The 60,948-nt window shown below is 39.2% G+C and overlaps 1 protein-coding gene across 1 annotated transcript; it reads right to left on the bottom strand.

The window, feature by feature from the left end:
* Positions 1-1,269: 1,269 nt before the first annotated feature.
* Positions 1,270-28,126, bottom strand: WDR75 (WD repeat domain 75). Its single transcript, XM_032354140.1, has 21 exons — positions 27,984-28,126; positions 25,654-25,783; positions 23,142-23,207; positions 22,174-22,264; positions 18,484-18,608; positions 16,948-17,018; positions 15,860-15,979; positions 15,447-15,535; positions 13,469-13,627; positions 12,356-12,415; positions 12,149-12,264; positions 11,035-11,210; positions 9,738-9,895; positions 9,065-9,245; positions 7,902-7,996; positions 6,997-7,092; positions 6,194-6,363; positions 5,594-5,653; positions 3,020-3,166; positions 2,503-2,594; positions 1,270-1,619 (listed from the first exon to the last, which is right to left on the bottom strand). The coding sequence occupies exons 1-21, from the start codon at positions 28,067-28,069 to the stop codon at positions 1,412-1,414; spliced, it is 2,496 nt and encodes an 831-aa protein (XP_032210031.1). The 5' UTR covers positions 28,070-28,126; the 3' UTR covers positions 1,270-1,411.
* Between the last annotated feature and the right edge of the window lie 32,822 nt (positions 28,127-60,948).

The raw sequence follows: 60,948 nt of genomic DNA, 5'->3' as shown, positions 1-60,948 counted from the left end.
AGTCTTGTGGAGTTTCCCTTGTAGATGATTATTTGCTTCTCTTGCTACTTTTAAAATTCTCCTTTCTTTAATCTTTGACATTCTCATTATGTGTCTTGGTTATGGACCTTCTTGGGTTTATTTTGTTTGGAACTCTGTGCTTCCTGAAACTGGGTGTCTTCCTTCTTTAGGTTAGGGAAGTTTTCAGCTGTTCTCTCTTCAAATAAGTTTTCTGCCTTCATTTGGGGCCCCCTATATATGCATGTTTGTTGGCTTGACGTTGTCCAACATATTCCTTACCTTATCCTCATTTTGTAATTTTATTTTTTTTTTGCTACTCAGCTTGGGTGTTTTCCATTAGCCTGTTTTCCAGATCGCTGATCTATTCTCCATTCTCTAATCTGTTGATTTCCTCTAGTTTATTTTTCCTTTGTTACTGGATTCAACTGCATTCAGTCAGCCTTCAGTTCTAGAGGACGTGCTCCAGAAACAGATGTGATGTGTCTGTGGAGGAGGGGAGTTCAGGGCCTTCCTATGGAACTATCCTGGACCATAAAGTTGTGTGTACTTTACTGTTTTGTGTTAACTTTTAATGTCAATTTAATAAGAGTTGAATAGGAAATCTCCAAATGCTAAATGGTTAAAAAGTAGTCACCTCAGTACTTAAATGTAATACAGAGAATTGGATTCTCTTCTGCTAGCAATGAGACTGGTTAAAATAGTGGTTCTTTGACTCAGTATACACAGCCATAACATTGACAAAATAATATCAGCTCCTCTTCTATATTCCAAGGCTTTCCTAAAAATTTATATTTACAAGTAGACCACGCTACTTGTGGTAAGGCCTTTCAGATAAGTCCTTATCTGAAAGGCTTGGGGACAAATGATTTGAATTTAGAATTTTTCTGATTTTAGGCAGCCCATATTATTAAATGCCCTCAGTGGGATCTGTGGAACACTGTATAATCAAATTATTTCTCTAAATTTCTCTTTGAGAAATAAACACACTAAAGAGGTATAAAGCAGGACTATAGAAAATATCACATCTGTTCAGGTCCTATTGGTCACCAAATAAATTTTGCTTGCTAAACTTAACAATATCATCAACAAAAAGTTCTGATTTTCAAAACTTTTTTTTATCTCCAAATTGTAGCAAAGGGGATGTAATGCTGTAATCACTTGTAAAGAAAATATCTAGTTATTTCTAAGGCTGACATAACTCAAAATAAAAATGAGATAGTGTGTGTATGAATGCACCCAGCAACTCTATAAGCATGATGCAAACACAGCTTTGTATTACCAATTACTTAAGAAGGAAAGCCTGTTCACATTTATTATTTTAAGGAGAGAAATAACATCAAAGTAGATGTTTTTGGAGTATCAATATATAATAAAAGAAATACAAAGTGCAAGAACCTTCCATCTCCCAGGCTCAAAGAACAGTTATCCAGCTGTAGTCTACTTTCCTGAATTTTCTTAGTTCTTTTTCTTCAGATTTTGACAACTGATGTATAATGTCTTCTCCCAGTTCTCTGTCATTTGTATCCTGGGTATTTTCAGTAAAATCATGTTCTTCATCTGAATCATCATCACTTTCTTTTTCTTCTTCCATATCTACATCTTCAAGGATTTCTTCACCACTTTCATAACAAAATAAAATAAACAATTACTATTAAAAAATTTTCTAGATAACTCTCTAATTCAAGACACCTATATAGAATTGTAACCATACAGAAAAAGTAAATTAAAAATCTTGTTATTGAGTACACATCAAAAATGGGTTATTATAGAAGAATAGGTGAATTTACAAAGTATAATTTTTAGTTGTATAACAAATCCTTAAACTATACACACAAGAAATCTTATAATTTTCAATGTATTTTATTCACTTGGCTTAATAGTCCTATATCCTTTAACTGCATATTAAAGCTAAAATAAAGAGAAATACAGTTGACCTTTTAACAACATGGATTTGGACTGTACTGATTCACTTATACATGGATTTCTTTTGGAATACAATATCATAAATATATTTTCTCTTCTGTATGACTAATTTCTCTAGTTTTAAGAATACAGTATATAGGGACAACTGGGTGGCTCAGTTGGTTAAGTGGCTGCCTTCGGCTCAGGTCATGATCCCAGCATCCTGGGATCGAGTCCCACATCAGGCTCCTTGCTCGGCGCGGAGCCTGCTTCTCCCTCTGCCTCTGCCTGCCATTCTGTCTGCCTGTGCTCGCTAGCTCTGTCTTTCTGACAAATAAATAAATAAAATCGTAAAAAAAAAAAAAAAAGAATACAGTATATAATACACAAACCATACAAAATGTGTGTGAATTGAGTGTTTATGTTATTAAGACTTTCAAGCACTATCAGGCATTAGCAGTTAAGTTTTATGGAAGTCAAAAGTTAGGTGTGGATTTGACTATGCAGGGGGTCAGTGCCTCTACCCCACACATTGTTGAAGAGTCACAGTGAAAGAATATTCTAGGAAAAGGTAACAAAACATTTTAAAAACTGCTTTACCTCTTTGTCTCCTTAGACAGCAGCAATGAATTTACAAACTTGGAGCACAGGAAAGAAGCAGATGGTAGTACATGGGCTGGAGTATGAAGAAGCTAGAGTAAAAAAACAAAAACAACAACATTAAAACAGGGCTTCATTTAAAAAAGACTTAATGCCACCAGCGGAATCCAATAGGGTTTGTTTCCAATAATCTGGAATCATAAATTTATGTTATTTGTATACTGTGCAGTTCTAATACCCAAACCAAGTAATTATTCAAAAGTTATCTGTTACAGGCATGCTTGGGTGGCTCAGTCTTAAGCATCTGACTTGATTTTGGCTCAGGTCCTGATCTTAGGCAAGTGAGATGGAGCCCCGTGTCTGGCTGCTAAAGATTTTCTCTATCCTCCTCTGCCCCTCCCCACATACACACACTCTATCTCTCAAATAAATCTTAAAAAAGAAAAAAAAGTTATGTTACAAATTGTATAAACTCTAACTTAAGGCGCTTTAAATCTGTTTGTTATGAATTACTTACCTCACTAATTGCAGGTATGTTTTCTGTTAAGGGTAGTTGTACTAATTCACTCTCCAAAGCCTCATTTATTTTTTTATCCTGCTGTTGCCTGTGTTTTCCCAATATGAAATAAAATGGTGTTGTTGGAAGACTTTCTTCTGCTAGTAGCTGTAAGGATTTAAGACAAAGGGAAATTTCTACAATAAAAAGGAGGAACTGACTTTGATTCAATAAAAAGTATTGGTAGTCATAAAATATCAGGGGTGAAAGGAGCTTTAAAAATTATCTAATATGATTCTCTTTACAAGTAAAACAACTGAGGCCTAGCAGCCCACTTATTGGGGAAAAGCTAACAGTGGACATTTAGGTAACAGAACAAAATACACACTACTGTTTCTCCCCCAATGACAAATGACAGCAAATGGGTTTTCAAAAGGAAATAAACCCACAGTGAGAAAGAAAATGGGTAAGTAAGATGTTGGAAGGTTTTGGAAAGCAAGTTCAAGGTAGTAGGTAACTTAGTAGACCTGAGAAAGAATTCTAAGCTGGCTGGGGGGAAAGTCAAGAAACACCCAAATTTATATTGCTGAATCCTACAAATGCTCAGGAATTGGTACAATTGCAACAGTACCTCAGAAAAAGGCTAACAATAACTGGGTGTCCTGGTTTAAAGTCCATTTAGAGAGCATGCAGATTCCTAGATTTCCTTCTGAGCCCCAAGAGAGGGCTGGAAGTACATTCCTTGGAGGGATGGAACAGAAGTATGTCTTTAAACTGAACTGCCTGGTGGGGCTGGTGGCAGTGTCTTCACAGCTGAAGGCAGCTGTACCTCAGAGGGTGCTTTTAGGTTGCTATCCTCCAGTAAAGAATTTAGAAGAATTTTATCGGGGAAATCTAACCAGTCTAAGACAAAAGACCTACAAACAATGACTTTGGAGACTTTCTCAAAAATAGCTAGGTGGCAGAGGCCCGCAGACAAACTCCATCTCGGCGGAACCTTCCAAATGGCTTTCTTGATCACTTTTAAAAGACAGCCAAGAATGATCAGGCTGTGATGAAAACCTATGAAAGAGACCAAAATAGATGGAAAACAAATGATGGAAATGGGACCATGCAAACCAGAAAAAAGCAGATTAGATGATGAGGATGAAACAATCTCCCAGGAAACAGAAGATGGTCCAGCACTAAATAACAAGAGTCCCAGAAAAAGAACAGAGAAAATGAAGGCAAAGAAGTAATTTCCTCAGTCATTTCTAGGATAAAAGTGTACTTTGCCCGGCCTACATAAAACGGCAAGCTGCACCCCACACCGCTTTTCCTCTATTCCTGCACCCCTAATTCTTACTACTTCTAAAGTACTACATATTTCACTTATCTAACGCTTGCTGTATCTTTCTGCTAGACTATAAACGTTGTAAGTTTAGAGAACTGACTGTTTTGTATTCCAAGCGTCTAGAACTGACCCTAGTCTATTGATGTTCAACAAAAAAATTGTTGAACAAATTCAACTGAGTTTTCAGAGGAAAATAAAGCTAGTTTACAGATAAAAGAACAGGAATAAGAATGGTATTAGACTTCTAGTAACACCCAAAGCTATAAAATAGGACAATACCTTCAAAGTTCTAAGAGAGAATGATTTTCAACCTATACCTTTGCAACGCGAACAGCCAGACAAGTGGGCGAGAACAGAAAGATTTCCAAACACGCGAGGTCTTACGTTTGCATCCCACGCACTAACAGAAATGTGCTTCACCGAAGCAAGGGGAAAGCTAGAGGAGGAATGAATGCCCAGACGATGGCAAACGGAGATCCCACGACTCCTGTGCAGCAGGTATTCACAGAGTAGCCGGTCCAGACTGAAGCAGGACAGAGGCTCTTGGAAATACTCCTTCAAGACTTGAAAGAGTACCTCATGTATCTGAAATACTGAGAGAAGACGCATACCACTTGAGTTTGGGGGTGAATTAGATGAGAAGTAAATGGAGAACTATGCAAAGAAGAAGATGGCAATCCTTAACTCTGGAGAAAACAGCTGCAAATAAAAGGAAAACAATCTGTCTGGTTACGACATGACTCAGCTATGAACTGTGTTTACAGTGTTCTAACGAGTACTGACCTGATTTATCTACACTGAGAAAACCGGGGAACAGGAAAGGGGTTTGTGTTATGTGCATGCGGGAAGTGGTGGTGTGAAAAAGAGTAACAACTTGAATAGATCAGTAAACAGACAATAACTGAAAAATGTAGAATTAGCAATAGAAACACATTTCTTAGAGATAGGAAGGCAAATAAAAACTAGCTAAAAGAGTTGAAAGTGATTATCTTTGTGGGTAACGGCACAGTGGTGTTGGGAAGTTTTCCTGAAAGTCTTGTAAGATTACTTGACTCTTTAAATCACAAGCATATATTTTTGATATTACAAATTAAAGCTACACTTTAGAAGAGTAAATATAACCTCAAAGAGGCAAGTAGCTTTTAAGTTTATGCTTAATACCATGTTTGGGCAGGTGGAACATTTTCCTCATAGCTGAACTCAGATAAGGTTATCTCTGGAGGGAGGCAATGCAGTCTGCACCACGAGCGGCTGAAACATACCTGTTTGCTGGTTGGTGTGAGTTTCTCTTCTGGAGACTTCGTACTGAATGTCAGTAAACTCTGAAAAGAGAGATTAATGATGCAAAATCTAAATAAAAATGAGGTCAATTCTTCATCTTTATATATATATGCCCAAAGGAAAGTAATAGAAGATTTATAACATATTTAATAACTGCTGTGACAATTAGAAGATTGTCCTGAGAAAAGTTATTGAAGAATTGGCAATGAAACAGATTCAACTCTTGGATCAAACTAAAGCCAGTTTTTATTATGGCAAAGCAAATACTAAAACTAAAATCTATCCACCACACTAGTAAGTACCATTTAAAGTATTTTAGTTTAGTTTTTTTTGTTTTGTTTTTGTGTGTGTCATGGAGATAATGCAAACAATACCCAAAGAGACTCAAAGGTGTGGGGTAAAGTTGTGCTAATACACTTAATACTAGTAATACTGTTCTACTGAGCATATTAGATTTACTTCTTTTGGGAAGTAATCCTTTAATACCCCTGGTCCAGCTGTTATGGGCTAGTACTTTCAAATACTAAGCAACTGAAAATTACATATACAAAGTGGTTGCCTTTTTGAGGTGGGATGGTCACCTGTGACTTTGTTAGGAAGTAAAACTGGGATCTGTTCAGCCACTGGTAAGCTTCAGAGGTGAATGATTCAGGCACATCTCGTGGAACAAACACTCCCCACTGGACTTCCTCTCGGGAGATATTCTTTTGAATATACAATGGTCTTGGTTCACTAGGTTTAAATACAAACACTAGAGGGGAAAAAACAAACAGACCATAATATTTTGCCTGCGAAGGTTAGTTCCAGCCTCAGGATGACAGACCACACTAATCTGGGACTTACCCCACTGAGTAAAATGTTCAAGTCATGATTATTTTAGGCTTTGATTCAACAAATATCTACTGGATGCCTGCTATGTGCCCAGCAGGTTAGGAATGAGGGCTATGAAGATGAAAAGGAGGAAGAAGAATCCAAGCTCCAGAGACCAGGTTGGCCTCCTGCAGCACGCACCAAAATGTGATTGCGGGATTTTGTCTTAACATACTGGAACAGGGATCTGTAGACAGTGTACGGAGGAAGAATGATTAAAGCTTCTTAAAATGCTTCAGAGGGGAAAAGTCTCTCTTGGGATGTTCTGAATGTCGAGTGGGACTGGCCTGGTAAAAAATGAGGGATGTACTGGAAATCTCCTAGAAGTCAGTTATGAATGCGTACGGAACGAGATGTTGGAGTAGGAACTCGAGAGAGGACAGTACTTCAGGTAGAGTGGCCTAAAATAAATACTTGATTTAAAGGCAGCTTGACTCACGCTCTATTAAAGTTGTCAAAAAGAAAATTCAGCTAATAGATCTCCTCTTATTATCAAAATATGGTCTGTACTTACAGTCTGAACCCGCTGAAGACCGAGAGACTGCAGCAATATTCTCCGAACAAGGATCGGGTTCCATAACTCTAATGGTTAACTTTGCGCTCCATTCCACTGGGGAGAAAAGAGCAATGCACTTCTAGAGAAAGAGTCACCGAAAGCTTTTTTACTAAGCCTGTTATTTAAAGTGGGTACTCAATTTTTACTGGGACAATCAATTCTATTAATTCTCAGGAAGAGGGATATTACACTTCCAAATAACACATGGAGACAAACTGAAAACGTCTGTGGAAGCTGCGCTAAAGTGAGGGGCAAGAAGCAGAAAACCCAAGTACTATGAAATGGTTATTATTTCAGTGCAACTACTTTCCAGTACTTTTCCGCAGCTGCTGAACATGGGCAAAATGTTAACCAGAACCACTGTAGAGAAGACATACAGAGTTTCACACATGGTCATTACTAAGCAACCACCATGCCTTCCAAACATACTCAAATGCATAAAATACCAATAAGTAAAATGAGTAAAAACGAAGTCCACATTTGTTATTGAGGCTTGTGAAAGGAGACATTCAAAGTTCAAGCGGCCATGGATTCTGCATGTTAGCGCAGGTTACAGATTCGTAGAAACACTCCTCGGGCTGTTCATGAGATTATGGAACACAGAAGGCAACAGAAAGTTATACACAGTAGGGAAAGGCAAGGCTAATGGAAGTCAATTTATGGTCAAGTACACAGATTACAAATAATGTGCATTTCTTACAGGCTCAGCACTCCAAAGTTTGCTGGTATAATGTGACATGTGAAAAATTATATGTACTCTACGGATAGAAACATGAAGATATGATCCAGAAGTCCTAAAATGCCAAAGCTTACTGGCCACTTATCAGATGCTTCGCCACTTTATAGTAAAGTAAGTATCTTACGTGCACAACTGAGCAGATTCCAACAGCAGAGAATGCCATTTTCAGTAGCGCCAAGAAGATACTTTGAACAAGTCAATCTCCCAAAGCAAAGGTGCCTATATTAAAAAACCATAAGAAGTCAACCATCAGTTCCAGCACGCTGAGTTCCAGCATGCAGATTTCTAGGATAGTTTTACGCAATGCAGATTTTTAGAAAGACACATTTCTGCTCTCAATTATCCTGCAGAAAAATGGGACTAAGGAGAGCAAAAGATTTATGAAGCTATTTTCTTTACAAAAATAGGTCTGATGACCAACTCTTTTCTTTAATATGCTATACAGTATAGTTTATTGAAACATACTATAAACATGTATGTGAAATATACAGTCATTTAACAAAACCCTTTTTTATGTTCATTTAACTTAGAAGAGAATTTGCAATATAAATTCTGAAGAATTTTTACAAAGCAATTTCAGAATCAGGTATATTGGGAATTAAAAACTATTGTTAGCTTTTTTTTTTTTTTTTTTAAATTTTATAAAAATAAATAAATTAAAATTAAATTAATTTATTAAAAATAAATTTTATTTATTTATTTGATGGACAGAGATTACAAAGACAGAGAGGCAGGCAGAGAGCGAGAGGGGGAAGCAAGCTCCCTACTGAGCAGAAAGCCAGATGCGGGGCTCTTTCCCAGGACCTGAGCTGAGGTCCTAAGCCAGCCAGATGCCCTCTTGTTAGCCTTCTGCCATTCTTTCCTCAAATGGCAGTTGCCTAAAGTGCCAGATGTTGCTGTTTTTTCTTTCGCCTTTTTGAACACAACAAGGTTTGAGCATGACATTGTTTTTTTATAGGAAAACAAAAGAAAAGCATTGTCTGGATCCACTGACCCTTATTAGCGTTTATTTTTAGTAGCACAACCATGAAAAATATTGATTTTGAAGAAAAAAGAAATCTGTAGGTCAAGAGTTAAATGTGAGCTCTCATTTCAGAAATGGGTAAAGCCACAGCAAATGGTTCACATACCCCAAATTTTTATCTTCCTACCATTTTGGTTTGGTCCTGACCCCCTCTGACCCACAGATTACCATTAGCAGAAGCATAAATTACTACTAAAGTTTATGTGGAAAGACTCATTTAAATAAAAAACAAACCAGTATGACATACTTTCCAAATTATTTACCTTATATTCCCAGCTCGCTGACAAAATGTACATTTAAGCTCCCATGTCTCTGAATCCCATATTGTAACTATTTCCTCGAAACTAACTGCTAGCAGAGAGCCATCTTCAGAGAAACAACAGTTAGTCGCCTGGTATTTGTGGTAACTACCCACAAAGTCACAGGTCCAGCCCACAGCTTTTTCTGTGGAAACATAGAGCATATAGTTCAGAAATGGTATAAATGCTAGATAATACTTTAACGGTAGTTATAAGCAGTATGGATTACAGAAGAAGCGACAATAAACCCTGCTCCTTGAAACCGGAGTTAGAAACGCTCCAAAGCACTGACTGGCTTAAAATATATGCCGCGTCCTGGAAATCCTGGAAGTCCCTCTAGTGGACAGTGAAGGAACCGTGAAAGAACCCCCTCACCACCCCCCCGCCCCCCCGCCCCGGCCTTAAACACAGACCCTCACTGAAATAATCAGCACATGACTCATCAAAAAAGTCATGAAAATGTACAGATTTGGGGGAAAAGGATGTAAAATGTAATCTCTTAAATCTTTTAAAATTAGGCAATAACCCAAAGAAGTTAAATAAGCAGAAAATGTCCTCCCGGAACGGAGACCATTATTAAAAAGGTTAATTCTTAAAATTATGCACTCTTTAGACATATCATATTTAATTAACTTACTGTATATATCAGAATCATCTGTTAATATCCACACTTTGAAGTGACCATCTTTACTAGCTGTAACCAAGGTGGGGTTTTCAAATTTTTCTGCATTACAGAAACAGAGAGCTGTGATGTGGTCTTCATGTGGCATGTTAATCTTTGTATTGAGAACAAACCTGAGAAAGAGGCAATCATCAATTTATTCTTACCTCAGAACAATATGATATATTGTCATGTAAGAATTTTTTACTGTACATTTTACAATAGCATCTTTAAGAATGGGCAAGATACATTGTCATCTAGAATGACCAACAACTGGGTGCTCTATCCCTAATGGCCACAGAATACAAAGAGGTCTAACACATGACCTCTTTGTGTTAATTTATGCAATAGAGAGGTTATGTATACTGTCAACCTACATAAAAGAGCAGTCATCACAGAACGATACAGGGAAGCCTATCATACTAAACTCTGCAAGAAAACTATACAGAACTCAGATGGCTATCTACTTTCAAAAATAAGCCCCAAAGCCACTACCTGTGGCAAGAAAACACAGCAAACTACCTCTTCAAACCATCCTGGTTAGCATCTAATATTGAGCCATCCAAACTACCTCTCAAAGCTTGTTTCTAGCTTGACAAGGTGCTGCCATGAACGCATGATAACCTAGCATGGTGCTCTTAAAAGAACAGTGGGGCAAGACTCTGCTGTGATTTTTTTTTTAGAAGTCCATACTACAAGAAAAGTGACTAGCAATCATCTATTAATCCCTCTGGGTCTGTTTCCTCAACCTTAAAATGTGGAAAACAAGTTTATCTTACAGTGTTTCTGTGAAGACTGGTTCTAGACAAGCCACGGGGACTTGACAAATGGCTACTATAATCAAGGTCTGAGAAACTAGTAAACTCCCTATCTAATCCAACATACATGTTACACTACAACATACCTCTGCTGCCTATCAGTGCATTTTCCCGGAAGTAATATAATTGTGAATAGAGCAAAGGAACTAAGAAATTTGGATTCTAACTCCGGCTTTGCTTGCTATTATGTCTGATGTTCTTGGGGATGAAGGTGGGGTCACTTTCCATGTTTCCTCATTCACACATAGAGATGATATTACAATTTGGGGGTACACCAAAGCTTACCCAGAGCAGAAAGCTGAAAGGCTATTTATTAGTACAGTAACACCTCCCTCATTCCTCTAATTCTAAAATTTATCAATATAAAACATTTTAAAGACTGACAAATAAAACCATAAAATACAAAGTCCCATATTTTCTACTCTGAAATTAATTAGTCGTATAGGAAGTATTACCCTTGGGTTTTCTTATTATACATCCACAGTGTCATTTGCAATTCAAGCTCTGTTTCCTTTTCTCCACGTTGTTCCACTGTCGCAAGCCAGTTACCATAGCAGCCGAATGCTGCCTTTGTTAGCTCGATTTGGATCAGACCATAATCATTGATATATTCTTGCTGTATTATATCTAACTGATGGGTTAAAAATATCCAAAAAGTTAATTAATGTTAATACATAAATGTTACAGTTTTCAAAGAAATGGTAACTACAAAGATAATTTCTAGAATCTACAGTAATAAGTTCTCAGATAAAGGAAAAAACTGAACTATTAGTTATGGATATCAAAACTGCCATTAAAAAAGCACATTATAAGCACCAGTTCAGTGGCATTATTCTTTAATGACCTTTTAGTGATGACTGACCTGTGTACATGATACAATAGAACCTTTAATTGACAGTAATGCTTTTCTCCCTTGTTTCTATGAACAAAGAGCTTGATATTAAATCTCATGGTTAAATTCCACATGACTAAAAACTAGAGCAAAAATAAAATCTACAATTTTGACATGGTAAAGATAGCAATGTTCTAAGTAGACTATTTTGTTTCTTTTATCCCATTCCCTTGTCTATTTACTAAATATATATTGAGTAAGTATTATTTCCAGGCTCTGTACTGGAAATGTATAAAGAACTAAGTTTCCTTTCTTCGGGGGTTTAAAAGCAAGGGAAAGAAAGAGATCAAGTGGAGAGCTGCTATGACAGAAATTAATAAAGGGTACTATGGGGCATAAAGAAATAGCAAGTCTGGATTAATAAGCAGCATCCCTCTTTATACTGAAAATTTTATCATTGGTATGTACATATGACAACACTTTACCACAAAGCAGAAACATATTTGTATTTACAATCCTTATTTTCTTATTTCCCTACTCTTGTAATTCAAAGGCATAGATATTTGAGAGCTAAAACATAATTACAGGGAGAGCCAGCACAGGAGTGCCAACTGCTACTAAGTGGGGCACCTGGGTGGCTTAGTCCGTTAGAAGCTACTAACTAAGTTACTTAACTCTAGTGGTGTTGTTGGAAACCTCCATTAGTTTTAAGGCTAGTTAATGGAGGGCAATCTTACATTGTATAACTGCTTATCATGCTGTAGAGAATAAAACTGCAAATGGCCAGGTTTTCCATTCAAAACCAAAGCTTTAGTTCTGGGATCAATCATCAAACCAGTAAAGATATTGCTGTCTGCAAAAGAAGTGACAAACAATAGTTAAGATCATACAAATATTCACTTTTAAATTGTGCATGATTATAAATCCACTGGGTTTTGTAATACCTTTTACTAGGCCTTGAATTACTGCGGATGCCTCAAGGTTTCGGTGAATTATTATTATCTCTGTGGGTTAAAAAACAAAAAACAAAAAAACCTATAAATCAGTCAGAGCTTCAAGGTTAAAAAAAAAAAATCAGTTCAATTTATATCATTCTAAAATACAACAGAATACAAAACAACTTAGTAAGTTCAGTTTACTCAGTATTATTAGAAAATCAGGAATTAAAAAAAGACATCAGGAGTATATTTTGGGATTTAGCTAAAAAACTGAGGCTGGGAAGGAGGGACTTTTTGGTTTTTGTTATTGGAAATTTTAAGTTTTATCACTTGTACCTATGAATATATTTTAAGTGTTAATTCAGAAACTTACACACCCAAAGAGAGATTGTTTACTTTGAAATGAGTAATTGCACTAACAGATTGCTCACGGTTATTTTTTTTAAAAGGTATTTATTTATTTGACAGAGAGGACACAGCAAGAGAGGGAACACAAGCAGGGGGAGTGGGAGAGGGAGGAGCAGGCTTCCCGCTGAGCAGGGAGCCTGACATGGGGCTCGATCCCAGCACCCTGAGATCATGACCTGAGCTGAAGGCAGAAACTTAATGACTGAGCCACCCAGGTGCCCCCAGTTTTGTTTTTTTTTAAGGGAAAGGACGCAGTGGGCTCTGAGATCTACATTTAGGCTGAAAAGCAAAAGAATGAGCAAAAAGATCTGGAGGTATACAAGACTGCCTCTCATCTTGTCGGCACCCACAGGACCCCCCTGCTGAGAGTACGGAACATACCTCGTTCTTTTGAAAATATCATTGCTTTCTGTGAAGGCACAAAAGCCCACTTCAAAAACCTTCCATTATCTCCACATCCCACATGTAAAGGTTTTGAAATGGAGACGGCACAACGAGAACCAAATACACTTAGCCCTACATTTTTATAACAACTATCCTGAAAATGTGGGTTCTGGTGGCCTCTAGAGTCAAAAAAAGGAAATGGAGAAAAGAGGAAGAATGGAAGGAAACAGTATTAATCGTATCTTAACGCTCCTCTTAGTTTTAGGTCTCTCGTTTCCCGTTCCCCAGCTGCACAGTTCTGTCTCTTCACAACGAAGTCAGACGTACTGTTATCAGAATGAGAAGTACAGAACAAATCCCCTGCTGGCGAGACTGAGATGTGTTCAATAGTAGCTCCCAAACGGGGGAGGAACTCCTTATTCTTCTCTGCTGCATCGCGCCACTCGACGAGGACAGATTCACGACCACCACTCAGCAGACTGGTGCCTTCTCATCCATCCACGGAAACGAAAAGCACAGTATTTGGGGGAAAAGTAGAAAAATATAATTAACACTTGAATTTTTCCTACCATGCTAGAGAGATAAACTATTTTGTAAAATATGCAAACAAGTATCTTCCTATCTTTTAATAAACTTGACAAAAAAAATTTTTTTTAACAAATGACGTATTTTTTGTTACATACAAATAATACAGGCCTGTATACAGGAATACGGGTCTGTAATTCATCAGTCTTACACAATTCATAGCACTTACCACAATACATGCCCTCCCCAGTGTCCATCACCCAGCCACCTCAACCCCCCACTCCCCTACCCTCCAGCAACCCACAGTTTGTTTTCTGAGATTAAGAGTCAACAGACTTAACAATCACTGATTCTGAGATTTTCCTTTCCAACAATATCTAACTAGTTTGTTCTGACCAACTCTTCTGCCAATAACAGAAAAACTAAATGAAACAAACATCCTGTAGGACCAGATGGCTTCAACGACAAATTTTTCCAAACACTTAAGAAATGAACCTATTTCATACTCTTCCAAGCAACAAAAAAACCACAAACAAACCAAAAAACAAAGAACACTTCCCAACCTGTTTAAAAGAACAGCATAATCCTTTACCAACCCAATAAATTATAAGAAAGTTCTAAGCCAATTTCATGATCGATGAAAATTCCCAAAGTATTAGCAAGCTGAATCCAAGGATATATTAAGAGGATAACATATTGCATAGCTGAGTTTATTGTAAAACTGTGAAGTTATCCTAACACTTGAAAAATAAGTGTAATTAACTCCATTTACATAACAAAGAGAATGATCATGAGTATTTTAAAAAATGTAGAAAGAGCAAAAGAATTCTACACCCATGATAAAAATTCTCAGTAACTCAGCATTAACTGGAGGTCCTAATACACTGACATGAGACAAGAAGGGATTAAGGAGTGGAAAGAACTAATTAATTCAGTGTTCACACGGTGTGACTGGGCGCAAAGCATAGCCAAAACAGTTTATACTGTTCATATTTGCTTGAACTTCTAACTAGTTCTCAAAGCAACTATAATTTGTAGCTCAATTACAAAGACAACTAATTTTCCTCCTCCATTCGCTTACACTGATACAGGATTAATGCTGACATTTTACTGACAACCTTGTACTAGATATACCACAAACAGTACATATATGTGTACCTATTTTTTAAAATGTTGTTATTTATTTGAGAGCACATACAAACAAGAGTGGGTGGAGGATTAGAGGGAGACAGAATCTCAAGCACACTCTCCTGCAGCTTAAACAAAACACAAGTTCTGAATTTAAAATTATAAATGCAAATGAGGTAATCTAACAGTTAAAAACACATTTCTGAATTAGACTTAGGTCCAAATCCTACTTAACAACTGTGCGGCCTTAGGCAAGTCAGTTCTCAACTACAAATCTCATGTCATCGGCAAAATGACATCTATTTCATAGCTTCAAGAACTAAATGAGGTAGTAGACATAAAGCACAGCATAATCATTTGTACCAGATAAACTACAGTTACTCTTACGGACAACAAGCACTTAGCCATGTGCTAATTATAATTACATTTTTAAAAACTAACGTAATTTAAATAGGTTCTTTATTGTTAACAAGGATTTTATCACTGACCTATAATGTATAGTACTGTGCTGAAGCAAGCTCAAACCACAGGAGTTATATACAAGTGTCTACAATTCCTTTGGTCCATGCAATTCTAAATCTTTCAAAATATAAATGCAGTGAATACTAATCCAGGTTTCAAAAGTTCATTTAAATTATTAAACTTCACTTACCTGTCACTGAAAAAGCCAAATCCATAACCATGTCATGGTGCCAATGTAAACATGTGTACGTGTATTTCTTATCATCATCAAAATTCCTCCTATTGGAGAAGACCAAAATTGTTAATTCAACCAAAGCCATTAAGTTAGGAAAGTAAGGGCAAAAAGTAATGAAAAGTTCTCCTCGATAAAACAATTTTAGGCAACATGGAAATTTTAACTCCTCTCTCAACCCCCAGGTTAGAAATTCAGAAATAATTAGTCTATGAAATGAAGAACACAGGAAGACAAGAAACAAAGGATGCCAGCAAAGCCTCATCTCTATTGCCAGTACATTCTTCACCCTGAACCACAGACAGCTCTGTTCTGCACGACTAATGCAAATGATACGTAAGGGGTCACCGTGCTCTCCACAGTGAACTGACCAAAGACGAATTTTGCCATCCTTGTGTCCCGTGGCTATGCAGTCTTCCTTCGGGTGACATGCTACACACGTAAAATTGTTCTTAGCATGTTTCTTATTTTTTGATGATGATAAAGTAAACCTAGAAGAAAAAACTGTCAATTATTAAAGTCACTTGGTAAGTGGTGATAAAAAGTAGAAGGGAGTTCATGCCCTTATCAACCAAATTGGAGAGCACTGAAAATTCACTGAACATAAATGCATGACTTTAAAAAGAAAAATCGTGACTAAGAATCAAGAATATTTTTTTTGCAAACACTTACTAATATACAATATAAACTCCATGTGACCAACATTCTACCCTGATAACTTGTCTACAGAGGCCACTGACAACAAAGTAAAGCCCAGACAGTACTTCTAGTGGCTTTTGCTCGAGCCAAGCTTGTCCAAATTTCTTGTCAACTGAAGCAAATTTTAACATTAGGTACGAACAAACCTAATAAATTATATCTAAGACAACTAACTGATGTGTCCAAAGACATCAGGATCCTTATTTCACTGCAAAGAAAAACACGTTCATCTTGATAGGGTAAAAGGGAAGAGGGGACCGTGTCACTTGAAGAGTCACTACTCGTGCCTGGCACAAGTCTCCTTAAAATATGTTATTTCATTCATCCTTACAATTCTATTAGGTAGATATTATCCCCACTTTAAATATATATTAATTTGAGTTACACCAAGCTTCAAGAAAGAGACTAAATTTGACTCATTTTAAACCCAGGTATTCTGAAGCCTACACTCACTCCTATAGCCAAAAAAAAAAAGGCAGTAAGGACCACCTGGGCTAGCCTTTTCAAACTAGATCCAATTTTGACATATATGCACACAAGAATCTAAGTGGACAAGGGGTTTTGCTTGGACAAAGCTCTCTAGGTTTTTGTGACTAATGATTCCTTTAACCCTATCCATTATGGGTTAAAAACTACCTCTATATGTAGCAATTTAATAATCACTTGCAACACGAAACTAGAACCAGCTCTGAATCATAGGTATGAAGTTGAAATAAAATTACAACAAACTTAAGTAAGGTGATCAAAAAGAAATTCTTACCTCGATGTTGTTTTCTTTTTGAAAAAATAGACAGACAAGTAAAAGTCCCGAACTGCAGCAACATACTCTCCCTAGTATTTTAAAGACATGACATTCACTAAGATAGGCAACACTTTTTGAGAAATGGTTCTATCACAAAAGTTAACATAGTAACAATCCCCCCCCCACACACACTAAGCACAATAGAAAATGCTATAGTTAGCTGTGGATAGAATAATCCTTTTAAAATTAAAAGAACTTAGGTCCTTTATTTCAATTTTTTCCATTAAGGCATAATTTACATACAAAATAATGCAATGTCTGACATTTATATTCATGTAACCACCACCACAGGATTTAGAACATTTTCTTCACCTTTAAGTGTTTCCTTGTCCCCTTTTCTAGTCATTCCCAATGTCCCTACCCCTGCCAGCAGCCACTGATTTCTATTACTTCTCTGGTCTAGAACATCACACAGAAATCTTGCGCAATGTACAGTTTTGCGTCTGAACTCCAGCTCATCCTCATCTTTCCGAGATTCGCTCATGCTCTTATCTGTATCATTAGTTTCTAGTATTATGAAGCAGCATTCCAGTACGTGAATACATACCACAAATTACTTATTCTCTTGTTAATGTACATTTAGGTTATTTCCACTTTGGAGCTCCTATGAATACTAAACATTTTGGTACATGTCATTTTATGGTCATGTCCTCATTTCTCTACCTAGGAGGAAAACTTCTGGCTCATGGAAAGGACAGATGTTTACCTTTGCTCTGTATCTTGCTAATGTTCAATACTGTCAGTCTTTACTACTAAAGTGTTTTCTCTACTATAAGAAATCAACCTTTTTTAGAACAAAGCCAAAAGAATGCTACCAACTTAGACTATAGAAACACGCCACCACAGTGTGTCATCTAGGGACTTTTGGTGGTGCTTGACTTGAAAATAACAAAGTGATTATTAATAAGGAAAGGCTAAATCAAGGTAGAAACATCACAGAGTTATTATTTCTGATGAATATTTAAATATACACTCATGTTGCAATATTAAATGAAGACAAAGGTAAAAAGCCTTCAGATCCTAATTCAATTTGGGAAAAATTATTTTACATATGCTTAGGAAAAAGTCCAGAAAGAGATTCTTCAAATATCAGCAGTAAGGTTTAATTTCTTCACTTTAAACTTCTCAATTTTCTAAAATGGGCACACTGATCATGGACAGGAAGGTCATATTTTCTAAAGACACATAGTCTAAAACGGAAGGATCTGAGTGGCTTTTACATGGAGCAGGCTAAGAAAGAGTTCCAGTGCTGAAGTATTGGTATTTTTTTGAAAAATTAGAAGGTTTACAAGAACAACAGACATACACAAAATTAAGAATCCTAAAAAACCCACACCACAAATACAAGCTGAAGTAATGGAGCAAACTTCTTAGCTCTTAACAAAAATACTATAACTCAGGGCAATACTCATGGACTATAACATAAAATGCTCAGAGGAAACACTGCTGCCAAGAGGTATTATATACAAAATAGAAAACCAAAACAAATTTTACCTCATTTCCAAAGGCAATGCACTTGGGTGACTGGTTTATATAATCCAAAACAAAGGAGAGCTCCTTAGCTTCTATTTCCTGGCTCGATGATTTTGGCAGTTTCACTGAAACCAGCTGAAATACATCTAGCCAAAGGAAGCTATATTAATATAAAGCTTCTCTAAAAAAATGAACATGTACACGTATTTATATGAAACTGTTAATTAGTATTCTAGAATTCATTGATGGCAATAAGTCTAGGCCACCTTGAACAAAATGAGTCTTCAAGTTGGAGTACTCATTTGAATTTTCAAGTTTGAAACGGAAGTCTAATTTTACAACTCCTAAACATACATGCTCTATATGTGCTAAAACAGAAAACAGTTTATCTTACTAGTATAATCTGTATTCCACGGTATTAAGCTGACCTTTACAATGGAGATGGAATACGGTGTATTGATGAACTTAGCAGCCAAAGGCAACAGCCCATCCGAGAGCTTTCAGAAATGCTATGTGCTTGCCACATACTCACAAGATAGATCTCCTCTTATATAATACTGACATGCGGTTCTCTTTATGTCCCATTAAAAAAAATCTCCTGAGAAAATAGCTGTATTTTATTATGCTATTTCCTTATTCTCTCAGATATTATAATGACTACGAACTTCTGTAACACATCAATTTACCATTTTCCCGTTTCCAGTCCACTTATTATTTGCTCTGAACTCCTGGTTCTTCTAGCCTTCTGAGTCATCTCAAACTTCACAAGCCCAAATGCTGAACTCTTGATTTTCCTTTTTAAATTTAGTCTTCCCCAATTCTGCCCACTGCAAGGAATGGTACCACCATTCACCAGTTGCTTAGACGGAATCCTCGTGTTGTCCTGGACTTCTCGCTCACATCTCACATCAAACTATCAGTAAACCCTGTTGGCTCTACCTTCCAAGAACACTCAGAACGCAAGCAATTTCTCATCGCCTAAGCAATGACCTTTTTTTTTTTAAAAAAGGTTTTTATTTATTTATTTGACAGAGAGAGACACAGTGGGAGAGGAAACAAGCAGGAGTGGGAGAGGGAGAAGCAGGCTTCCCGTCGAGCAGGGAGCCCTATGCGGGGCTCGATCCCAGGATCCCCGGAACATGAGCTAAGCCAAAGGCAGACGTTTAACGACTGAGCCACCCAGGTGCCCCAAGCAATGACCTCTTAACTGTACTCTGTAATTCTATCCTTGTCCGCATTTACTCTATTCTCATCAAGCCAGATAATCTAGTACAATTAAGTCAGATCATTTTACTCTTCTGCTCAAAACTCTTCAATGGCTTTTTTAACAACTCAGAGTAAAAACTGAAGTCCATTCAATGGCCTTTATGGCTATATATGATCTATTCTCCCCTGGATCAATTCAACCTCCCTGCTATTCCTCAAACATGCTAGATATCCTATAGCACATGCTTCTCCAATACTGTTCTTCCCAGAACATTCCCTGACCACTTATTTAAATACATATTTCTCCAATGCTGCCTATTCCCCTCCTGCTGTATTTTTCTCTAAAGCATCTTTCAGCTTATTATATCTGATGACTGATATAGTGCTTATTGTTGGGATCATCTGTTTTGTTCTCTGCAGCCAGAATAGTATCCAGCACATAGTACGTTTTTAGATATTAAATGAATAAATTACATAGTTAAAAAAAAAAAGATACTATAAAAGATGAAAAGTAAATAAAAAATGTTTTTAAAACGGCAAAGCACACTTCAACATGATTTATACAATTTTTCATCAGAGGCTGGTTTTGGATTGTGGAACAAAGAGGAAACAAACGAAGGATCTACACTTAGATCTATTCTATGAAATGCTATTTTAAGCTTAATTCACATTTTCATGTTTACATTTATTCTCATATGCTGAGGGTTCATGTGTTAAGTACTGGAGAGTAACACTAATCCCGCCATGAACAGAATTCAGACTACATTACAGCATTTGGTTAACTCCAAGAGGTGAAGGCCGAGGTCTTTACTTTAGAGATCAATAGTTTTCTATCCTGGCTTGCATGTTGGACTCAACTAGGGTATATTTAAGTAAACAGGCCCCCACACAGGGCATCTGAACATTTTGTGTTAGTTGAGTGATTCTTATGTGCAGCCAGTGTTAAGAATCACCAATCTCACTAACATGGATAAAAAGTTTTGCTACAACTATTAGCAACTACCACTGCCACTGAGAAATCGTGGTGTTAGTACACAGACTGGTTACCAACTGTGAAGAATGAGCTTAATCGTCTGGGGAAGTAAAAAAAATTCAGATTCCTACACTAAATTTCAAAACTAATGAATCAATTGTCAGGGAGATTAGGAATCTAAATTATTAGTATGTGGACAGACATTAACAATCTATACATAAAAAGAACTTAAATACTGAAAAGTGTTACTTACCTAAAACAGTCAACTAGGAAGGAGACTTAATTAAGAAATGTTGCCATTTTCAGAACATTTTTTGGAAAGTCATTGAGAGGTGGTTTATGGGCTACATAAGAAAACTGAACTTACTACTGCTTTTATGATTTCGTATCACATTTTTGATTAATAAAATACTCATTAATAAACTTCATCAAGTGATTTTTAGCTAGAAAATGTACTTTTTCCAGTTTTAACTATTCTCAGGTAATTTAAAAGTCCGTGATATAAAACAATCTGCAAATTTGTTCCAGCCAAAAACACACAAACACAAACACACATACACACACACAAAAATACCTCTCCTCCCTCCAACTGAATCCAGACAATAAACAAAAAAACACCAGGGAAAGGATTCATTTAGCTAGTGAGCCATGAGCCAGTCTAGCAGACTTCTCAGTAACCATCTTAAAGCTGCTTTCATCTTTGACTTTTTTTTCAAGTTTTTTTAATTTATTTGACAGAGAGACAGAGAGAGATCACAAGCAGGCAGAGATAGAGGGGGAAACAGGCTCCCTGCTGAGCAGAAAACCGAATGCGGGGCTCGATCCCAGGATGACCTGAGCCGAAGGCAAGGCTTTAACCCGCTGAGCCACCCGGGCGCCCCTCATCTTTGACTTCTAAAGACAGCTATATTTTATACAGAACACCATAGGATGCAGTGGCCTTACTGAATTCCAGTTTTAGAAAAATTCTTTGGATATATCCCTCATGTCAGTGTTCTGATGTATCAAATTCTCTGCTAAAGGGCAATTTTTGTTACCACTGAAGATATTCTAGGAATTCATAAAATGCTCTAAAACATGGCAATTTCAATGAAATCATGTTCCAATGATAATGAACATGTAATCAGTAACTCAGAACCACTACTAGCTCTTAGTATCAAACTGTTTTCTACACTATTTCTGACAGATCAACAAAATGGGTGTTCAATAATGGATAAAAGGACAGTGAGGCTTAAGAATGACCAATTAAGGTTAGGAGAAAGACAAACTCTAGCCCACCTCTGCAAAACAGCTTTGAAATTTGAGCTCTGCCATCTATTTTTACAACTATATAGTAAGTAATCATTCCCACACTGTGTATTTCAGAACTAGAGGGAAGCATCCTCAAAATGAATGCTGGAACAGAAGGAATTTAAACGCTTTAACATTTAAATTTAAATGTTAACTTCAAACTAAAACCAAACTCTCAAATTTTGAGAAATTATGGAAAGAGTAACCCAATGCTATATAAAACAAACTTAATTATACTATACCTGGTTTGTCTTTATTTATTATAACAAAGACAGAATCCTCAGCACAGGCTAGAGTAAACAGGGCATGAAGTTTATGTCCCACTGTGAAAGTCTGAAAGATAAAAAAAAAGTACCATATTGTTTATCGTCTGTCTACCCCCAACCCTCAAACATAAGATCCATAAAGGGTAAGGACTTTTCTTTAATCCATTTTGTTCACTGCTGTACCCCCAAATCAGAATACCTGGTATACAGAAGACACTAAATATATATTTGTTGAATAAACTTTCAAATTAATACATATAGATCCACCTGCTTCTTTTTAATGGTTACATGGTATTCTACTGAATGAATATGAAACTTTAACGGACATCAAGGTTATATTAATTTTTTTTCCTACCATAAACAACGCTGTTTGTAATGGCTACACACACATCATTATTTCAACAAGAGATTCCTAAAAGTGAGATTGCTAGAGCAAAAGTTATTTTTTCATTTTCATTTGTACTCTAGTTGATTATGTACAAAAATCAAAGTATCTGTTTCTCTATACTTTACCTATCACTAAATTGTTTTTGCAGTTTGTAATTTGGCTAAACTGACAGGGGAAAATGCTGTGCCATTTTTTTATTACTGAGATTAAACACCTTTTTATGTTTACTGGCTATTATTTTTTTCCGTGAATTACATATACTCACCCTGTGCCAATTTTTTCCTACTAGGTTATTAGTTTTCCCTTACTGGTTTTCTGTATATTTTCTATGTATTAGGGATAGTAACTTTTATAAATATTTTCTTTTGATTTTATTGCTCATCTTTTTGTTACAAGTTTAACATTTTCAAATAGTCAACTTTCTTTTATGATGTATGAGTTTCATAATTTGTTTAGAAAGGCTATCTAAAGATTAAACTTTATAACATCGTATCTGTCATTAAATTATGTTGCCATCCCTTTTCAAATAAGAAAACTAGAAAATCAAAACACATACCTTTATTAAAATGCCGTCTATATAGTCCCACAGTTTAATCGTGCCATCAAAGGAACAAGAATACAACTAAAAGAGTAAAAATAGTACAAAATTTATTACAAAATAGAACTTCATTAAGATATCAAACAAATAATTAAGTGATACAGATGACATGTTTTTGTTTATTCAATTAGTAGCCCTAAACAGGTAGAGTCATATTGTTTAGGAACTGCAAGTTTTAATTAAAATGAGGGGGCACAAAAGTCAGCCCTCTATCTTCAAGAGGGAGATGGTAAGTCACTAAGCTATGGAAGCACTTCAGAGCCTGCTGATATTTCTCGCAGTGCCCAGTGCTTTTTTATTAGCAGAACTGTTATCATCTTACATGGTATTAAAAGAGTGCTTCTCAAATGATAAGACTGTCCTGTTTAAAAAAAAAAAAAAATTGTCCAACACATCTAAGGGACAATACTTTTATAAAGTACAACAGTAGTTATTGTGCACTTGGATGCTGTGGCAATGGCGGGTGCTCTAAAGTTTTGGCCACTCAATTTCTACACTATCCTCACTGCAGTTGTAACCAAACATTTGTTGGGTTGTGCCCAACACTTTGGTAGCACCAGAAGGCCTTAATAACATATATTTTTTGTCCCAATGGACTTGATTTTACTTAGGTCACAGTGGATTCCTTGGTGCTGTTACTGTGAAAAATACTTCGCTTATAACGTTTATAAAGAATTTAGTTTTCCGAAAGTGGCAGTTTTAAGATTTCTGCCAAAGTGGACATGGAATTAGAGAAGAGAAAATTATGACTACTATCTATTCAAGTAAAAGAATTACAGTGAAAAGAAACATGCATTGCAAGTACTACACATTAAGGAAAAATCATGAACATGGATCAGTAAAATCAAGTAAGGCAACCACAAAATCACTGTCGAAACAATGCTTAGCACACAAATCCCAAGACTCTGAAGTCCAGAGAATCTGCATTCCCTATCACCTCCACCAACCCTGTCAGTAAAATTCTCCTCCTCTAAGTTTGTTAACTTTCAGTCATCTGAAATAGATCTTTTATGCATTGTATATGTTGTTTTTGTTTTGGTATAAAATTTAGTAATACAGACTTCACAAATACCAATTTTAACAAACGGTTATTTCTGCTATGAAAAACATTCAAATGCAACAAGTAACAACACTTTTGTCAAATCCTCATAGGACAGTAAAGAAACAAATACGCGTTTGCACGGTGAAGAAAAGCTACTTAACTTTGATTTTCACAGTAGCTCATTTAATTCTGGAAAGAAAAGATCACTGTCTCTTTATGCCCTACTTCCTCTGTGATAATAAAGTGAATGGCAATGCAAATTTATTCTCGTATCAAGCAATAACTTCCAAATTGGCTAATCCAGAAAAATGGAACTTGATAAAAAAATGAGAGCAAGAGTAAAATGTTTGAGATCACTTTAGTAGTTGCTAGAATGTAAGAATAGAATGAAAATGACATTTCATTATTTTTGAATTCTGAGAAGAGCTGCTTTTGTGGGGTGAGTAGGAGGGTTGCATTAAACTGGACTCCCAAGTTCATCCTGAAATTATCTGGTCCATCCACTGACTAAAGAATCCCTTCTTGTCCAGCACTGGCTTTAAGATTAGGTGAGATTTGCACCAGCACTGGAGTCTCATCTGTAACAGAGCATGTCTCTAACAGCAATCCCTTTTAGCCAGCATTTTCAAAAATGTGTTCCAGAAACCAAAGCGCTCAAGGGCATATAAACTGGAGAAACGAAATGGTACACACCCCTTCCTGATATTCACAACGCTTATAAAAGGACTTGAGAGGCTCTATAACCAAAAAATTCACCTAACTGTGCGTAGCCCTGAATTTCAGAAACTCATATAGCCAAGAATGTCTTCTTTTAAACAACACCTATCAGCATCCCTTGGAACAAATGGTTTACAGAATACAGTATGGGGGGCAATGTAGTTCTAGGCTGTGAACCTATTTTAATAACTAAAAATATGTGGAAAAATACCCTGAATCAGAAAATCTGATCTGTAAGTATCCTTTGGAAACCTTTTGCAGTGGAGATGGTATAAAACAAAAGTAACTGCCATTAATTCATATGGAAAAATTTTCCAAGACCCCAAAAATAACCTCTCTTACGCTTTTCTGACACCTTAGGACTCATCTTGCTGATGGATGTATGACATACATGGAGATAAAGCACAGGTGCTCCCAGACAGTTGAAAGGTAGAGAGGTAGCCCCTGGGAAAGGAGACTGGTGGTGCCACTCTCGCTGGAAGGGTGCATGCTGCCTCTGTAACACCTTGTTGCAAAATAAATACTGAGCACAATTTTTGCTTTTCTTTTTTCTTTGTAAAAATGAAGTGGCATAATACAAACTTCTGAAAAGCAAGGGATATCTGTATTTTTCTAATTATAACCTGGAAAGTCTCCCAGCCAAAATCAATTCATAATCTCCTCGGAACAACAAAGCCAATACTAAAATATCAATTATGAATCATTTGACACCTGTAGATGATTGTTGGGGTTGAGTTGGATTCCGGTCACCAGATTTCTGTGTCCTTGCAATATGTGTACACATTCTTCTGTAGCTGTGCTATGAACTTTAACAAAGTCTCCAGAGACACAGAAGATATACCTGCAAATAAGAAAAAATTAAGCTTCATATATTCTGCAGAAAGCATCATCTTTTTTTATAGCCCATGAGAAAAATTTTAACTTGCAACAGAGGTTTCTTTTAGAACAAGTTTCAAGAACTCTATATTAAAAACTGTGTGGCATGTATTAAGTCTACGCCACCACTCTGACAGCATCGTCCCATGTCCCTCACTCTCCCTGATCACTGGCGACACCACCTCATAAACGCTAAGTCGGAGCTCTGTCCAGGTGGCAAGGCCTCTTTTGCAGCAGAGTACAAAGACGATGCGACAGTTCTCGTTGCTAAACTGTTGGTTTTGCTTTTTGGATCTGCGGCAGAAGTTACTAAATTACTAAAAGTAGTTAAGTGGGGGGCAATGTTTACTCGACAGTTTTCATTATGGATACAGTCTCAGAACAAAGCTCAGAGGTACAAATCTTCTAGTTTCTACAAAGAAAAAAGATGTTTGTTGTGTGCCCATTTCGACTAAACCCTGTACCTGCGTGACGGGCACCGTGGAAGGTACAAACCGCAGAATTCCTGGGCTACATCTCTGCTCTGTGCTCCCCAGTGCCCTGTACGGGACTTGGCCCTAGTACTGCCCGCGTCGGGCCGAAATTCCTTCTCTTACAGACACAGACATCTGGACGCATCTGCCGAAAGTTCGGACAGGGCAAAGGCCTTCCCGGGTCTCGGATTCCCAATGTCCAATCTAGTTTGAACAGAATCACCGATCCTCAAAGACGCAGTAAACGCGGTGGATGAACCAGTAAGAAAGCGTCACAGGAGGAGGAACGGGTGCGTCTGGCATTGCTGTGCGGGTCCCCATCGTCCGGTTTGATCGGCTCTCAGACACCTGCTCTCAGACGCGTTCACCTCGGAAGCAGGACGGGCCGGCGGCCGCAGGCGGGAGACGCAACAGATTAAGGACGTCCGAGGTATGCGGTTCCCCTTGGGCTGCAGCCGCCTCTTCGCTCCCCGGAGGACCTTAATCCCGCTCGGCATCCGCAGCCCGGAGTCGTCTCCCGGCGCGGCCCCTGCCTTCGTCTTGCCCCGTCGTGCCAGGTTGGTCCCGCCGGCCGGGCCGCACCACCTCCTCAGAGGCGACGCTGTGACAGCTGGTGCGTGTCCCCCGCCCTGAGGACACGGTCTAAACTTGAGACTTGGCGGCGCTCTGGGCCGGTCTGCCCGGAGGCGCCGCTGCCGTCCCGCGAGCCCCTCCGGGAAACGCACGCGGTTCGGGAGCCGCCGCCGCGCAGCCTCCCGCCGCGGATCAGCACCGCGTCCGGGGACGCTCAGGGCGGCGCGGGGCCGGGCGAGGACACGTGCGGAGGCGTCTCCCGGCGCGCGACGCGGGGCGAGGACCCGGGGGCGCCGCGCGGGCACAGGGGAGGCCGCCGGGCCCGGTCCGTTCGGCTCCAGCGCGGCGAGGCCAGCCCCGGAGGCACCGCTCGGCGACTCTCGCCCAGCCCTGAGCACCGCGCCGTGCGGGGCACGAGCCCCCCGGCGGCCGCCCGCACTCCTCCGGGGTGGAAGGCGCCTCCACCGGCGGAAGCGCGCGGGATCCCCTCCGCCCCCGCGCCCGCCAGACGCCGCCGGCAGGGACCGCGGGGACCCGGAGGCTGTGCGGCCGCGCCGCCGACCGCGCCCCGCCCCCAGCGGCCCCGCGAGACGACAGAACGCGGCTCCCGCACACAGCCCGGGCCACCGAGGAGCGAGAAGCCGCGCGGGGAACGCAGCGAGCGCCCGGCACGGGCGGGTCCCCGCGGCCGCGAGACCGGAGCTCCGGGCCGGCGCGGGGCCGCGTCAGACACGCCGGGCGCGGGCGAGACGCGAATCTGAGCCCCGCAACTCGAGGCCCCGCTCTTCCCGACGGGGGACGCTCCTCGGGGCGCGCAGGGGCAGCGGCGGGCGGAGCCTGCGCCCGGGCTTCCGCGCCGCGCGGGGACACGCGGGCCCGCCCGGCCCTCGCTCCGCCGCCGAAGCCGCGGCCCCGGGGGCAGCGCCCCGCCGGCCGCCGCCGCGCCAGGAGCGACCCTCGGCGCCGCCCCCTCCGCGCGCCCCGGGGCTCCCGCACGCGCGATTCCCGGAGCCCACGGCGCGTCTGCGAGCCCGGACCGGCCGGACCGCCCCCCAGCCCCCGCCCCGCCCCGGCGACTCACGCCCCCCAGCCCGGTCCCGACGCGCCGCGGCCGCGTACTTAGAATCCGCAGAAAACACCGCCCGCCTGAAGTTCAACTCGCTGCCGCCACAGCGCACCACGCGCACACTCTCCGCCGCCACCATCTTCGCGCAGGCGCAGGGCCTCCGGCTCGCGGGCCCGCCCCGGACGGCCTCCGGCGCGCGAGTCTCCGCCCACAGAGCCCGAGCGGGGGCTCCTCTAGGCTTCCGTCTCGGTGGTAAGACCCAGCCGCCATCTTTGGTGTGGGCGACGTTAACGTCGGACACGTGTGGAAAAGGTGGAAGCGAAACGGAGACACAGAGGCGCTCCGTTTAGGTTAGACGCCGCTGAGCGCGTACTTAGTGCAAGGAAGCGTCTCCCGGCTCTGTCCATTTGCTTCTGTAACTTCTTCCGCCAGGAGGGAAGGGCGGCCGCGGGCTACCACGTGACCGCCCGCCGGCCCTCCCCGCCCAGCCAGGGGCCGCTCCCGCGCTGTGATTCGGCGCCGCGGGCTGACGCGGGCGCTCGGCCTTCTCGGGGCCGCCGCCGCGCTCCTGGGGAAGGGCCGCTGCCCGCTGCCCGCTGCCCGCGCGCCTGCTCGTCCCGCCGCCTCCTCGCGCGCCGCCGAGCGTGGCGCCGGTGCCCGTAGCCTCCACAGCTCCGAGGGTGGGCGCCGGCCGCCTGCCCCGCGACTCGGGTCGTTGAGGGATTCCGCGGAGCCGCTCGGACCGACCCGCCGCTCCCTCCGACCTTTTCGTCCTCGACCCTTTCGTCGGGCTCCTCGGCGCCGGCTGCGTGGGCTTCGGCTTCCCCGTGGGTCGGCGGCGGGGCCCTCGCGGGTCCGTCCCCGCTCCTTCCCGTGCGGCCGCGGCCGGGCTTCGGGTCCCCGCCCGTCCGGCCACCGCGCGCCGGGCCCGACGGGCCTCTGCGTCCCGCGACGGCTGCGGCTCGGCGGTGGGGGGAGCGGGTGCGCCCTGCGCGCGGCACTTCCCGCTGTGTGACGCGTGCGCGGCCCCCGGTGTCCCCGCGGTGACCGGGCGGGAGCCAGCGGGGGAGCGCGGATGTCTGAGGGGCTGAGGTGTGACCCGGCGAGTTCGTGCGCGTCAGCGCCGCGCGGTGACGTGAGGTAAAGTCGCGCGTCAGCAGCTTTTCAGGAGCCGTTGCGGCGCGGCCGTCGGGTCGGAGCGGCCGCGGCCCGGAGACTTCGCCGTCGACGCCGAGCGCGTTTTCCGGCTGCGCCCGTCACTGCGCCTTGTTCCCGGTCCGGCCGCGCGTCCCTCCCTGTGCCGCGGCCGCCGCGCTTCGGCGGCGCCCGGCGCCGTGTCCGTCGGGGCGACGCCGCGGAGCTGGCCGAGTCCTCGTCTCCAAGGAGGACGCCGGCTCGTTGGCGCTGCCGAGGCGGCCGGCGGGGCACGGCTCGCTGCGGTCGCTGCAGAGGCCGCGGGACTCCAGCGCCGTCCGGACGGATCGCCCCGTTGTGTCTGCGGGGACGTCCGTGGAGTCGAGACGAGTTCCGGGGACACCGGGCGGACGACTCTCGGCAGCCGGGACCGGAAGGCCCGTCGCCGCGTGTTGAGGCTCGGGTGTGGGGACGACCCACGAAGACGAGGCCTGCCGACGGGCGGCCTCTCGAGGACCCGTCGCAGCGGGAAGGACCGCTGACGCGGCGTCCGGCCCGCGTGGCCTTGAGCCGGCGGCGAGCAGCGGCCGGAGGGCGGCGGGAGCGGCGCGGCCCCGTCGGGATGCGGCCTGGAACGCGCCGCCTCGGGGAGGAGGACGACGACCTTCAGTCCCGAGGCCGAGGGCTTCGCTGCTCCCGGCCTTGGTGCGGGGACGCGCGGCGCGCCGCAGGGGCCGCAGGCTCGGGTGCGCGCGCGGCCGTCGGGAGCGTTTGCGGCACCAGGAGGGCGAGGCGGAGGGGAAGGCGGCGGGTGCTGCCTGCGGGGGCGGGCGCGGGGTCGGACGCGTCCCGGGCCTTCCGCCGACGGAGCCGGGCCAGGCGGCTCCTCTGTGAGGGCGAAGCCCCCGCGATCTCCCCGCCCTCCTCCGGCGTCGTGCGGGAAGGTCCTTCCAGGGCGATCGTGACCTCGGGTAGCACCGGAAACCCTTCTGGCCACGTTCACCCTTCCAGGGTCTCGTCTCCGGGCTGAAATCCGTTTTGTCCGGAGTCCCCGGAGGAACAGACCAGTAGGACCTAGTATGTAGGACCGATGGCGGCCGACGTCTGCTTTAAAGGGACGGGGATGGGCGCGCGCAGTTCCGGCGGCGGGAAGGGCCCACCGTCTGCAGGGGACACCCGGAGGCCGGTGCTCCGCGGCGGCTTGCGCGGGAAGGGGATGCGGTCAGGCTGGTCCGTGCAGGGGAAGACCAGTGCGGAGGCCCGCAGGCCGGTCCAGAGCAGCGCATCCTTCATTCCGACTCTCCTCGCAGGTCCGTAACGGGCCCCGAATGCTGCCCGCACCGGGCAGTCCGCGACTCCGTCCACTCCAATGCCGGGGCCGTCTCGAAATCCTGCCTCAGACTACCCGAGAAGGAAGGTTCAGCCGAATATCGGGGAATCAACCCGATGACGCAGTTGAGTTGACGCATGAAATTAGCCATAAACCGGCAATTACTGATTGGTTCTTTGTCCCTACAGTTTTGCCTTTTCCAGACACTCAAACAGCGTCATCTAGTACCCGGCTTTCGAGTCTGGCTTCTTTCATTCCTTTTCATTTCTGGTGATGCACAGACCTGTACCCCTGGGCCTAGTAATGCATTATATGTTTATAAAAAAATTTTTAAAAAATTATTAAAAGAAAAGACAACTGCTACTCATACACACAACCGTCTGGATATTCTTCAAAGCATTATGCTAAAATGTGATACACAGTGTTATTCCACTTATATGACGTTCTCAAAAAGACTGATGTGTAATAAAAGACGAGACTGGGAAAAAATAATAATTACAAAAATACATGAGTAGCTAAGCAATAAATACAGGTCCCAAACTTCAAAAAAAAAAAAAAGTTATGCTGACTCTTGGTTTAGGAGGTAGGAAGGAAGTATGGAGGGTGTCCATGAAAGGAAATACACATAATATTATTTTAATTTTTACAGATTGAAGACATACTGGGGAGTACCACTATAAAAGAGAACTTTTGTTGTTATACGTTGTTTTTCTCATTATAAAAGTGGCATCTCAAAATTTAAAAATTCTAGTTGAACTCTCAGATCTCAGTTTGAGAGACTAGGCAATAGAGCATAACTCCTTAAAGCTAAAAAGACTGAAGATTTTGTACAGCTATGCAAAAAAGTCCTTAGGTAGATCCTGAAGGATCCCCCCAAAATGTAATTATGCAAAAGACTATACTTTTAAGTACCTGGTGTTAATAAATACTTTATGCTAATTATATCCCCAAAGAATATTCTAGTTACTGATACCAATCTCTTGCTAAATTCTCATTACTATTTATAAACAAGTAGTTAACCTTAGCTATACATAGGAAGTACCTGGAGTGTTTTAGAAAATAACGAAACTTGGTCCAACCCCTGGAGATTCTGTTGTAGTTGCTCTGCAGTGTCACATGGGTATCAGAGTTGTTGGGTTTTTTAAAAAATTGTGGTAACATACACATAACAAAAGTTTTTATTAGTGACATTTAATATATTCACAATGTTATGCAACCATCACTGTATCTATCAAAAACATTTTTGTCGCTCCAAAAGAAAATCCTTTACCATTAAGCACTCACTACGTATCCTCCTTCAAGTGCTAGTGTATAAAAATAAAACTGAGGGATGCCTGGGTGGCTCAGTTGGTTGGACGACTGCCTTCGGCTCAGGTCATGATCCCGGAATCCTGGGATCGAGTCCCGCATCAGGCTCCCAGCTCCATGGGGAGTCTGCTTCTCCCTCTGACCTTCTCCTCGCTCATGCTCTCTCTCACTGTCTCTCTCTCAAATACATAAATAAAAAACTTTAAAAAAAATAAAACTGATTTTTGTGTGTTGATATTATATCCTGCAACTTTGATGAATTCATTTATAGCTCTAATAGTTTTTTGTTCTGTATCCTTTAGGATTTTTTTTTTAATTTATCAGATTATGTCATCTATGAATATTTACTTCTTTTCCAGTTTGGATATTTTTTGTTTCTTTCTCTAATTAATCTGACTAGAATTTCTAGTTCTAATATACCTAGATCGAATAGTTCTAGATCTAATAGATTTGACTAGAACTAGAGGTTCCAGTGGACATCCTTGTTTTGTTCCTGATCTAAGGGGGAAGGTTTTCAGTCTTTCACTATTGAGTATGATGGTAGCTGTGGTATTTTCATGAATTCCTTTTATCTTATTGAGAAAATTCCCTTCTATTACTAGTTTGCTGAGTGTTTTAATCATGAAAAGATTTTGTCAAATGAGTTTGCTGTGTCAGTTGAGATGATTATGTGGGGTTTTTGCTTGATTCTATTAATGTGGTATGTTACCAAATTGATTTTCATATTTTGAAACACTCCTGCATTTCTGGGATAAACCACTTGGTTATGGTGTATAATCCTTTTAATATGTTATAGGATTTGGTTTTCTTGTATTTATTGAGGGTTTTTATTCCTACATTAATAAAGAATATTGGCCTATAGTTTCCTTTTCTGTGGTGTCTTTGGCTCTGGTATTAGACTGATGCTTGCCTGATAAAACAAGTTAGGAATTGTTTCCTCATCTCCATTTTTTTCTGGGTGACTGAAGGGTTAGTGTTAATTTTTTTTTTAATTTATTTTCAGCATAACAGTATTCATTGTTTTTGCACCACACCCAGTGCTCCATGCAATCCGTGCCCTCTCCAATACCCACCACCTGGTACCCCAACCTCCCACCCCCCGCCCCTTCAAACCCCTCAGATTGTTTTTCAGAGTCCATAGTCTCTCATGGTTCAAATATTTGGTAAAATTCATCAGTAAAGTCATTTGATCCTGAACTTTTCTTTGTTGGGTTCGTGATTGCTGATTCAGTCTCTACTTGTTATATGTTGAAATAATTCTGTTTCTTCTTCTGTTAGTTTTGGTAATTCATAAGTTTCCAGAAATTTTCTTATTTCATCTAGGTTACCTAGTTTATTTGCTTATAATTGTTCATACTATTCTAATCTTTTTTTTTTCTATAAGATTGGTAGTGATGTCCCCACTTTTCCTTCTGATCTTATTTTCATCATCTTTTTTTTCTTAGTCTACCTAAATGTTCAATGAAACATCTTGTTGATCTTTTTAATTTTCTCTATTGTTTATTATTTTCTATTTTATCTACACTCTAACCTTCACTATTTTTTTCAACTGGCTGTGAATTAGTTTGCTTTCCTCTTTTTTTTTCCCCTAGTTCTTTAAGGTGTAAAATTAAGTTACTGATTTAAGATCTTTCTTTTTGGGCATCAAGTTTTTAAATGCTTTCCAGTTGATTCTAATGCTGAAAGACAAGGTTAAAAATACTGCTGTGTTTGAGGACAGGCTAGGCCTAACTTACTGGTTCTTTTCCTTGGTTGCCCATTAGAAACATCTGAAGATAGTTCTAAATTTGAATTGTAATCATCATTATGGACTTGTGATGTATTCTGTTTCTTTACAATGTATTTTGTCATGAAATTGGTAGCAGTGGGGACTCTTACCACCCAGATACGGCTTCTAAATTCTGTTTTCCGCTAAAAGGAAACAAAGCTGCTTGAAGAAATGGCTGATTTTAGGTCTGAGACACAGATGAACAAAGCAACTTATCATTACCAGAGAGCAAGAGATCCATCAAAGACTACTGTGGTTGAGTTGAATGGACTCAAGAGCAGCTTGAAGATGGTCCCACTGAGGTGGAACATTTTGAATATAAAAAAGAAGAATAACTGCAATGGATTGAGATATATGTTATGATTAAAGTCATGAGTTCATCATAACACAAAAACAAAAACAAAGTCATTGGTCATCTTTGAAGGATACCAGGAATAAAGTTACTACTTCAAAGAACTTACTGAAACCCACCCGAAGAATCAAGCATTTATAATCAGGGGTAAAATGATAGAGGTAGGGTTTCTCTAGTAGAGGAGATTTTATCTAGTAATAATAGTTTTATAAAACTAATGGTACATAATGCATAAATAACTAATATCAACAGATATTTCATAGTGGAAAATAAACTTCAGAGTGTTTTTAAATTAGGTTAAACTCTTACTTTATATGTATTTACCAAGCAGATTGTTTTAAGTCAAGTGGTAGGAGAGTATTGCATATATTTTGCAGCCCTAAGCAAGGTTCTATAAGAAAAATACTAGCTCAGACAAAATTTAGCTCAACTGAAAACTGAGAAGGAAAGACATGGAAAAAGCTGGGTTCATTACTCCAGCTTGTTAGTGAGAAAACCCATGCAGAAAGGCAGAAAATTAATATTTGGCAGCATTAGATGGGGTCAAACAATAAGGGTAATACTACAGGTCTGTCTTCAGCCCCTCCCTTTGAGAATATTAGAGGTAAACTAGTGGTTTGTATTAGATTATGAGTGGTAACTCCTTATCTAAAACCATTGCAATATTTCATCAAATCTACAAAACATTTTTGGATCTCTGAGAGAGGTCTTACAGTCAATGGCATCTTATAGTTGATAGCATCTTAATTCACTGTCTTTCAAAGAAGTCATAATGTTATTGTCTGTATATATAGACTGGGTATTTGTTATTCTGGTGACATAATATCTACAAACTCTTCACATTTCAGTCAACAGGCCATTTAGGGACATTTCTTATGCAGTGACAAGGGAGTTTTTATGATCCATCAAGTCTCTCAAAAGAATATAGCTGTAACAATTTTTGTGTGTTTTGTTCAATTTTGTTTTTTAAGAACTCTTAAGTAAACTTGAGGCTTATCTGACATACACATCTTAAGTACTTGCATTTCTCAACAAGCCCCCATACTTGTAAACTTCCCTCTGAGTCCTATATGCTTGATTTATACTTGATTTGAGTTCCTCGACCTGAGTGAGGTTTGAAATAGTTCTTGTAGTCCTTAGTTCTGCATTCTGGGAATATCTGCCTTGTTCATTGTTCTCCATGACTACATATGAGATGGTGATTGGCAGACTGCCCTTTGGGGGAGCCATATATTTTCTGTGGTGCATGTCATGTTGTTATACATTCTTTCAGAGACTCAGGGATTAACTAGGGATTAAGCTGTTGCAAAGCAGTTTTGGGCCAGGCTTTGAGTTTCTTCAAACAAACTGTAAAAATTGAAGTCATTTAGTCAATTTGGTCTTGGTCAATTTCATGGTAAAAGAGTATGATATACTGAATAAAATCACATGTATAGTAATATTTCAAAAATCTATCTCTTGTTACTGCTAATAACACATTATCCCCAAAATGTATTGGCATAAAACAAACAATTTTTTTTTTCTTTTTTGTTCACAGTTTTGTTGGGTTGGGAATTCAGGAAAGGCCTAGCTAGGCACTTTCACTTGGTGTCTTGTGCAGCTGTAATCTTCTATTGGTTGAAGGTTTGATTGGACTGGACATCCAGAATGGATCACTCTTTGTTGGCAGTTGATGCTAGCTGTCAACTGTAAGCTTAGCGGGGTTATCAACCTGGGTACCTAAAGCTGGCCTCTGCAGCATGGCAGTCTCAGGGTAGCTGGAATTTTGACATAGTAGCTGACATTTTGCAGAAAGAGTGACTCAAGAGAATCAAACAGTAGCTTCATTACCTTTTACGACCTGTCAAAAGTCATAAGGGCCCACTGCTGTATCAGAGTTGTCATAGTTCAGCGTGTAAGGAGCGTGGAAATCATTACTCGTCATCCTCCCGGCGAGAAAAAGCTGAACCAGCGGAAAACCCAACTATTCTTAGGTCTTTCAAAGAATTGAGGTTATAGGAAAAAGTACTGTCTCTGCTCCCCAAGCTGGAGACAGACAGATATAGAAAATCATGGCTTATTAGAATAGATCCCAAGAGCAGTAACCACCACTGCTGGAACCAGTACTTGGGAAAGGAAATTTAAGCTGTAATTGACAGATTACTGAAGGCTTAGTGTGGAGAAGATTAAAGGTTAAAAAAGTACTCATGAGGGTCTGGTCTCAGAAGACCCTAACACTTCCATGTGTTTTGCCTCAAGAACCCTACCGGACACTCACAGTGAAGATGGGAGGAATAAATTCCCTCATGTGTCCATGACAGGGAGGGGAAAATAGCCATTTTAGAATAGGCCCAGAGCATCTGCTCTTCTTGACAAATCCTGCCCTCGACAGCTATCTTACCAGAGCCCAACTGACTGAGTTTTTACTGGAGTCCAAGTGACCAGGGGGAGGGGAAATACTCAACTCTGCTCTCTTTAGCCTTCTTGTCTCACCCAAGGGGGGGAAATCTGAGAAGCACTTGTGAAGGTTTTAACCTATGGGAATAGGTTCACTAAAAGACTAAGATCTAATTATAACACTGTAGAACACTTGCACTTCCTCACACTTTACCACCATATCAGTAGAGCTCCTGTAGAATGAAAGGAGAATATCACTGACATAACTGTGTGGATCACACCCTATTTAAGGATAAGTCTCTAGGGAAACCCAAAGACAATATGGAAACCTAAAGACAAGAAGGGAGACAAAAATAAGAATACCATAAGATATTTTAATTTCTGACACCTAAAGCTAAATGAAGGCTAAAGCTACTAAAACAGTAAGGACAGCTTAACTAAAGCTGCTATAAACAATAAATATAGCCAAACCCTAGCCAGATCAACAGAAAACCTTACTAAGCCTATTGACCTCAATTTCTTTTACCCAATGTATCATGTCTGTCTTTCAACAAAGTTGAGAAGTTTCAACAAAGTTGAGTTTAGTATAAGTCATACTAAAAGACAAAAACTAGTTTGAAGAAACAGAGGAAGCATGAAAAACAGACACAGGTATGGCAGAAATGTTGGAATTATTAGACTGGAAATTAAAACAACTATGATCAATATGCTAAGGACTCTAATGGAAAAATGGATAAAATGCAAAAACATACAGGTAATGTCAGAGAGATGGAAACTCTAAGATAAAGAGCCAAAAGGAAATTCTAGCAATTAAAAAATACCTTAACAGAAATGAAGAATGTCTGATATGCTCATTAATAGAATGGCAACTGCTAAGGAAAGAATCAGTGAGCTTGAAGAAATTCAGTAGAAGTTTCCAAAGATGAAATGCAAAGAGAAAAAAAATGCAAAAATGGAACAGAATATCTAAGAGCTGTGAGGCAATTACAAAAGATAAAACTGAATGTATAATGGGAATACAAAAAGGAGAAGAAGGAGCCATAGGAGTAATAATGATTGAGACAAAACTAATGATCGACACCAAAGAAGAGATCCAGGAAGCTAGAAGAACACCAAGCAGGGTAAATATCAAAAAAATTTACACCTAAGCATATTGTATTCAAACTGTAGAAAATTAAGAGAAAATCTTAACCCAAAGGGGGGAAAACCCCATTGTAGCTATAGAAGAACAAGGGTGAGAATTACACTGGACTTCTCTTCAGAAACTATACAAGCAAGAAGGGAGTGGAGTGGAATATTTAAAACATTAAAACAAAAAAAAATCATTGACTCAGAATTCTGTATAGAGTGAAATTTTCTTTCAAAAATGAAGAAGAAAGACAGGAGGAAATTTATCTCCAATACACGTGTCTTGCAAGAAATGTTAGAAGTTCTTCAGAAAGAAGGAAGATGAGATAATAAGAAAAATGAAAGATTTCCTATTAACAGTGGTTTGTTCAAAATAAAAATACCAACAATGTATTGAATGATTATAGCATATGAATAAGTGAAATAAACAACAGCAATGTTATAAGGGTGGAAAATAGGTAGGTATAGGGGATATTTAGAAGTAGTGGTACGGTGTTATTTGAGTGGACTTGTATTAGTCATAAATGTATGTTGCAAATTGAAGGGCAGTCGCTAAAAGAGTAAAATACATACATATATATATATATATATATTTGATATGCTAAGACAGGTAAGGAAATGGAACCATGTAAAATGCTCATTTAAAACAAGAGAAGGCAGAAAATGGATGGAAGACAAAGAATAAGGGGCAACACATAGAAAACAGTAAGAGAATTATGGTAGATGATAACCCAACTGTAACAATAATCACTTTAAACATCAGTGATCTAGACACACCAATTAAAACCCAGAATATCAGAGTGGAACAACAACAATGATCAAAGACCTAACTGTTTTTCTATAAGAAATTTATTTAAATGTAAAGACACAGATAGATTAAAAGTAAAGGAAGATGTGCTATGCTTACTCCAATCAAAAGAAAGCTAGAATAACTATATTAACTTCAGACAAAACAGGCTTAAGAACAAGAAATATTATAAGACGTAAAGGGGCCTCACATCATGATAGAGGGTTCAATTCTCCTGAAGACATGTCGGTCTTTAGTGTGTATGTGTTTAACACCAGAGCATCAAAATGCAGGCGGCTGCTAGGACTGCAGGGAGAAATAGATCCATTGTTAGAGCTGGAGACTTGAAAGCTAGAGTCCAAGGCTGCCCAGTTTCAAGTAAAGGGGAAATGGACTCCCCTTTCAAGGGAAAAAGTGGTATCATCATATTGTAGAAAAGACTAAGGCAGGAGATTTTTTTTTTTTTAATATTTTTATTTATTTATTTAGCAGAGAGAACAAGCACATGAACCCAGGAGCGCACAGGTCGGGGAGCGGCAGGCAGAGGGGGAAGCAGCTCCCCATTGAGCAGGGAGCCTGATGCGGGGCTGGATCCCAGGACCCTGGATTATGACCTGAGCTGAAGGCAGACACTTAACTGACTGAGCCACGCAGGAGGCCCTAGGACAGGAGATACTACAGCTATCTTTGGAAAATACAGTCCTCAGAGGCCTATACTCATACAAAGGAAGTCTCATCTTTTGCAGCTTTTCCTCCGCTTTATAGGATGTTCTAGTCTTAGCAGTTTGTGTGTTCTTGGTGAGGTTACTTTTTGTCGAGGCTTACACTGGTGTTGGAATTGTTCCTACAGTTGGAGCCTCTGCCAGCGGTATAGCTGCCCTATTGCTCTAGTCACTGCTGCTCTATTGGGGTTTGCCTGTCTCTCCAGCCAGCAGGGAACAGTCTTATGCTTTCAGTAATCCCTGATAGCACTACGTGAACCCGTGGCAATGTATCTTTTCGTTTTACTGCACGAGCACTTGTAGAGGATGAGTAGGCATGCGGTTAAGAACAGCCTGGAACCAGTACTGGGAACCACTGTTCTCTTGACTCTCAGGCTCTAAAATCTTTTCCAGTGCTGGGAAGCTTTTCTCTCAGGATTCAGCTGGGTACAGTCTGGACTTTGTTGTTCTGTACCCCTTCGTCTTGGTCACTCTGTCAGATGGATATCTATATCTCAATCCATAGCATGTAGATAGGGCTAAATTTCTTTCCTATAGGTCGTAAGAGTCCCACCCAGATTTAGGTATTTCTGGGCAACAATTGTGTTTCCCAAACATTTTTGGAAGGAGATTTGGGATGTGGGTACAGGGCAGGAGAGAGGTGTGCAGCTAACACCACTAACACGCTATGGCCCATGTTTTACTTGTTCGGGAGCCACTTCAAATCAGATCTGTCAATGCTAGAAAGTACATTAAAGAACCCATGGTGGGGATTGTGGGTAAAGGATTTAATAAAACCTTGACTGCTTCTACCACAGTAACATGACCTTGAGTTAACTTTCTTCTTCTTTTTTAAATTATGTTACATTAGTCACCATATACTACATCATTAATTTTTGATTTAGTGCTCCATGCAATGTGTGCCTCCTTAATACCCATCACTGGGGCTAACCCATCCCTCCCCCCGCTCAAACCTCAGTTTGCTTCCCAGAGTTGGTAGTCCCTCATGGTTCATCTCCTGCTGATTCCTCCCCTTCATTTTCCCTTCCTTCTCCTAATGTCCTCCATGCTATCTATTCCTTATGTTCCACAAATAAGTGAAGCCATCTCTGTTCCACTGGAAACTGTATGAAGATAGAATATCATGTATATTATAGGCAGTATCATCTGTAAAATGACCCCTGATCAATAAGTTGCATCTGGACAAGGAGGAACTACAAATGAGCCATGCGTGCCTGATAAGGACGTTTTAATTTATGCTCCTCTGAGTGTGTTGAGTCTTGTGTGTGTGTGTGTGTGTTTTTAAGATTTTATTTATTATTTGACAGAGAGAGAGAGATCACAAGCAGGCAGAGAGGCAGGCAGAGAGAGAGAGAGGAGGAAGCACACTCCCCGCTGAGCAGAGAGCCTGATGTGGGACTCGATCGCAGGACCCAGGGATCATGACCTGAGCTGAAGGCAGAGGCTTAACCCACTGAGCCACCCAGGCGCTCCTGTGTTCAGTCTTGTAATTGAACATATCCCTTGCATGACCTTTGGAAGTAATGGTTATGGATTTGTTACAAAAGATATTGCTTCTTGTGGGACATTTGGCAAGGACAGCTTTGTGCTTGCCAGGTGAGGTGAGAATGAAGTAAATATTAGTGGTAAGTTGCAGTTAGAATTTTGAAATCTTGTTTCCAGACATCATCTTACAAGTGACCCCCTTTGGAAAACGATTGCATCAGGGAAATCCCACCACGGCACAGATCATTGGAGAGGGTATCCAAACCAGGAGGCCAGTCAGATTCTCCCATATAGGAACTTGGGATACAAAAGTTTAAACTGAAGGCCACAGGATTTGGAATCTGAAGCTCCAAATTGTGTTTCTTTGCTCTCTCTCTCTCTTTTTAAAAGATTTGTTTATTTATTTGACAGAGAGAGAGAGATCACAAGTAGGTAGAGAGGCAGGCAGAGAGAGAGGGGGAAGCAGGATCCTCGCTAAGTAGGGCGTTCAATGCTGGGCTCGATCCCAGGACCCTGAGATCATGACCTGAGCCAAAGGCAGATACTTAACCCACTGAGCCACCCAGGGGCCCCCAAGTTATGTTTCTTATGATAAGGTCATTTGTGCATAGGAGAGATATCAGAGAAGAATGTCCTAATTCAGTAGGTCTATGGACCTTCTACAAGACTGGAGACCAGTTTATATTTAAGTGAAGTATATTAATACTTTCAAAACATGACTAGGAATAAAACACCTATTGCCAAATTTAGCTTTTAAAATTATTATTGGATTAGTGAGTTCTTGCAGCTCTGTTTCTAAAGTAAATTTATCAGGACAGCAATCGATTCATCATTACCCCAAATATTAAGCAATAGCATTATTTTAAGTAGAATACTTAAAATGTATATAAATGAAAGGAACACAATGAGTTATAAGTAAATAATATTTACTTATAAATTGTTGTTTTCATGATCATTTGATTGCAAGAAACAGAAATACTTTCAATAAATGTCCTTATTGGAAAAAGGTATGGATAGGGGTTTGGGAAATCTCATGGATTCAAATTATAGGAAGTATAGCTGGGCTTGATGGAGAGTAAAAGCACGAAGACCCTAAAAAACAATTTTTCTGCTTTTGTAACAGAATGACCAGTCACTGCCTCTGATGAGGGTCAGATATCATTAACCTCTCTTTGTAGCTTCTCTGATATTATTTCTCTTCAGTTCTATGTTGTTTTTGTGTTTACAAGATATGACCGTAGTACTAAATATTTATATATTTATAAATAAGTAAATACACATATGTTTGGGTATTTGTACCAAAATTATTTCTTAAGCTTTGAGGTGCACAATTAAACAAGATTGGAGACCAGTTGTTAAGAAATGAGCGAACATGGAAGAAACTTTGGACATCTCCAACACAGTATTATTTTCAAGACTGCATTCTACAGCAAGTTGGTTTTCCAAATACTGTAGAACTTCAAAAAGTTCTTGATTACAGTAGCTGTTGTCTAGTCTGTTTTGTACTGTCCATATCTGGACCTTCCTTATGTTGGGCTCCCTGCTCAGTGGGGAGCCTGCTGCTCTCGCCCCCTCTGCCACTCCCCCTGGTTGTGTTCTCTTTTCCTGTCAAATAAATAAACAAAAAATTCCTTAAAAAAACACAAAAAAATATTAGAAATCACAAGAACACTAACTCACCAAAACTGCAAAGAAAGCAGTATTAAAAAGAAAATTTTTATCTTTTTTTTTGGTTTCCATTTTTTAAATTTTCATTTAAAAATTTTTTTAAAAACTTATAATGTATTTTTATCCACAGGGGTACAGGTGTGTGAATCGCCAGGTTTACACACTTAACAGCACTTAGTGGAAAAGCTTTCAGTTTTTCTCCATTGAGAATGATATTTGCGGTGGGTTTTTCATAGATGGCTTTGATAATATTGAGGTATGTGCCCTCTATCCCTACACTTTGAAGAGTTTTGATCAGGAAGGGATGCTGTACTTTGTCAAATGCTTTTTCAGCATCTATTGAGAGTATCATATGGTTCTTGTTCTTTCTTTTATTAATGTGTTGTATCACATTGACTGATTTGCAGATGTTGAACCAACCCTGCAGCCCTGGAATAAATACCACTTGGTCATGGTGAATAATCCTTTTAATTGACTGTTGGATCCTATTGGCTAGTATTTTGGTGAGAATTTTCACATCTGTGTTCATCAAGGATATTGGTCTGTAATTCTCCTTTTTGATGGGATCCTTGTCTGGTTTTGGGATCAAGGTGATGCTGTACTCATAGAATGAGTTTGGAAGTTTTCCTTCCATTTCTATTTTGGGGAATAGTTTCAGGAGAATATGAATTAATTCTTCTTTAAATGTTTGGTAGAATTCCCCTGGGAAGCTGTCTGGCCCTGGGCTTTTGTTTGGAGATTTTTGATGACTGTTTCAATCTCCTTACTGGTTATGGGTCTGTTCAGGTTTTCTATTTCTTCCTGGTTCAGTTGTGGTAGTTTATATGTCTCTAGGAATGCATCCATTTCTTCCATGTTGTCAAATTTGTTGGCGTAGAGTTGCTCATAGTATGTTCTTATAATTGTTTGTATTTCTTTGGTGTTGGTTGTGATCTCTCCTCTTTCATTCATGATTTTACTTATTTTGATCCTTTCTCTTTTCTTTTGATAAGTCTGGGGTTTATATGGTGTTTATCAATCTTATTAATTCTTTCAAAGAACCAGCTCCTTGTTTCCTTGGTTTGTTCTATTGTTGTTTTGGTTTCTATTTCACTGATTTCTGCTCTGATCTTTATGATTTCTCTTCTGCTGAGTTTAGACTTTCTTTGTTGTTCTTTGTCCAGTTCCTTTAGGTATAGGGTTAGGTTGTGTATTTAAGACCTTTCTTGTTTCTTAAGAAAGGCTTGTACTGCTATATATTTTCCTCTCAGGCTGCTTCTGCTTTGTCCCACAGAATTAGAACCATTGTGTTTTCATTATCATTTGTTTTCATGATTTTTTTTCAATTCTTCTTTAATTTCCTGGATGACCCATTCATTCTTTAGAAGGATGCTCTTTAGTCTCCAAGTATTTGGGTTCTTTCCAAATTTCCTCTTGTGACTGAGTTCTAGCTTCAGAGCATTGTGGTCTGAATATATGCAGGGAATGATCTCAATCTTTTGATACCAGTTGAGACCTGATTTATGACCCAGGATGTGATCTATTCTGGAGAATGTTCCATGTGCACTAGGGAAGAATTTGTATTCTGTTGCTTTGGGATGGAATGTTCTGAATATATCTGTGATGTCCATCTGGTCCAGTGTGTCATTTAAGGCCTTTATTTCCTTGTTGATCTTTTGCTTGGATGATCTGTCCATTTCAGTGAGGGGAGTGTTAAAGTCCCGTACTATTATTGTATTATTGTTGATGAGTTTCCTTGATTTTGTTATTAATTGGTTTATATAGTTGGCTGCTCCCACATTAGGGGCATAGATATTTAAAATTGTTAGATATTCTTGTTGGACAGACCCTTTGAGTATGATATAGTGTCCTTCCACATCTCTTATTATAGTCTTTGGCTTAAAATCTGGTTGATCTGATATAAGGATTGCCACCACAGCTTTCTTCTGATGTCCATTAGCATGGTACTTGTTTTCCACCCCTTCACTTTAAATCTGGAGGTGTCTTTGGGTCCAAAATGAGTTTCTTGTAGGCAACATATTGATTTTTTTTTTTTTTTTGTATCCATTCTGATACCCTGTGTCTTTTGATTGGGGCATTTAGCCCATTAACATTCAGGGTAACTATTGAGAGATATGAATTTAGTGCCATTGTATTGCCTGTAAGGTGACTGTTACTGTATATTGTCTCTGTTCCTTTCTGATCTACTACTTTTAGGCTCTCTCTTTGCTTAGAGGACCCCTTTCAATATTTCCTGTAGATCTGATTTGTTGTGTGCAAATTCTTTCCGTTTTTGTTTGTCCTGGAAGCTTTTTATCTCTCCTTCTATTTTCAATGGTAGCCTAGCTGGATATAGTATTCTTGGCTGCATGGTTTTCTCATTTAGTGCTCTGAATATTTCATGCCAGTTCTTTCTGGCCTGCCAGGTCTCTGTGGATAAGTCTGCTGCCAATCTAATATTTTTACCATTGTATGTTACAGACTTCTTTTCCTGGCTGCTTTCAGGATTTTCTCTTTGTCACTAAGACTTGTAAATTTTACTATTAGGTGATGGGGTGTGGACCTATTCTTGTTGATTTTGAGGGGGGTTCTCTGCACCTCCTGGATTTTGATGGTTGTTCCCTTTGCCATATTAGGGAAATTCTCTCCAATAATTCTCTCCAATATACCTTCTGCTCCCCTCTCTTTTTCTTCTTCTTCTGGAATCCCAATTATCCTAATGTTGTTTTGTCTTATGGTGTCACTTATCTCTTGAATTCTCCCCTCGTGGTCCAGTAGCTGTTTGTCCCTCTTTTGCTCAGCATCTTTATTCTCTGTCATTTGGTCTTCTATATCACTAATTCTTTCTTCTGCCTCATTTATCCTAGCAGTAAGAGCCTCCATTTTTGATTGCACCTCATTAATAGCTTTTTTTATTTCAACTTGATTAGATTTTAGTTCTCTTGTTTCTTCAAAAGGGCTTTTATCTCTCCAGAGAGGGTTTCTCTAATATCTTCCATGCCTTTTTTGAGCCTGGCTAGAACCTTGAGAATCATCATTCTGAACTCTAGATCTGACATATTACCAATGTCTGTATTGATTAGATCCCTAGCCTTTGGTACTGCCTCTTGTTCTTTTTTTTGTGGTGAGTTTTTCCGCCTTGTCATTTTGTCCAGATAAGAGTATATGAAGGAGCAAATAAAATACTAAAAGGGTGGCAAAGACCCCAGGAAAATGCACTTTAACCAAATCAGAATAGACCCCAAATTGTGGGGGTGAGAAAGGGGATTAAATGTTCAGATAAAAAATTAAAAAAAGAAAACAAATAAAGAAAAAATATAAAAATGAAAAAATATATATATATTAGATAAACTAGTTAAAAATGTTAAAAAAGAAAAGGGTAAAAGTTAAAAAAATTTAGCAGAAGAAAAAAAAATAAAATAAAATTAACTGCAAGACTAATGAATCGTGGGGAGAAAGCCATGAGTTCAGTGCTTTGCTTTCTCCTCCTCTGGAATTCCGCTGCTCTCCTTCGTAGCTGAACTTGGTTTTGGCTGAATTTCTTGCTCATCTTCTGGGGAAGGGGCCTGTTGTAGTGATTCTCAAGTGTCTTTGCCCCAGGCAGAATTGCACCGCCCTTACCGGGGGCCCGGCTAAGTAATCCGCTCAGGTTCGCTTTTGGGAGCTTTTGTTCCCTGAACGCTTTCCGTAGAGTTCCGGAGGATGGGGATGAAGATGGCAGCCTCCCAATCTCTGGCCCAGAGGAGCCGAGAGCTCGGGGCCCCACTCCTCAATGTGCCCTCAGAGAAAAGCTCCCAATTACTCCCATCTCCCTGGTCTCCAGCCATGCTCTGAGCTCACCCAGACTGCGACTGGTTCAAGGTAACCCCGAGCTGAAAGCTCATTTCTCAGCTCTGTCTCTGTAGCCGGCTTCTCCAGTCTAATACCTGTAAGCTGTGCGACACTCAGACACCCCGATCCTTCTGTGACCCTGCAGGACCTGGGGTCACGCTGACCCCGCATGGGCTTCACCCCGGTTTAGCCTCTCGAGCGATGTCCCTCAGCGGAACAGACTTTTGAAAGTCCTGATTTTGTGCTCTGTTGCTTCTTCTTCTTCCTGTCACTTTGAATTCACTTCTCTGCCAGTTCTACCTTTCAGAAAGTGGGTGATTTTCTGTTTCTAGAATTGCTGTTCTTCTTCTCTTCGATCTCCCATTGGATTTGTAGGTGTTCGCAGTGGTTTGACAAGTTGTCTAGCTGATCTCCTGCTACCTAATGTCATCTCAGCCACTACTTCTCTGCCATCTTGACTCCTCCTCCGGAAAATTTTTATCTTTAAATGGCATTTATTAGAACATTAGAGAAGACTGAAAATTAGTTAACTACGCTCTTTTCTTAAGAGGCCAGAATGATAACGACAAGATAAATTTACTTCAGAGTTTTTTCCATTATATTCTGTTAGTGCTTGTGATTGAAGGGAATATCATTCCTTTGCTTTTGCTGGTCCCTGCTATTTCATCCTAATATTCGGATAGAGCCTCATGTTGCTTTTCTATCATATAGAGAAAGCTCTGCCTACAAAGTTTTCTTACAAACAAAATGTAAGAATTAAAGAACAGGCTTGAATATCTAATGTAGTTGTGTCTCATGGCTAAGGAGCAGCATTTAAGGGGCAGAAACAATTCTTAGGAATCTTTAGGTCCCAGGAATCAGTTTGAAGCTTGAGAATACAGAGAAGCCATGTCTACTCTGCATATCAATGCTAAGAGCTGTTTTTAGAGGGAGGAACATCTGTGTGTACCATGTTAAACTATAAGAATGTTTCCATTTACAAGATGTATTTTCACTGTATTTCATCAGCAATTACTGCTTTTTCCTCAAGAGGACTGTGTAAATTTCCTTTATGATTTTGTACAGGTGAAGATCAAGGAACTTACTTGAAGTTCATTTTGGAAATCCTTTATTCTCCATGGTGTTCTGTAGCTTCATTTTTAGGAACAGGAGAGCATGCAATACGATATGACCCACAATAAGCTTTTATGTTTATTTTTTGAATTTTTATATCCACTGTTTGAAGCAAGAAGACCCAAATGTTAGTTTTTACCCTTGCTATTGTCCCCGCCCTTCACCGGTTATCTGACTCTATCCCTCCCAAGCACACTGTATTATACTCAACTAGCAGAGGGGCCTGGGAGCCTAAATTTCTTCACCTTCTTTGTTAAATTTTTCTTCTCAACAGAATACCCTCTCAGAATAGAACAGAAGACCTCAGTAGAACACTAGGAAGCATGTCTCATATCTCCTGGGCCCAGCCGCCATCCTTTACTTATTTATCAAAATTTTTCTCCCTGGAGATTTGGCAGTGATGATTTCAGGACTCTGGGAACTTCCAATCACTTACTCAAGGTGGGGGATTGGAGGATATGAGCTGCTGGATCATTCTTAGTTTGGGAAATAATTATTTTCAAATAAACTCACAGGTGCTCCTGTGGCTGAGGGATTGTATTTACAGTGGGGAAAAATGCATGATATGTTGAAGCAGAGACTGACTCCCCATGACCTATCGGCCCAAATTCAGGCTTCTTGGCTTAAAGGACCGCCACAAATTGTTTTGACATCTTTTTGGTTTATCTTCTCTTACTTACCTCTCTGAACTTCACAGGGCTTACAGTCTCCCAGTGTTCCCGAGGAGTCAAGATCTGTGCCTTTTCAAATGTTATTTCCATCTGCTGTCGTTCTGTCCTAAATCCTTTCTAAGAGCCACAAAACTAAATTCTCCTCAGTGAACTTTCTCATGTCTTCCTGCTTTCCACTCAGAGCACTTGAAATTTTCTTTACTACTCATTCCTGTCCAATTGTATCATAGCTCTTGAGCTGTCTCACGTTAATACTTGATTTAACTTTGTTTACATGTTTGGGAGGTGTAGTTGACACACCGATGTGACACTGATTTCAGGTATACAGCATCACTATACCATGTGCTGTGCTCATGAGTGTAGCTACCAGCTTGTCACCGTACAATACTATTGCAGAATCATTGACTGTATTGCCTATGCTGTGCGTTTTACTCCTGTGATGTACTTACTGAGTAACTGGAAGCCCTCATCTCTCTCTCCCCTTCACCTTCTCTGCCTCTCCTCCCACCCTCCCTTTCTTCTGGCATCCACCAGTTCTCTGAATTTAAAGGTCTGGTTCTGCTTTTTTTTGTTAGTTCATTTGTTTTGTTTTTTAGATTCTACCTATGAATGAGATAATATGATTCTGACTTATCTCACTGAGCATAACACCCTTTGGGTGCATCCATGTTTTTGCAAATGGCAAGAGCTCATGCTTTTTTAAAAATATCTGTGTAATAATCACACACACACACACACACACACACGCACAAATACACCATATCTTCTTTATCCATTCATCTATTGATGGACACTTGGGCTGCTTCCATATTTTGGCTATTGTAAGTAATGCTGCAATAAACATATTAATAAACATTAAAATGCTGCCATAAACATATTAAAAATAATGTTTCATGTATCGTTTTGAATTAGTGTTTCCATTTTCTTTGGGTAAATAACCAGTAGTGGAATTATTGGATCATATAGTATATATATATATATGTATTTTTTTTTAATTTTTTATTTTTCATATAGTATATATTTTTGAAAAATATTTTGGGGAAACCTCCATATTATTTTCCACAGTGATTTGTATTCCCACCAATAGTAGTTAAGGGTTCCTTTTTCTCCACATCTTTGCCACCACATGTTATTTTTTGTCTTTTTGTTAATAATCATTCTGATAGGTGTAAGGTGACATCTCATTGTGGTTTTGATTTGCATATTCTTGATGACTGATGATGTTGAGCATCTATGCATGTGTCTTTTGGACATTTTTGTGTCTTTTTTGGAACAATATCTATTAAGTTCCTTTGCCGACTTCTTAATCAGATTGGTTATTTTTTTAAAAAGATTTTTTTTTTTTTTAAAAGATTTTATTTATTTATTTGACAGAGAGAAATCACAAGTAGTCGGAGAGGCAGGCAGAGAGAGAGAGAGGGAAGCAGGCTCCCCGCTGAGCAGAGAGCCCGACGCGGGACTCGATCCCAGGACCCCGAGATCATGACCCGAGCCGAAGGCAGCGGCCTAACCCACTGAGCCACCCAGGCGCCCCAAAAAGATTTTATTTATTTATTTGACAGACAGGGATCACAAGTAGGCAGAGAGGCAAGGAGAGAGAGAGAGAGGGGGAAGCAGGCTCTCTACTGAGCAGAGAGCCCGATGTGGGGCTTGATCCCAGGATCTTGAGATCATGACCTGAGCCGAAGACGAAGGGTTAACCCACTGAGCCACCCAGGCAACCCTGGTTATTTATTTATTTATTTATTTTGCATTATGTTGCTTATGTTTGTAAAGTTTATATGTTTAAAAACATATAAGGTTATTATATGTTTATTTTTGTAAGTTAATTTTGGATAGTAGCCCCTAATTGGATATATCATTTGTATATATCTTCTGCCATTCAATAGGTTGTTTTGTTGATGGTTCCATTTGCTGTGCACAAGTTTTTTTTTTTTTTTTGTTTGTTTGTTTTTATTGTAGTCCAAAAAGTTCATTTTTACTTTTGTTTTATTTACTTTTGAAGATATTTTAAGAAAAATGTTGTTATGGCTAGTGTCAAAGAAATTGCTGCCTTAGCTTTCTTCTAGGATTTTTATGGTTTTAGATGTCACATTTAGGCCTTTAATCCATTTTGAATTTATTTTTGTGTATGTGTTAGAAAATGGCCCAGTTTCTTACACATAATAGCTGTCTAGTTTCCCGGCACCGTTTATTGAAGAGAATGTCTTTTCTCCATTGTATATTCTTGCCTCCTGTGTCAAAGATTATTGACCATAAAAAGGTGGGTTTATTTCTGGGGTCTCTGTTCTGTTCCATTGAGCTGTGTGCTTATTTTTGGGCCAGGACCATGCCATTTTGTTTACTACCACTTTATAGTGTACTTTGAAATCTGGGATGTAATAACTCCTTCTTATCTTCTTTCTCAAGATTGCTTTGGCTATTTGGAGTCTTTTATGGTTCCATACAAATCTTAGTGCTCTCTGTTCTAGTAGTGTGAAAAGTGCTGTTGCTATTTTGATAAGGATTGCTTTAAATCTGTAAATTACTTTGGGTAGTATTGACGTTTAACAATATTTGTTCTTCTAATCCATGAGTATGAAAAGTCTTCCCATTTGTTTATGTTGTCTTCACTTTACTTAATGAATGTTTCACCGTTTTCAGAGATTTGTCATTGTGTTGATGTTAGCAGATGTATACTCTTTGTGAACAAGATAGCATAATGCAATGCTTCCTGCATTGTGGGATCATAGTTACTACTTACTGGTTGATAATTTATTAGTATGTACATTATCTGGAAACAGACCCTGTGTTCCTCAGGTTTTTTATAGTATTTGCACACTAGTGATTCGAGCTGATGGTGAAGTCTTCAGAACTAGGTATAAAAATTATTATTTACAAACTTAAACTATGACTGCAAAAATACAGATGGACCACATGGTGGCAGCAAAGGAACATCATTAGTTTTGCCTGGTTCCAATCACACTTCGGTCTGTAAGAAATTATCCTTGTCTTATTAGCACATGAAAAATATTTTTAATGCTTAGTAAAACTGGGGAAATGTTATTGAATAAGCATCTCTTAATATAAAGAAATTCAAAATGATTTTTGGATCTTTAATTGTCTTTATTTACAGGAACATCTCTTCGAATTCTAGCACTGTATGTTGTTTTAGAGTCAGATTCCTTTTCCTTTCCTTTATTTTCCCTCTCAACTATAAAATCTTCATGAGCATTAGGAGCTGTTCTTTGACATTTAAGTTTTGAGACGGGGTCCTTTGGTGGCTCACAGGGTATTAGGCTGTGCAGATAGTGGACCTATACACATTCCAGCTGTTGGTGGTACATGTGGTTCTTTTGCAGACGGGCTTCTCAGGCATGTTGCCTAAGTTTAATTCCATGTATAAAGTCATACTCAAAGTATGTAAACTGAAACAGATGTCCGTGCTCTGAGAATGCATTTGGTGCATGAAGGAATAGCTCCCTTGCCTCTTGTTCCACCCCCACTTTATTTTGAAAGCTCTTTTGAATAGGAAAAGGCCCCTGGGGAATCATGTAGTGTCTTTGACCCCATTAGCATGTAGCAATTCATTCCTGGGAAACAGTTGCCCCAAATAAATGTTAGAGTCTGCTTTAAAGTCCTTCCTTAATAACCATATGATTTTATTTCCTTCCCCGTAAGCTTTAACTATTCTTTAATTAGGAAGCTATTCACTCCAATAATGCAAACCAAACTAGATCTTACTGATATTATAACTTATATAATAACTCTGAAATTTCATTTTCCTAAAGATTAGTGGTAATAAAAGAAGTTTGTATAACACCTATGTACCTTCTCACCACTGCTGTGAGATATTAAAGTACCATATCTGAAAGACTTCCAAAACCGAGTTATGTTGATGATAGTTCACAGAGTTCAAACAGTTTGTGATTACAATAATTTTCAGAAAAAAAAGAGTTACTGTAAGCAATATCTATTTACTTTTTTAAAAAAAAATCTTTTTTCCTTCTCCTTTCCCTCTCTCCTTTCTTTTTTTCAAAGATACCTGTTAAGGGCCTCCCCCACATACTATTCTAGCCTCAAAAAGGATTAGCTTCAAAAAAGGACTAAGATAGATCCCACTCTTAAGGAAAGAAGCACAAAATAAAAATCTTTGGCAACGCCAAAGAGCCAACCCATAATTTGGGGAAACTGAGGAAGACTTTATAGAGGAGATAATATTGGAGTGAGGCATTGAATGATGGAGGAGAAATTCTCTAGGCAGTGAAAAGAAAAGCAGATTTTCTAGGCAGCAGAATGGTATTAATGTCAAGGAGGTTGAATGACCTTCAGCTTCGGCATCAGGTATAGCCTCTTATTTAAGATGACTTAGTCTTATTTTTCCTTAGATTTCTGCTCATGTCCCATTGTCCTTTACTCCCAAAGAATAATGGCTCTCTGGCTTGAAGTGGGTCCCCTGGGCTAGGTAATTGGCTAAATAACAGCACAGTTTTTTACCACAGAACTTTGAGTGGATTTCATCTTGAACTGTAAATCAAGCACATGATTCAGGGTCAATATTAAGTTTCATGGGCCAGGTTAATAGAACCAGACAGCCCAGGCTTGGCTTGAAGAGCCTTAAGTGATATGTTCTAGTTTCACCATCAAAAGTACTATGCCAGAGGTGCCTGGGTGGCTCAGTTGGCTAAGTGACTGCCTTTTGCTCGGGTTGTCAGGTCATGATCCTGGAGTCCCAGGACTGAGTCCACCTTAGGCTCCCTGCTCAGTGGGGAGTCTGCTTCTCCCTCTGACTCCCTCCCCTTTTGTACCCTCTCTCACTCTCTCTCAAATAAATAAATAAAATCTTAAATAAAAAAAAAATAGTACTGTACGCATCCTCAGTGACAGATCTTTCATTTGCTGTAGGAAGAACTGGAGTTTAAGTTGCTGTGACCGAAAAGGCCACCTTAATATTTTTCTTTTCCTAGAAAATGAAAAACAGAGAAACCCTCATTTCCTGGCATGTCAGCTGTTACAAATGTCTTAAAGCAAAGAAAATGGAGTCTGCCTTTGTTCATTGCAACAGTACTAGTAAAGAAGTGCCTTGCTGCGGGCTTCCTGAGAGTTTAATTTATTTGTTGCTTTAGAAAGAAATTCTGTTTCCATTAAAATTATGTCCCTGGGTAGGTGATTCATAAACAGAGAACCTGGAACTGGAATCGGTCTCCTGAGTCTATTTACATTCTTAATCATACACAGCTGCTGAGCTGTGGAGGATTTTGAATTTTTAAAAAGCAGAGTCTTATCTTTTGTGATTATAATGTAAGCTCATGACCATGTATATAGAATGGCAAAGTAACATAATCGTTTAGGAAACTAAATTTTGAGGAAGGTGGATGTCCCTTTCGGTGCATAGTGAATCTCTTTCTCCATATTTTGAACTAGCTTTTAGCACATTTTAAAAACATTTCCTTTGATGTGAAACAGCTGTAGCTATTGAGTAATGTAAACATTTCCCTCCACCACTTCTTTATTTTTGGGCTTTCCCAGCTCAAGACAAAGGATTAAAAAACCTTGCAGTTTCTTTTTACCATGTACTTCCTACAACTATTTACTCTCTAAGTAACATTTGTAAGAAAACTTTTATAGAGGTAGAGTTGGAATACTTACTTGAGGCCAACAACCTAAAAGTGATTAAAAACATTAAAGATTTTCTCAAAAATTTGGCATTATCTTGAAACACCTTCTTATGGTATAGCCATTAACAAATGTTCAAATGCATCTCCTGCTTGGGAAGAACTTGGCCAGCATGAACAGTACAAATTAATACATGTTCAATAGATATCAGGGTTGAAACAGGCCAGCAATTACAATTCTGTCCCTTTTGAGTTTATAGGAAATTCTGCCAGTTTCTTCAACCCATAGAAATTATAGCTGCATCTTTCTTGCTTTTGTGATGATTTATCTTTGGGCTCTTGTCTGAACATTGTTAAGATCTTGCATGCACCATTGGAACATCTCCCACACCTTCGAAGCAGTATTAACAAATTAATAGCTATTTCTTATATTTGAGTTACACTATACACAAGTTGCCTTTAAGATATATGTAAACCAGACTAAACCACTTTTGAAACAATTTTCCTAGTCATGTAGCTGTAGGTCAGAGCTGGGTCAGTCACATTAAGTTACAGAACTTTTTCCACATAGATATTACCTTCCAAGACCCTCAGGGAGTACACTTTCTGGTGGAGGACAGCAGGGGAAGAACTTGATTTTAGACTAAAGTGATGTGCAAGGATAAGATTATAACTGGTGGCAGAAATATGCACTGAAGCCAATTTTTTAGATTTTAGCCATATATGCTTTTTGATGGCCCCGGATATTTCTCAACAGAGTCAACTTTTATTCGTGTCTGAGATGTTATCATCTCAGAGATGGAGTCTACCATTTCATCATTTTATTTCCAAATATATAAGACACTGGAATATATCTTAAAAAAATTAATGCCATGTTTTTATGTTGAGCAAACAGGGCCGGACAAAATAATACAAACTGTATGTTTCCATTTATGTGAAGTTCTAAAGCAGTTCCAAAATGGGAACTTTCTGGGCAGGAGGAAATACTGTGTCTTGTGGTAGGGATGTGAATTTTATAGTTGTACTCATTTATGAAAGTTGTACTTCTAAGACTTTTATACTTTAATATATGCAAATTATACTTTAAAACTGTTAAGAACAATGACAATTGAATGGGGATGGATTGGGGAGTGGGCAAAGATATGGATAAAATAAGAATGGCCAACTATTGATAATAGTTGCAGTCAGGTAATGGGTACATGATCATGAATGTACTCTTCTGGTTACATAAGTAATATACGTAGTTTGTAGTAAAAATGAAAAACAAGTACATCTTAATGATTCTGACGTGCATCCAAGGCTGAGAACCCACTGATCTAAGTGGATTAGAGAAAGAACAAATTGTGTTACGCAAAGCTTGAGCATGCAAACACTGTGCAGAATTAGAAAACAGTGTCCTAATACCAGAGCTGGAATTGAATCTATCCAGTCTCACCTCTATTATCTCCAGTGCACTGATGAGGAGACTGGGGCTGGTGGGAGCCACGTGTCTAAACGACACACATAATGGCAGTGCTGGCTAGGGCTAAAACTGAGAAAAGATAAATCTTGCCTCTTGGCTTGCCCTGGAAATTACCCTGGTGGCTCTCTCTCTTCTTCTTTTTGATGGACTTACAAAAACTTGGCTCAGCAGGAGCATGCTTGTTCAATGTGAGGATAACAAGAATCTCTCTCTGACACCTGCTATGTGGCTGATAATTAATACCTTATCTGAGCTCCAGACACTCCCCCTTTTTAAAATATTCTTTCAGCCAGGAAGCTCCCATTGTTAGATAGTCCACTTGAAGTAATCTGGTACCCATACCACTTGACAATGATACAAGGGCAGGGTTCTTTACTTTATAGGATGAATCTAGCTGTGCCCAGTCCAGTTACTCTGATCTGTGGGATTATAAGCACTCTTGGTTTTTTGTGCAATCTGATGTTTTCTCCAGTTGTAAATTTTCTTTCTAATATCCCTTACTTTATGCTTGTACCATGTATTTCTAGGGCTATTTTTCTGTTTCCCTTGAACAATGGTTGTTGACTATTAAGGGAAACATCCTACTCATTCTAATGTTAGTGATTTTTTTTTTTTTTTGTAAATTGTGGAATGGCTCAAGTGGAAATACATGCTTCCTCAGTTGTATCAAGTTTATACCAGAGATAGTAACTGGTAGCTCTGGTGTCTGCGAACCATCATGACCCCAGAGCACTAGAATCCAATAACAGGTGAATCACCAGAAATCTCACAACAATGGATATGCTAAGAAAGTAAAAACTAGGGGAGATAATTAGAGGATATGTCAACATTTACAGATATCTTAGACACTGGAGCATTTTTGCTGGATTGTGGTTTCTTTCTTTCTCTCTTTCTCTCTTTTTTCTCCAGATTGTATTGCTGATATAAACTTTGAGCTACCTGATCCTAGTGTGGATGCACTAATAGTCTGGCTAAAAATATTTTTAAGGTTTAAGTGACATAATGTAGAAGGAAAAGACCCGTCAAAAGCCAACAGATTAAAAAAATTAAAAAGAACATGGGTCAGAGAGTTTCTATTAATGTGCATGAGGTTGACTAGATTACTTAAAACAAGTTGCGTTGAGGATGATTGTGAATTCTGGATAAAATATTAAGAAGAACATACCATATGAAGGCATCGGTTAGCTACCTAGCATTTTTAAGCCAAGACCTGAAACAAGAGGGAGACTGATCAAAATGAGCCCAGCATTTGGTGATAGTTTCACCTTCAAGGAAATTGTGGATTTCAAAAGTGGAACCAGGGGCTGGAAAACTGAGAAGCTGAGGAGAGATTCTTTGAGTGATACGGAGATGCGGGAATAAAAACTAGAGTGGGGGATTCGTTGAGGAGGTAGACTCTGCTTTAAATAGGCCACCTTTTTCATTTGGGACTCTCAAAGGACAACTTCCTAGAATTAGGGTAAATCAGAATTAGACTAACCCTGAAGGCCAGTTTCAAATCATCTTGATCTCTGATTTGATTAAAACTAACTTTTCTTGGACTTGGTGCTTCACCAAAGCATAAGTAAATTCTCTGAAGGAAGGTAACATCACTCAGCTCTTCAAATTATTTTTACAAATCTTCAGTGTCTTTCATCCAATAAAAACCCAAATCATTCATACAGAAATAAAAGAACTGAGCTAAATCAAGGATGGTAGAAATATATTATTAGGAGGTTCAGATACTGGTGTTTCCTGGACTTTAAAATAACTATGATTAATAGTCACGGAAGAAGACTTTTGGCAGAGAACTACTAATTGTTAAAAATCAAATAGAAATTCTAGAACTCAAATATCTGAAACTAAGAACTTAATGGGCAGCTTATTAGCATTTGGTGAAACTAGAGAGAATTAGTAATTTGGTATATGGAGAATAAGAAAATGTTCAGACAGAATCACAGAAACAAAAGAACAGAAAATGTAGAAAAGAATGTAAGAGACATATGAAATAATGTGCAGAAATCTGACATATATGTAATTGGAGTTTTCTAGAAGAAGGAGAATGGGGCAGATGCAGTATTTGAGGAGATAATGAGAGAAATTCCTAAAACTTATGAAAGAATATAAAGTCATGCCATATATTCAAGAATTACTGTCAGCTCTGATCAGGATAAATATGGAGGAAAAAAGACATATCTAAGCAGATCATAGTAAAAGTGCTGAAAAATCATAGCAAAAAAATCATTAAATCAGACTAGGAGAGGTTTTATTGCCAAATGAGCCACAATGTCTTATAGTTGACCGTTCAACAGAAACACTAGAAGACAAAATATACTATAATTACAACTCAATGCAAAAAAAGTATGATATATATATATAATATGAATAAGATTATATTATATATATTACATCAGCCTACAAAATAATATCCTTCAAAAAGGAGATTGAAATAAATATTTTTAGGTAAACAAAAACTGAAAGAATTTATCTTCAGAAGATCTGTACTAACATATATAGTAAAGAAATACTTCACATAGAAGGAAAATAGTTCTACCTGGAAGCTTGAGAATGCAAAAAGGAATGAAAATCTATGGAAAATCTATGGAAACATAAACATACGGATGCATCCAAATGGTATCGATTGTATTAATCAAGGCTACTCTCCTGGTGCTTTTAAAACATGTAACAAAAAGAGCACAAAATATGAGCAAGGAGAAATGGAATACAACTATTCTAAAGTCCACACCTGTCTAAAAATGGTAAAAGTACTGTTAGACTTGAAAGAATCAAGGATGCATATTGTAGTTATAGAATAAACTTTAATAGTAAGGAGAACATGTAACTAAATAGCTAATAGAGAGGAAGAAAATGGAATAATAAAAACTACATAATTAATAGAAAATAATGCAGGAAGGAAAACAATATGAATGTGGAAGATTTAACCTACATAGATCAGTTATTTATCATTAAATGTAAACAGATGAAATATAGCAACTTAAAGACAAATATTGTCAGAGTAGATACCAAAAATAAATCCTAACACACTCTGTTCTAATAGTCACAGATTAAATATAAGCACACAGAAGGGTTGAATGAAAAAGGATTATAGAAGATCTATCATGCAAACAGCAACTAAAATAAAGTTGGTCTAATAAACTAATTGACTAGACTACAAAGTAAGAAATATAAAATAATGACCGATAAATCATAATAACAGTGTCAGTCTTTTAGAAATAACAATTTAAAGTTATGTGTGTCTAGTGAAGTAGCTTCAAAAGATACAAAGCAAACAATGATTTTACTAAATGTAAATATGGACAAAACCACACTGAAGTGGGAGACTTATAACCTTTCTAAATAACTGGTAGTTTGAGCAGTTGTAGAAGGATATAGTAGATTTGAATGATAACAAACATTATCTAATATATAAATGTTAACACATATGTAAACCTGCATCTAGCAACTGCAGAATATTTAATATATTTCCCATGTGCATGACTGCTAAAGCAAGTCTCAACACATTTAATCAGATTGAACATCAGAGTGTGTTCACTGAGCACAGTTTAATTATCCTAGAAATCAATGACTAAATGGCAACTAGAAAATTTCCAAGTGTGAAATTAATAAACACTGTTGTGAATGATACATGGGTTTAGAGAAGAATTGCTCTAGAGATCAGAAAACATTTCAAACCGAATTCTAGTGAAAATGTAACATTTTAAAATTTGTGAAACACAGCTAAAGGCCTCCTCAGAGGTGAATTCATAGTCTTGAATAAATTTATTATAGAAGAAGGGCTTAAAATCAGTGATTCATCTTAAAATAATTAAACAACTGTTTAAATTCAAAGAAAGTAGAAGACATGATGAAGGTAAGAGTAGAAATTAATAAAATAGAAAAAATATGTAATAGAACAAGTTGAAGAGCCAAATTTGATTTTTATAAAAGATTAATAAAATGGATAAACCTTCAGTGTGATTAATCAAGAAAAGAGAAAGAAGACACAAATGTCCAATACTTAAATGAAAGAGAGGGACATCACCACTGACCTTATAGACATTAAAATGATAAGAAGGAGATATTATAAGCTAATTTAGGCTAATTAAATTAGCATTAAATAATTGAGAAACAATTTCCTTAAAAACTCAAGCTAATAAAACTGACATGAATGAAAGATAATATGAATCCTTTTAGATATTAAAAAAATAGACTCAACAATTGATTACCTTCCCAGAAGGGATTAAATTTTGCTTTGAATTTCCAGTACCAAGTAGAATGCCTGATGTATATAGCTCATATAATAACTAGTTGAATGGATAAGTAAGTCTCTGCTATTGAAATATTCCTAGTGTATTGCTAATATTTGTTTATATATCCTTCTCCCCTGTTAAACCAGAGGGTTGAATGGAACATGGTGTCTTAGCTGTCTTTAATATCCCCAGCATCCAGCTCCAGTATTTACAACTGGTCAATAATGTTTTGTTGAATAATTGAGTTAAACAGGAAGAGAACTGCTAATGATTAGTGATTGTCTTTTATACACCAGGATCTACTATAGGAGCATTTAAGTAATTATTTTAATTCTTTTTTTAAAAGTTTTTATTTAAATTCACTCCTGAGGCAAGGGAAACAAAAACAAAAATGAACTATTGGTACTTCCGCACAGCAAAAGAAATAATCAACAAAACTAACAGGTAACCTATGGAATGGAGGAAGAGATGCAAATGACATAACTGATAAAGGGTTAGTATCCTGAATGTATAAATAACTTGTACAACTCAACACCCAAAAAATGAATAATCCAACTAAAATATGGGCAGAAGACATGAGCAGACATTTCTCCAAGGAAGACCTACTAATGGCCAAAGATGCATGTAAAGATGCTCAACTGGTCATCAGGGAAATACAAGTCAAACTACAATGAGATGTCATCTCACACCTGTTAGAATGGCTAAACTCAACAACACAAGAAACAACAGGTGTTGAGGAGGCTGTGGGGAAAGAGGAATCTTCCTACCCTATTAATGGGAATGCAAACTGGTACAGCCACTATAGAAAACTGTGGAGGTTCCTCAAAAAGTTTCCTTACTTATTCTAAATGACACTTTTATGATAGGAATTTTTAGTCTTATGGAGGGACTACATTTGAAATAATTAACTAGCTCATGCTCAAAAGTGGCAGAGCCAGGATTGGAAGGATCTTCAAAGTCCGTTTCTTCCCACTATACTAGTGCTTTCCAAATTGACTGTGTGTTCTGTACGGGATACTCAATCAAGGAAAAAAAATTTAGAAAGAACAAACTGGGAATGGGAGTTTGACACAATAATTTGATATCACACACTTCAACTTTTTCATCTAGTATATTTACCATTAAGAAAATATCTATAAATTGCTTAAACTTTATAAAAGTTCAGCAAAACTCATACTGAGAAATTAGGACCAAGGGTAATAAGGTTTTCTATATTCTGAATAAAAGGATCTTGGTTTCTACTCTCCCTCAAATATTCTGATTCTTACCTACTACTTCATATACATTTTTTTAAATAAATGGTATATTCTAATTATCAACAAAAAAATGTAGCTACCACTTTTCATGCAAAATTGTGAAATTAGTCAGTAGATTCTTAAGAATGGCTTTCTATGCTATCTTTGTTCCAAATTTCATTTGGAAATGCGAATCGTCTGGTATGTTTTCCCGAGACTGTTAATTAAAATAATGTAGTGGTGATAAAAAAAAAATTCCAAGTTGTATCTGGCATTTCTAAGATGAAGACCAAAAGGGGAGCTTATGGAATTTATTTTTTTAAGATTTTATTTATTTATTTGAGAGAGAAAGAAAGAACAAGCCCAAGTAGAGAGAGGAGAGAAACGAGCTGAATCCCTGCTGAGCTTGGGAGTCCAAAACAGGGCTCAATTCTAGTGCCCTAGATCTTGACCTGAGCTGAAGTCAGATCCTTAACCCACTGAGCTACCCAGGTGCCCTGAGTTTATGGAATTTATTGAAGCTTATATTTTTTATGCTATGGATCCCAGGTATATGTAGAGAGGTGGTTCATAAAAATGGAAGCGGAGAGATTAAAATTTGGCCTGCAAATTGTGAGGTGACCTTGTAAATTATTAATAAAAGAAAATTCCTTCATTACTTTCCAGCATATATCTATACTATGTGTTTCTTTATAAATTTTATTTCATTTATTTCATTAATTCATAATGTAAAAATCATCCTTGTTCAGAGGATCATGATAAGTGTGAAAAATTTTTAAATGACATTGAAAAGTGTGCAATGAAGTATGACACAGAACTTCTCAAAGTCTGGCACATTTTGGCAGT

The sequence above is a fragment of the Mustela erminea genome, chromosome 8, assembly GCF_009829155.1.
Source record: "Mustela erminea isolate mMusErm1 chromosome 8, mMusErm1.Pri, whole genome shotgun sequence".
Classification (NCBI taxonomy): Eukaryota; Metazoa; Chordata; class Mammalia; order Carnivora; family Mustelidae; genus Mustela; species Mustela erminea.
This window is presented reverse-complemented; position numbering and strand designations above follow the sequence as displayed.

Coding starts and splice junctions, on each gene's coding strand:
- WDR75 (XM_032354140.1), bottom strand. CDS start 28,069: ATGGTGGCGGCGGAGAGTGTGCGCGTGGTGCGCTGTGGCGGCAGCGAG. Junction 18,609..22,173: donor AATAAATAAAGACAAACCAG/GTATAGTATAAT, acceptor TCCTTTGGCTAG/ATGTATTTCAGCTGGTTTCA. Junction 9,246..9,737: donor AGATGATTCTGATATATACA/GTAAGTTAATTA, acceptor ATGTTTCCACAG/AAAAAGCTGTGGGCTGGACC.